Source organism: Grammomys surdaster, unplaced genomic scaffold (assembly GCF_004785775.1).
Source record: "Grammomys surdaster isolate TR1022 unplaced genomic scaffold, NIH_TR_1.0 363, whole genome shotgun sequence".
NCBI classification, from domain to species: Eukaryota; Metazoa; Chordata; class Mammalia; order Rodentia; family Muridae; genus Grammomys; species Grammomys surdaster.
Genome location: NW_021604782.1, coordinates 2,637,793 through 2,709,881, shown reverse-complemented (window position 1 = coordinate 2,709,881; position 72,089 = coordinate 2,637,793). Strand labels below are relative to the sequence as shown.

Below are 72,089 nucleotides of genomic sequence, written 5' to 3'. Positions count from 1 at the left end.
GAATAGTGCCTCAAGGCTCCAGGTTAAGTGGGAGTGGTAGGAAAGGAATATTTTAATGGTGTACTAGAAAGAATTGTCTTAAACCAAGCTACACAATTTTAAATCATCATCAGAGCTGAATGGACAATTTCCAGCACAGTGTGGCTGGCCATCAATTCACTGCTATTTTCAAGAACTTGGATTTCTAAAGAGTACTTTCTAATTGAGACAGTAGGCAAATGAAATCTTTATCCTCCAATTGCTGACTATAGGAACAACAATCCTCCCAGGAGTCCTCAAGCCAACTCTTAGCTAGGAGATACTACATTCTTGAACATATTAAAAGAAAATTCTCTACCTTCCTCCCCCTAGCTTATGTCATTTCCAGAAAGAAGATCTTAACAATGCAAGAATGTCACCAAGAGGAAGGCTGCCACACTCCTCCAAAGACGTGCTGCCACTGAAGTTATGCATACCCATTACCTTCTCTCTAGAAGTCACAGATTGTTTTAGTTGTTCCCTGCCTGAGAAGATAGGTAAATTCAATTTGGAGAGAAAACAACATGAGTTTATTCAGACCTTGAATCCAGGCAACAAACATTTTTCCCCATCCAAAGTAACATTGGTCAACGTGGTAAATGTATCTTCTTATTTTTTTCTTATTACTTGTATTATTTCTTGTTACTAGCAGTATAAACCCCTGTGTATTATGTATAAAATAAACATTAGACTGAAAAGTCAACAGAAAAATGCAGACCTGATGGAGGCCACAAGACTCAAAGAACAAAAGAATGGTGAATTTATATCTAGTAAGAGGAATTTGGAAATCTGGTAACACCAATAAAAGCAAATAGTAAATACTCCAGGTCAAGACATATAAACCATGTATTGCCAGATGCAGAAGAGTTACAGCCATCCCCCTCCCATACAGAGGCCAGTTGAAAGCGTAAGCTATAGGTATATGTTCACAAGGCTGCCATGAAGATCTTCAGCCCTCCAGTGTAGACAAGGTAGCATCAAAGAAGACTAAATGGAGATCTGAGATTGTATCCCCATACAGTAGCCATGAGCTACCCTTCCTCAATCACATCACTGGAGGCCATATGGAGATCCTGCTCTCCCATCCCTGGCCTGGTGGCAACAAATCAGCTCTTTCCTTCACTACTGGTATCAGACAAGGTGGAGTCCCTATCACCCAGGGTTTGCAAAGCCACCCTCATCCCCTCTTGCTATCACCACAGGAGGATCAGAAGCGCTGTGCCCATTTTCATCCTAGCCATGGTGGGATCAGTAAAGATCTCACAGAGAAAGCTTCAATCATTCAACAGCAGTAAGACAGCCCTGCCCTTGTCATAGGGTGTCTCATAACACAGAGTACAAAATGTTCGGGCTTCAATAAAAACTCACTCATTACACCAAGGACAAGGATAATAACAACAAAAGAGAATCAATAGGTGATAAGAGACGGGACACAGATATTGCAGTTGTCTTGTAGAATTTTAAAGTTCACACCTCTGATAACTTTTCAGAACACCTTGCAGGAGGAAATACAGCCCAGAAATGATGGATAGGTCTGTGATAGGCAGACCACACATTAATCAGGATGGCTATGTGATGCATACCTCTTGCCATCTGTTTAGACTTAAACCTCACTGTAGAACTTGGAAGATGGACTTGGAGGTCACTGAACTCTGTATTTTCCCTTTCTCCAATGTGGCCACACTGCTGAAATCTCTTCTTTCTGCTTTTCACTACTAATTGTATCTTTAATTGTTCTATAGAGGGCAGGTGGCTGAGCCTACGACATTAGGGTTTCCAGAACCAGAGAAATCAGACTACCAAGGAAGTCTTGGCAATGCTGTGGGTAGATGTCTGCTCTGGGGCACAGATCTTAGAGGGCAGCAGGAAACTAAAAAGGCAACCAATGGACATGCTTAAAAATTATCTTAACTTTCAAAACTTTCTTGTGACATAGAAATAGCTGTTTTCATTTTAAAAAGTGAGAAGTGATATTTAAACAATGCATTCAATTCTTAACACTATGGTCTGATGATTAGATGTCCTAGATATACTGTGTGTCTCTCCAAATATTTGCTTCAATAGTTAATTAATTGAATGTGGCCTATATTTGGTGCAATTAAGTATGCATTGTCTTTCCATATGTAAGTTAATTGACTACAGAAATTGTTTTCTGGTACAAAAGAAATGACTTTTCTCCCCTGAGATACCGAAGGCTAATTAGGATTAGGAACTAAGTAGGGCTATTTCGGATTGGAGCTCAAGAGGAGAGAAAAAGGACAAGCTCCCTTTTCCCAGGAAGCTGACAGCATGCATCCTAACTGCTTTGGAACAATGTTCCTCTGCCTTGATCTCTCCCGTTCAGACAGTGTTATCTCGGCGTTACGAGGATGTAGCTCCTGTCCCTAATTTCCTGTCTTTGCACAAATTGCCCTTGAACCCAGACTGCCTCTCCTCCCTCTTCACTTGATGTAAAACTCTAATACAAGGAACATGGCTTGATTGCACGTGCTCTCTATGCCTTACTGATGGCCTAGAACATACAAGTCAGGTGGCAAACGAACTAAGCAGGGGAAACGAGAACTGGGCTGTGAAGTGTACACTCTCTGAGAGAAGCAGTGGACGGGGACTTGACATTGAACTAGGCTAAGTATTAGAGACAGACCAAGAAGTTTAGAATAAAGATTACTGAATAAACTGTGTGGTGTGTACCTCACAGAGATGGACTTCTCCCTTTGGGTTGTCCTTCACTGCAAAGGGCATACAGAGCCAACCAAAACCTCCTTTGTATTTGTTTTCTTTGAATAACTTTGTCCATTTCTTAAGCCATCTTAATTTTTGTGTTATTCCCCATTTTATCAATTTACACCAAAAGTGCTTCAATCATTGACACTGATAATAAGTGAGCATATATTAGTTTTTGCCTAAAAGAATGAATGCATTTTGAATCTTTTCATGAGCTATTATTTGCTTAAAATTTTGAAGTCATAAAGTGCATGTCAAAATGTGTTGCTCTCAACATTCCACCTTCTAGACACACCGCAGATTTAATTGGAGCCCTCTGGTTATGGTGCTAGCTAAGGCATTATAACAAACATGGTAGAAGCTATAAAGATGACTAAATTATGAACTATAATTATAGTTCCCAGCATGAGGTTTTAAAAAGTATGGAAAGATGAAAGATAAAATAATACATATAAGACACCATGACAAATTAAGTTATAGAACAAAGAGTTTATTTTGGGGTTAGGATTTCAGAGAAAATCTGTTATAATCCCTGACAGCAGGCCAGAAGTAGCAGGTTGCAGCGGGCTGGAGCAGCAGCTGACAGCTCACATTCTGAGCCACAAGCAGAAAGCAGAAGTTACCCAAGGAATGGCAGAAGGCTTTTAAAGTTTCAAAGCCTACCTCCAGGTGCCAAACCTCCTCCAAAAGGCCACACTTCCTAATCCTTCTCAAACAGTTCCATCAACTGGGGATCAGAATTCATACATAATCTATAGGGGCCATTCTCATTCAAACCACCACATACTTAAATATAACAGAAATTTCTAAGTCCAAATCTAACTGCTTGCTGGTAAAGGGATAAGAGAACTCACTTCTGATTTAAAAAACAGTAAGGAACCCTTTCTGGAATTTCTTTTTCTTTTCTTTTTGTTCTATGAAACATTAATAGTAAGTGTCTGTAAATAAAAGAGAAATGTGGGTTTTTTTTGTCTCCATAGGCAAATTTCCATCTTCTTATGGGCATTATGATTGTGTGGGGAATCTATAGTGTAAAGAAGTACACAGGAACTGAGAATATAGCTTGGTCACTAGAGTGCTTGCCTAGCATGCAAAGAGGCTTGGGATGGATCCTCACCACCACATACACTGGGGATGATGTCACTTGGGAGGTGGAGACAGAAAGATCAGAAACTCACTGTCATCCTCAGTTACCAAGTGAGTTCAAGGACAGCTTCAGCTACAAGAGACCGGGTGTCAAAATGAACAAACATATGAAAATGAAGCACTCATCTATGTTACACTGGACACGCTCGGCCCTAAATAAATATATAAATAAAATGAAGTGCTCTTCTGTTATACTGGACTCCTTGATCCCTTTAGTAGAGATGACAATGTATTGTTTCTTAAGGTGTGAAGTCACCTAGTTCCCATAAGCTACTTAAAATCTGAAGAGAAACTGGAATATGATTGGGAGATCCTTAATTTAATTTACTTTTGAAAAATGTTCCTAAATTACTGATCCCCTAAATCATAACTATAGTCTATACAATTGCCAAATACTGAGAGAAGTTCTTACATTTTACAAGCTAGATAGAGCTTACTTGAAAAGCTCTAAACCTGTCCTCACACAAAGCAGTGAATCCTGGTTCAGTATCTCAAAACCCGTGCCCCTGTTGCAAATGAAACCAGAGAACTGGCAAAGAAAAATTCTATTGCATCATTTTCTGCTACTACAGCCCTCCATAGAAGTCAGCAGAGGGATTTATTTTCATACCATGTGAGTGATCTTCTGAGTACACCCAGGAGTTAGAAAATTGACGTAGTCATAGTAATTATCACAAACTCCACTGTGCTCAGCTGTATATCTTAATAGACATTTTACTTTAACACCAAAACCCAAACAAAAAACACTATTTGTCATTATATACCACACTTTTCTTCCTTCTCCACCACCTCCTTCCATTCTTTGGGTAAGTTTTGGCCTTGTTTGTGACAATTATGCAAACGGCAACAAAACATTTTCCCTTTTTCAAATGTAATGATCCTTCATGAGAATAAACAGATGCTCAAGTGCCTGCTCAAGGTCAGGATTGTTAGATCCAAAGTAGGCTCCCCAAAATGCCAGTGATGGTGACAATGTACTAAACAGAAAGACTCTGGCCAGGTAAACTGATGGACTGTCACTGGGAGAATTAAGGGTTACTATATAATAGAAGCTTAAATTTGGCATTCCTCAGTAATCTTAAGATGAAATTCTATTTAACAGGAAGGAACCTCCCTTAATCAACTCCCAAAAATCAACTACTCCAGGTAAGGGCAATCACCCCAAATGTCAATTACCCCAGGCAAGGATACCTAGTTCTTGATTTTCCTGAATAGCTTGTATCAGCTCAGAGAAACCCACACCCCCTGTGTTAGAAAGCCATTTTCTTTTTTGCCATTTTGCTTCTCTCTGTCCCCCAAGACATAGCCTTGACAGTTTGATCCCCAATAGACCTTTCTTCCTACCCTGGAGTGGTCTAGCTTGGTTGTTTCTCTGTACTCATTTACAAGTGTAAGACTACTTTATAGTTTATTATATGGTGAGGAAATAACAGAGGTAACAGAACAGTCTAGACCACAGAATCTTTGTGATCCTATCTCAGTATTCAGATTTTAAAGTAATATTTCATTTTGTATATAGCAATACCCTTAAAAGATGTCAGGGTGCACAGTTCAGAGGGGCATGGTAAGCTGTGGTAAATACTTTGTACTATAGTCATTCACCTCAGCACTAGCTGGAGAACTGTCTTATATGCTCTTCTGTAGATTTTTTGTTTTTTAATATCAGCTGATACTGTAAGATTGGAAAATTCCACCATACAAAGTGTAAACTTGCCACACTGCAAAAGGAATTCCCTTCTTTAAAATACCAAGTATCTCCTTCAGGGAGATACTTTCCCCCAGAGACAGAGCTGATCCCATCACACCAGGCCTTCCCTGGCATAGCTTCAAGTTGTCTTCTGCAGAAAGGCAAAGACACTCAGAGTCATCTCTAGGTCCATGCTTTCTATATGTTGACGATATTCTAAGCCAGTCTTTCTCTGACATATCCCACCCACCTGGGTTCTCTCAATATGACCATTTTCTTTTATTCCTGACACTTGGCAGTCATTCCCTCTGTCCTGGAGTTAGTAACTTCCTCTTCATGACGATCAACTGCAATCAACAACCCATTCTCTCTGCCTTTCACATTCTTTCCTACTGCATCTGTTATGGTTTGGCCATAAAGTATCTCACCAGAAGGCTCTTGGGTTGAAATCTTTGTTCTCTGATGATGTATCAGCTATTGAGAGGAGAATACAGCTTGTTGGGCTCTACCCTAATCTACAGGTTAATCTACTGATAGATTCATAATTTGACAGTAATATTGGGGTATTGACACCTTTGGAGGTGGGGCCTAGTCAAACGAAATCACTGGGGCTGTGTCCTGGCAGTTGCAAATACTAACACAGGTCTCTTTGAGCTTCTTGGATGTCATGCAGTGATATGCTTCCCACCACCCCACTTCATCACAGACCCAGAAACACGAGACAAAGCAAACATGGGTTGAAATCTCTGAAATACAAGTCAAAACACAGCTTCCTCTTTAAATAAACCTCTTTTACATTAACGCAGCAATGACAGCGTGATTTATATCATCCCAGAGCATAGCTCAGCTAACTGCTCCATTGAGTTGCCATTGTTGATACACAGGTTTGTTTTTCCTCATGTGTGGTCTTTGCATGCCCAGGAGCAGTGCTACAACAGCAAAGCTACTATTACATTATGCATTTAGGAGTTATGCCGAGCTGTATGAGAGTGTCGATATTTGGCCATTTTCAACTTGTAGATGTGGCTACTCTTGCTTCTATTTCATTTCACTCTAGAATCACTTCTCACAATTCTGTCCAAGAATGCACTAAGGGGGCTGGAGACATGGCCGGCCCAGTGGGTAAAATGCATGCTCTGAAAGCACAAGCACCTGAGGTCAGGTCTCCTGGCACCCATGTGGAAGCCAAGTGTAGTGGTGCAGTCTGTAATTCCAGGATTGGGTGGGTGTGGACACAGGAGGCTCTCCAAAACAGTGGGCTCCACATTCAGTGAAAGACACTGTCTCAAGCAATAAGCTAGAAAGTGAGAGAGAACTACACCAGATGTCAGCCACTAGATTCTATATTTTCATGTACTGTTAAGCATGACCACAGATACACATGCACAACTACACGCACACACACACACACACACACCACATTTCACTAAAACACAGATACTCTGGTCGCTACATATTTTTTATAACCTTTATAATTGTTAGGAACTCTATTGCCACTGGGTAAAGACTTGTCTGCAGTCTGGTCAGTAAAACAACAAAAAGGCAAACAGAAACACACTGTTTTCTAAAGTAAACATGAAAGAGACAGGGTTTTTGATAGTACAACCATAGATGGTGGAACTTCAGGCTGGTCTTCTGATTAACACTAGGGACCAGATTCTCACACCAGTACATCATGTCCCAAACAAGAACTAAGCTGCTGCTGTGCTGAGCCAGTGGAATTTCAGCCTTACTTACACACAGCAAGATAAAATAAGTTTGCTGAGGAACCAAAGCAAAGGGAAATAGAAAGGAAAATTGACACAATATCATTAAATCCAAGGCAAAGGTCATGTGTCCTTTGTGCTCTAAAATGATGCTACTTCCCTCCTGAGTTTTCATGCAGTTTGTTTCTCAAGGTGACTTTCATTTCTCACCAGTGTGTGTGTGTGTGTGTGTGTGTGTGTGTGTGTGTGTGTATTGCACATGTGTAAGTATATAATAATTTGGACTTTTTCCCCCATAGGTTTACTATATTTGTAGGTATTTTTATTAAAAAAAAATCATACGAACAGATGTATGAAAAGATCCTCACTACCAATAGCCATCAAGAAAATGGAAATCAAAGGCACAGTGGTATAAAATCTCACCCTTTAGGATAGCCATGAGCAGGTACACAAGGGATGACATACATGGTGGAGTTTTAATCTGCAGTAGGATAAAAAATGAAGGAACTGGAAAACATTATATTAAGAAGGTAACCCAAGCTCAGAAAGACAAATAGCATGTTCTCTCATGTGTAGAGCTTAGCATCTGGACTGCTTAATATGCGTATCTAGCTGGGAGAAAATTCAGGTTAAATCTAAAAAATTACAAAGGAGGCCATAAGACTGGAAAGAGCAAGCATTGAGAGAGGACTTGGAAAACGCAATAGAACAAAGTAGAAAAGGGGATGCTGAGAGCAAAATAGGGGTCACGGAAATGGGAAGGTAGGTTGTTTTAAAAATTAGAGTCCAGCACTAGTTTACCTTGGTCAGAATAGCCATCTACTCATAAAGGTCGATAGATGTTTTGTATACCTAACGAGGATATACACATATAATCCTACTCTTCACTAGGTGATTGATATTATCTAATGAATTTAATTGGAGATTCAGTTAGGTTCCACTTGAACATTTATGTACCTACAGCTGGCATTCAGACATTGGAAACTACCACTTCCAAGAAACAATCTACTTCCAATTTATACCACGGAAGACGTATAAAGACACCACACAGAAACCTGTTACTCTGTAAGCCAATTTAAAAGAAAAGACAAGAGATAGTAAGTATTGATGAGGGATTGATGGGTGATAAATGGTAATAGCTGGGAGAGAAAACAATACAGAGATTCCTTGAAAACTAAAAGGAGCATTGACATACAAACCCAGCAGTCCCACTTTGGGACACGTATTTTTTAAAAAACTGAAATTGGTATCTCAAGGAAGTAATTGCAGTTTGCTATATGATTGCAGAATGGTCCATAATTAAATAAGAGATTTGAATGAATGAAATTGTTCAAGGACAGACGAACGGATAAAAACCATGTAGGGGGCTAGTTAGAGGAGAAATACAGATGATAAATATTATTCAGCCATAAAAACATAATCCTGCCATTTGTGAGACCTTTGGTGAACCTTGGGAATATTATGCTAAGTAAATAAGTGGACAAACAATAGTCTGTGCAATTCATTGATATGGATTCTAAACTCAAAGATCTCATGCATGTGCAGGGAGAACTATGGTTGATAAGAGTGAGGAATTAAGGAAAATAGGGAGATGGTGATCAAAGGATGGAGATTTCAGTTCTATAGAAAGCTCTGGTGGAATAATGCTCATGGTGTCATATTTAATACTGATACTGATTGTTTACTTGAAATTCAACAAAAAGACTGTCTACATATTCACAGTATACACAGAATAACTATGGGCAAGTTACATCAAACTGAGTATTAATAGTTTAATTCATCAACTAATATTTTTACAAACAGCATGATTCAGATAACAAAGTGGAATAATCTCATGTTTTACATAAAATGTCTTCCTCCAGAGTGAAAAGAACAGTGTTAGCAAAGTCAACATTCATTTTAAGAAGTGTGCATCTGGGATACTGTTCTTTTTAGAAGTCCTTAGTTCAGTTCCCAGCACTGGCTCACAACTGCATAATTCCAGTTTCAGCTCCACAGGATGCCCTCTTGTGGCGTCCACAGGCTACTGCACTCATCCCCTCCTAGACACACACACACACACACACACACACACACACACGAGGCACACACAAACACGCACAGGAGGCACACAGGCACACATACACATGAGAGAGGCATGAGATAATTTGAAGTAGTTTTTTTTTTTTTCAGTGTGCACCTTAAGTACAAGGTGTACTCTCCTTGGTCAGAGAAGCTTCTATATGCAACAAATGATGATTAATGCATTCAGAGTGGCTCAGAGTGCTGAGAATAAGTTCTTAGGCATTTGATCCCAAACTAGATGACTTTATGATACCCTTTAAGAATCAAGGAACACCAAAGAAGAGGGGTGAATTGGCTGTAAGACTCAGAGGATGTGAAACACCATGTACCAGACAAGCCATGGATTCCCATTGCACTCATGAACTCACAGCACCTGTGGTGAGCTGCAAGCATCCAAGCCTGTCAATCTTCCCTAACAGATGAGGGAGTGGCACATGAGGCCTTCTATTCCTGGAAGATTTATTGGCAGTTAATTGTTGCTGGGGGATGGGACATGTTCTTCAGTGATAGAGCACTCTGAAATTTTCTGTGCTCCAGGAAAGAATACCCATCCTCTCATGAAAGCAACACTAATTGTTGTCTTTGTTTCATTTCAAGACAGGGTCTCACTATGTAGCCCATCTGTCCTGGAACTCAGTATATAGACCAGGCTGGCTTTGAGATCAGAGAGATGCTCCTGCCTCAGGCTCTCAGGTGTTGGGATTAAAAGTGTGCTTCACCACTGCCTGGCTAGGAACCCTACTTAAGTTCAATGGATAACATTAGGAATAAGGGAAATTTAAAGAAAGGATTAGATGATAGAAGGAAGGCTTACTGGGAACAAGGGGTTCTGTGGGAGTGGAAGGGGGATAAAAGAAGAAATACCAGTGGGGCAAAAAATCCCACCAAAATACATCACATAAATGTGTCAAATTGTTAAGTAATAATTTAAAACATAAATTTAGAAAAGGAAATTAGGACATTAAACATTTAGACTTCCAGGTAGCCATGTGAAGACATGGAAGCAAGAAGATAGCCATCTGCAAGCCAGAGGAGCCTCAGGAGCTGCCAGCTTCTAAAAACTAAGAAAATAAATGTTGGTTAAACAATCAAACAAACTCTGTTGCCATCTGAACAATCCGTCTTGGCTAGAGTCTGCATTTAGCTATTCACTTTGGTGATCTATACTTGCTCTTTTGTACATTTATCATCAGCCTCTTGGTTTAGGTTAATTACAGAAAAATGCCTCAGTAGCAGTACAAATATAGAATCATTGTTTTGTGGATTAATGTTCTTGGGAATAACTACTGGCCAAAGGTGGTTGTAGCTGACACTCAATGAGTACTGGCCCATGCCAAGATATAGATGCCTGAAAACTACTTCCTCAATCAATAAATATCTCTGAAGTCATATTTCAAATTCAGAGTTCTCCAGCTAATTGATTAGAAGCAGTAGGCTGAAGGCCAGGCCATACCTACTTGCAAAACTCATGTTTAAATACTCAGGGAAACCACCACAGACTTTGTAATAAAAAAGACATGAGAATTGGAAAATAGTTTGGCAATTACCTTTGTCTTTTGGATAGAATTATTTAACTTCATTAAAGTCTTGGCTCTATCATTCCCAAGTTGAATAATTACTACTTCCCAATGATATTGTGAGGTTTGAATAAGAATATTCTGGAATATTATAGATGTTTGTCAACATGAAAAAATACAATAGCAAAGCCAGTAGCCAACAATGAGTAAAATCAGCCAGCATGCTCAGTGAGCCCTTGGATATCTTCTTTTATAATATACTTCTTCTGTTTTTTATGACTTTTTTTTTTTTGAGAGGGACATACACTGGAAAATAACACTGTGGTGGAAATGAAAAGACACAGGTTTCTATTCCCGCTGTGATGTGGAATAACCCTGTCTGGTTTATAATGACTTTAACTGAAAAGCAGGACAGTTATGACCTTATATTTTCTATTTCTAACACACACACTTCATGATGAATCCAGCAAGAACCAAGTACAGCATCCCTTACCAAGATTGCCTTTGCAGTCTTTAAGTATCCCAGCCGCAGGTCAGCAGCAAAGTTGTAATGAAGGTTCCATGAGAGAACTTGGGATGCGGCAATGTAAATTTCAGCATAAACTGCTGCCACGAGGCCACTGGCAAACACATCTGCCTCTTCTTCAATTTCCGTATCATGCACTGGGTGCTGAACTAATTGTGTCTGATTTAGTAGATGTCCCCACTGACATTCAGGTCACTGTCTAAGCTTTTACGTTATCCTTGAAATCAATAAGACTTGGGTCCCTCTGGTCCTCAGTCTGGGCCTTGGGCATCATACAAGTATCATTCACCTTGATTGTCTCTGCTGGTGACCTTTCTTTTGAACTCGCTAGCGCTTCTGGGATGTTTTCTTTTCATGTTCCCAAATGAAATATCTTTCACAATTGAGATCTCTGTGCCTCAGATAAGAAACCATCTAAGGTACTTTAGGCTCCTTTTTTTTCTTCAAGAAGATATTACTCTCATGATATATTATTTTCTTTCAACAAAATTTCCCCCATGAGACTTCTGTGTATCTCTTGGTGCTTTTGAATAGAAGCATTTTAAATTTAATACAAAAGATAGACACTGACAGTCCATGCCAGAAATCTAAGTTGCTTTGTAGATTATGTTTATAAATTTACCAGGTGCCTCTAAAATTGATTAAATGTTTCTCTTTGGCTATGAGGCCACTACTTTAACTTGGTTTATTTCCTACCCGAAATTCTACAATTTATTTACAAGGCCACATGGTAAGGAGGAAATAGGCTATTATTTTTGACTTATGAGTTGAACATCGGGGTCTGTGGGTTCTAGAAAGTCTTCAGCAGAGAAAACCCAGGTGAACTCTAACAGCCAACGGCCCTGCTGCCAGCAAGTTTTCCATTATATGTGTATTGAAGGATAAAGTCCAAAGTCTAGGATTACTGTGAATGAAGCAGCACCTGCACACAACCTAAGGCGAGGCTCATGCTACACAGGTCGGTCTCTCCAGCTGCTGAGTGGAAAGCACAGCCCTGCCCTAGAAGACAGCCCAGCAAATGGGTCCCTTTGTACCCATTGTAGAAATGGGAGTTTTGTACCAATTGGACAAACTGGGGCCTCTCATTGGGGGTATGTGTGCATTATTTCATGACAGTATATGTATGTTGGTAAGTGAAGCCAAGAGGAAAGAACAAATCAAGGGTTCTGTTCAATCCTAGAGGTGATGTGCCATCTGTGGGCACACAGATAACAGCTCACACCACTCCCCATTGTGACCTCTGCAGTGCTACCCAGAGATGACTGTTTTCCAGCCCTGTCTGATCTAAACCTAAACAAAGCAACCAGGAATGGAATACACCTTTCTTCTATAGGTCTTGGTTGAACAGAAGTGAATTCAAGGTCTAGTGTGACTAGTCACCAGAATAGTAGTCTGAGGTAAATTCTGGCAATTTTCTACCTCTTGATTAGATTAGGTAAAATAATTAGGCCAAATAATAATAGATTAGACATAATAACAATGTAAGTCAGTGTGTGGATTAAATTGCATAGCATATGTAACATATATACATAAAAGTGTATTTTTTTAAATGACAGCTCAGTTATAATATGAAAAAAGACAGGAGTTGAGGATGATACTGCATTTTGAAGATACTTAGCTCAATATTCATTTTTTCCCTGTGGTTATTACCTCAAGTCAAAAAAAATTATAGTATATGCTGCTTACAAGCTTCCTCTCTAAAGCCCAAAAGAAAAATAGATTACTTATATCACTTATAGAGTTGTCAAAATCTTCTCTTCAAAATCTTCTTTTCACAAGACACTCTATTGTATTTTGAGGTAAGTTGTAGGAAGACATGAAATTGAAATTTAATATAGTTAGATTATTCATTTGGCACTATTCTCTTGGAATTCACAAACTCCTGTTAGAGTTGTTTTTCTCTGATATTCAAAGAACATTAATTGCACCATTTCTTAATTTTGACTCCACTGAAAGTACAATGAGTAGCTACCACCTGAGAATTCTTACCATGAGTGGGTATACTATCTCATTTAATCATTGCAAGTCCATTAAGTGATTACTATCACTGTTCTCAATTTACAGATAAGCGTAATTTGGCTAATAAAATAATAATAATACTAATAAGATAAATCTAGACATGTAGGCGATAGGGCAGAGTTGGGATTTAGATTTCCAAGTCTCGCATCTTTGCTTACCCCCATTATGTCATTAAATCTCAGCAAAAATGGAAACTCCACAGAAGTTTATTCTCTTAGTGCGCTATAAAATAATAAAAATTGAGTGCATCAAATGTCAACTTGTTCATTAAGACACAAAGTACAAACAATATAAAAATGATAAATCACAGTTGACTTCTTTTTACAACCTTGCTGTTCCTTGAGAAAACTAAACTCATCAATCTTCCTCCCAACTAATCTTTTCAACATTAATGATTTCCTAAAGTAAATTAGGAACTGGGAATTAATGAGATTTCCTTCTTAATGACATAAGTCTCATACCGTTCCATTTTCCAAACCAAATTGCCAGTTAAGTTATCAAAGAGTGTGTGGATCACAGTCCTCTATGGGCCTTAGTTAAATACAGGCTTTAATAATTAAAATTTCTCACTAAAGTGGACACTTTTCATTTTCAAGAAAAATTATGTGTTTTATCATAGAGGCCTCATTTCCTGAGCAGTGTAAGGATGTTTGTTTTCTGTCATATGTAACTTGATCCACAAAACACATGCTTTCAATATAAAATATGGCTTTGTATACATTTTTAAATACACAATTATAATTTTCAATGAGCCATGTGCAAGAGATGTATTGATTCATGTCATCTGCCTGAAATGCCAGTCAAACTGGCAGCTTGTTCACCCTTTTGCTGTCCTTGAAGCTGAGCACAGAATGCCAAACCCCACACTGTCATTAGTGATGCCAATCAGAATAGGAACCACTTACTTTTAACTAGAGGAATGAAAAGTGAAATTGCCCCGGATTGGTCAAATCATTTCAGAAAGTAACAATACCATTAGTAAATCACGCAAGTCCTACAAAGAGGCCAGCATTCCCAGCATCACATTTATGGGCAAGTCATTATACTGGAGAAAGATGACTAAATCAAAAGCCTGGGAAACTTTAAGTAGTCCTTCGGAGAACTAGATAACTTGAGATACTATCTTTCTAGTTACTTAATGTATTTTTTTGTTTTAAAATTATACTCTTTCAAGAAAGTGAATACTAGAATATCTAAAGAATTAAAAGGTGTCCCTATGCTAAAGTATTCTAGAACGTTCATAGAGGAGGTGCAATCAGATGTTAAAAGTGTTGAGGCTTGAGAAGAATGGTTGAGGAAACTGGATTTACTTAGTGTCATGACTCAGCAGAGGACGTGACTTACTCTTTTATTTTTTTGAAACTGTCATATGGAATGAATTAATAAGCAAAGGTAAATGTGTAGGAGATACAACAGGCAGGTTTCAGAGCAGCATCAGAAAAGACAGTAAGCATGAGGTTTGTATTTGACTGACTAACCTGGATACCTTGGAAAACTTCATACACAGGTTGAGGCATAGAATACCATAGAGAAACACCACCACAGTGCAGAAAACTGGGCAGATGACCACCGATACTTCTTTCAGTCCTAAATGTTTGTTCACACTGGAGAAGAAGATGACTACAATGTAATTATGACTCAAGGACAATTTCAAATGAAGTGAATAGACTAATATATATGAAACACAAAGAATTAAATGGAGTGTAAACTACTGTCTTAGGGATGGTTTCCTCCAGGAGTCAACTCAAGCAATGAGCTTAAATTGCTGGCTGTCTATTGAAGAGTTTCCTTAGGAAAGATCTCTGTAAAACAGTTAAAGGAGAATGGACTGAATAGAGGAGAGGAAGAAGTCAAATTTCATGAAGAACTGAGGAGAGTTCCAGCCTACTATTTAGAGCTGCTTTTGAGAGAGAAAATTCCAGCACTGGAGAGTTGTCTTAAGAAGATCAGATTTTCCCCATTCTCATTGTAGCCTGTCACTTTGAATGATGGTGTCCTTTGCCATACTTAAGTCTCTCGGTTTCATAAGGTTCTATCTATTGTTTTTCTTAGTTTCTGTGCTAATGGTGCTGTATTCAGAAAGTCCTTTCTTGTGCCAGTAAGTTACATGCTAGTCCCCACTTTCTCATCTTTGAGATTCAGTGTAGCTGACCTTATATTGAGGACTTTGATTCAATTGGCCTTGAGTTTTGTGCAGTGTCATAGGATGGATCTAATTTGGATTAAATCTATAAATTTGGATTCTTTTGTATGCAGCCATTTGACCAGCACCATTTGTTGCAGATGCTTTCTTATTTCTGACTCTTTATAGAAAAGCAGGTGTGCAGATTCCTGTCTAGGTCTAAGATCTGATGTCATAGCATATCTGCTTTTGTGCTAGTAGCACCTGTTATTACTCTAGCTTTACTTGAAATTGGGGATGGTGCTCTGCCCAGCAATTATCGTTCATGATTGCTCTATCTATCCAGGGCTTTTTTACGTTTCTATAATGAAGTTGATAATTGTCCTTTCAATATCTATAAAAAAGTGTGCTGGAATTTTTATAGCGATTACATGGAATGTGTAGATTACTTTAGGTATGGTGGCCATTTTGTATTACATCAACACTACTGATCCATGAGCATGGGAGACCTATCCATCTTCTGTTATCTTTAATTTTTTTTCAACATCTGAAAGTTTTTATTATACAAGTCTTTCACTTACTTGCTTAGTTACTCTAAAATATTTAATGGTTTTTGGAGCTACTGTCAGGCATTTTGTTTCCCTTCTTTCTCAGTTTGTTCATTTTTTGTTTATAGGAAAGCTACTTATTTTTGTATTCCTGTTACATTGCTCAAAGTATTTACCAGCTGTAGGAGTTTCCTGGTAGAATTTTTAGGATCATTTCCTTCAGTTTTCTTAGTGCTCTCGGTAAGTACTCTAATGGGTAGAGTAAAATGGACGACCTTTCTTAATCCTGATACTAGTGGAATGGCTTTGAGTCTCTCCATTTAAGTTAATGTTGGCTAAGGGATTGCTGTAAACTGCCTTTTGTTATTTTCTATGTCCCTATATCCCTAATCTCTCCAAAATTCTAATCATGAAGGGGAGTTGCTTGAACTTTGTCAATGGCCTTTTCTGCACCCAATGAAGTGATACAATTTCTTCATATGATTCATATGTTAATCAACTTACATATATTGGACCATCCCTGGGTCATTGAGATAAGGCCTATTTGATCATGGTGGATGATCTTTTTGAAGTTTTCTTTGATTCAGTTTGTAGGTATTTTATTGAGAATTTTTGCATCTGTTTATGAGGGCAATTGGTCTTTGCTGGGACTTTGTGGTTTTCGTGTCAGAGTACCTGGTTTGCAGATACCAAACCCAGGCATTATTGCTGATGCCAAGAAGTGATTGCTGACAGGAGCCTGATATAGCTATCTCCTGAGAGGCTCTGCCAGAGCCTGTCCAATATAGATGTGGATACTTGCAGCCAACCATCGGACTGAGTATGTGGATCCCAATAGAGGAGTTAGGGCAAGGACTGGAGGAGCTGAAGGGGTTTGTAACCCCAGAGGAAGAACAATATCAATCAACCAGACCCCCCAGAGCTCCCAGGGACTAAACCACCAAGCAAAGAGTATACATGGAGGGACCCATGGCTCCAGCTGCATATGTAGCAGAGGACAGCCTTTTCTGGCATCAATGGGAGGGGAGGCCCTTGGTCCTGTGAAGGCTTGATGCCCCAGGGTAGGGGAATACTGGGGTTGTGAGGTAGGAATGGGTGGGTGCGTGGGGGAGCCCCCCCATAGCCCGGGGGGGGGGGGGGATTGGATAGGGAGTTTCTGGAGGGGAAGCCAGGAAAGGGGATAACAGTTGAAATGTAAATAAATAAAATATCCAATTAAAAAAAATTAAAAAAAATTAGGCAATGCTCCTCTCTGTTTTGTGAAATAACTTGAAGCATATTGGCATTTAATCTTCTTTGAAAGTCTGTGCTAAAACCATCTGACCCTTCCCTTTTGTTGGTTGGGAGACTTTTAATTACAGCTTCTATTTTACTGGAGATTATAGGTATGATTGCTTATCTAATCTTGATTTACCTTTGGTAAGTGGTATGCATTGAGAAAATTATTGATTTCGATTAGATTTTTCAATTTTGTGGGGTACTGGTTTTTAGTTTGTCTTTATGATCCTCTGGATTTCCTCAGTATCTCACTATGTCCTTTTTTCCTCACCTCTAATTTTGTTGATCTGGTTACTTTCTCTCTGCCTTTAGTTAATTTGGCTAAGGGTTTGTAAATCCTATTATTTTAATCAAAGAACTGTGACATTATTTGTATTGTTTGGTTTCTATTTTTCCAAGTTTAGCCCTGAGTTTATTTCTTGACATCTACTCATTTTTTTGGTATTATTTGTTCATTTTTGTTCTAGAGCTTCCAGGTAGCGTGTTACTAATACGAGGTCTCTAAAGTTTTTTTACATTGACATTTAGCATTATGAACTTTCCTCTTAAAAATGCCTTGTTTCCCATACTTGGGTTTGTTGTGTTTTCGTGTTCATTCAATTCTACAGTTTCAAATTTCTTTCTTAAAAAAGAAATTTTTTGTATATTGATCCATTTTTCATTAAGTATAGAATTGCTCAGTTTCCATGAGTTTGTAAGCTTTCTGTGGCTGATAGTCAGCTTTAATCTTTGGTGGTCAGACAGGATGCAAGGTGTTGTTTCAGTTTCAATTTTCTAGTATCTGTTGAGACTTGCTTTGTGTTTGAGTATGAAGTTAATTTTGGAGAAATTTCTGTGAGGTGCTGAGATAGGTGGATTCTTTTCTGTTTGGGTGAAATGTTCTCTAATATGTTAGGTACATTTGGTTTGTGGCATGATTTAACTCCACCATGTTTTGTTTTTGTCTTGATGACCTTATCTATTAGTGAAAGTGGGGACTTCAGTACCCATGAAGGTCTCTAATTGATTTAAGCTGTAGTAGTTTCTTTTATGAACTTGGGTGTCCTTGTGTTTGGTGCATAGATATTAAGAGCTGCAATATCCTCTTGGTGGATGTTGGTTTTTTGTTTGTTTGTTTTTTGGTAAGTATAGTGTCTGTTCCTCATCTCTTATGATTAGTTTTGAAGTCTATTTTGTTAGGTATTAAAATGGCTACATGGGCTTGTTTCTTGGGTCCATTTTTATCTTTCACTTGCTAGATACAGATGCTCCCTACCATGCCAAGGTATAATTTGAGGCAAAGAAATTCTTGGGATCTACACCAAAACATGAAACAAGTCAGTTGATGACTCCAAACCAGTGACACTCCCAACAACTATGACAAGCAGTCACCCTTTAACCAGATCTACTCCTATCCCAATCAAATTTATGAACAATCTGCAAATGGTTTCCAAAAGGGCATAGCAAACTTTACTGACTAAACTGTAGAATACTGACAAACACCAGTCACAGTTAGCTGGCTTCCAAACCAAGGCTCCTTTCACAAGCTGAACCACTATCTCCGTTCTGGACAGCATCAACAGCACAGTGAACTGTAACAAACTGCACCTCTGTACCCATGCTAGAAAGGCTAGAAAAACAATCTTGCTGAGAGCTGCTCAGCTTATTAACCATTTAGCTATCTGGTACCTCTTTTCTTCCCTGGTGGAGATTCTCTAGAGGTAGTACTCTGTTCAAGCCTCGCACCATTCCTCTATCTTCCCATATAATTCCTTCTGCATACCTTTGTCTGAGGATTGATTGTACTGATTTGGCCACTACTTCCCTTAGAGTCTCTGTAATCAGATAAGCCATTCACCATTGCCTGTGAGTCTTTGGATATTATTAATCTTAGGTCTTGTTTCCACACAAAGTACAAGGCCAACTGCAACATTTAAATCTATCCATTGGATTTTTCACTTGCCACCATTTTTCATGGTTTTCACACCTATGATACTTTTACTTCAAACTTAATCCACAGGCAGTGTTTTCATCTGTGACCTGAAATCATGCTTTCTCCTCTTGTCTGTCAACTGGCTGTATGGGATTTCCCTCAAATCATGAGTTCACATAGGTGATGGTGGATTATCTGGGAACCTTGGGCTCACTGCAGGGATTTATAGTTAGCACCAACTTCATCTTAAAATGTATTGTTGCTCCCAATTGAGTCAGTGGATCTGGTGAAACAGAGATAAACATGGATTTGACAGGATATGATCATTTTATAGCCCATGGTTAGACTTCTCTACAAGCATCTGGTTACACACCAGTGTTCTTCAGAAGGTAGTGAAGTGGCTGCTGTAGGTAGCATGGTCTTTCCTTAGGGATCTGTGTTGTGAATACCACCTTGTCGTATGTGCTGCTTTACTTTTAACTGAGCCTTTTCTTATTGTGTCTTTGAAGCTACAATGTCACTTGATACAAAGGTTAAATAGTATTCCCAATTGTTCAATCTGCTGTCTTTCAGAATCAGAATCAGAGCAGACCCAGGAGGCACTGCTTCCTCCTTCGTGATATAAAGTATAAAATATAGTAACCTTATAATAATACTCATTAACATAAAGTTTGTCCATACAGTCTTTTTAAAAACTGGCAAAGTTACTTCAGATCCAAATGTGAGCTCATAGCTTCTACTTCAATGTCATGTCTGCTCACTTGCAGTGATGTTCTTAGCAATGACAGTCATGGACTCTTAAGTCCTCTGGAACCACTTACCTCAAATATTTTCTTTTCTTTTTTTTTTTTTTTTAATTTTTATTGGATGTTTTACTTACATTTCCTATGTTGTCCCCTTACCCCATCCCCCACCCACCCATCAAATATTTTCTTGTGTAAGTTGCCTTTCACGGAGTTTCCTCATAGTATTGTAGGGATAAACACCTGTTTATTGTGTGGAAGAATCACCTGTCAATAAAATCTAATAGCCAATAAGGTAAGCCAGGATTAGAAGGTGCCACTTCCAGCAGGGAGAGTCAGGGGAGATTTTGAAGGACAGGGAAGGACAGGAAATCAGCCACATAGCTGAACCCAGGTTAGAATAAATGGGATACGTTAAGAGTTAGTCAGGGAACAAGCCTAGCTCATGGTCTAGGCATTTATTAATGATATTAAGCCTTGGAGTGGATATTTGGGAACTGGGGCATGGTGGAAAAGTCCATGGATATACAGAATCAGGAAAATAAAAAAGGTATCCCCTAAATCTGATACCACAAAGTGTTGTTACTGTGTGGAATCTACGTAACCTCTGTTCACGTTCCTCAGTAACAAAATTCTGATAAAGATTACCTTATTATGTGAGGACTGAATAAGAAAATACATATAAACAACAAGTGCTTGGCTTAAGTTATTAATGTTAGTTAACCCACCTTCTTATGAATATGAAATGTCACTATTTAACACCTTCGATATATTAAAAAAGAAACAGTAGTATTACAAAAATTTAAAGTCTCACAGAAATTTAATATATGCACAAAAATTTTAAGAGTGAAACTACATATAAAATACAAAAACAAAAGAAAACAAAACAGAAATGCATACGAGGAAATAATTTATAGACAAAGGAAATCACACAAAATAGTCAAACTTATAAGCTCATTAAGACAGCAATTCAATGCTATTTTATAGCTGTCTAATACAAAATATTAACAGCTGGCACTGATTAGATTGTGATCAAATTAGAATACTGTATAAGTGACAGTGTAAATAAACACAACTGCTTTGACCAACAGTTTATAACACCTTGGAAAACAAAACATTGTGTAGGTCCATTATCTGTGATCTACACTATCAGTCAGTCAGTATTTACAGCTTACTGTCTCTTCCCTCCAGATGAAATAATTTCCAAAATGTTCCAGGGTACAAACTACTTAAGGTCTATATAACATCACAGATATATATGGCAAATGAAGTTTGAGAAAAGTCCAACTCAGGGCGTGTATGATGCAACAAAGAAAGTAGAAAAAAGTCCAACTCAGGGCGTGTATGATGCAACAAAGAAAGTAGAACATCAAGGAACTAAGTATCAGGAAGAAACATGAGGCCAAAATCTGTAACATCAAATTAGATCACGTTAGATCTCTGAGAATTATGAGCATGAGGTGCTAAAGTGGAAATGTCCATAGAGACAATAAGAGCTGCAGGATCTCAGGGTGTCTACTGGCCCCTTACTGCTTTCTAAAGGAGTTTGACCTTTGATCCAGAGAAGCAGAAGGCCCCAAGAATTTCATCAATCATCAAGCTTTGGAGGTTTTCTTGGTAGAAAAGGCAGACTTGTTTATGTTTACCAGACTCTTAAAAAATATATTTATCATCATTTAATCTGCTAGGTCCTACATTCACCAAAAGATTATTAAATTATGAGAAGCCTGATAAAAATCTTAAAAAATATTACAGGACTTTAGATAGATCAATCCAAGTATAATACTGTGTAACACATTTCTTCCCAAGCTTCTACTAAAATACTCAAAGCTAAAAAACAACCAAATTTCAAGCCTGTGAAGATCAATCATTAAACATACATAAACAAGATAGTCCAACATCATTAAAGTGAAAAACTGTCTCCAGACCCATTTGCCATCCAAAGATCCGGCATGGTATCCCCACATGACTAACCTGAAGCAGCTCAGTGTATGCATAATTGCTATATGTTCCCTTTGTTGGTCCAGTGACTTTCTTTACAAATATTCTGTATTCGAATGATTTTATAAGCGAAAGAAAACTTAATATTGTCCTTAGAAATTAAACTACTTAAAAGCTGACTGTCAGCTATATTTATCCTACAACTTCATCTATTTCCTTGTAGTTTTGGTATTTGGATATAGAATTTACCAATTAGATGTACTTCAGGTTCTTTAATACATAAAAAAGATTTTTGTAAGAAAAAAATTGATATACATGCAATCACAACTACAATAATTGGACCATAATCACGCTAGGTAAGAAAAGAGGAATCTGCTCTTTTACCAGTGCTAAAAAGAATTATGTATGAAAATAATGTTAACATTATTATATAAACAACTTAGATCCCAAATTCTTGAAAGTTCATGTGTAAAAAGGTTAAGGCGAGAAGTCTGTACTCTGAACTTCTAGCACGCACTCAGTTGGGTCCTTTTCCCTTGGACTTTGCTTCCTTTGGAATCCTCCCATTTTGAATCTGCGTAAATCTGGCTACTGTAGAAACACCATCCACAAACTTGGTTTTGAAGAGTACGTTTGCATTGTTGAACATACCTTCTTTGAGGGATACCACAATGAACTTAAGGAAAGAGAAAGAAAGAAAAACATTAATGAAAATATTCTTAAAGACGTTCACCCTCTAAAGAAGATTTAAGAATTGAATGGAACACAAAAGCAAATAACTAAAAACAGACCATGGGATGGGATACGGTGGTGGGGGCATAGAGAAAACAGCAAGGCAAATGGTAAACTGTGGTGGTGTGTACGTGTGCACGTGCATGCATGTGTGTGTGCGTGTGTGTTTAAATTTTCCCATCTGGACTGACAATGCTACTCTCTCTTATGAGCTAAGGACTAGCACAATAATATTAGGCGTATAAACATGAGAAGCTTCTGAGTTGATAGTCAGGATTTTCCAAGTAACTTGTAAAACATAAAGGCCATTACTATCGCCGCTGGTTACCTCCCAGAAGTGGAAGGTACCCTATTGCTAAAAAGGATCTGCAGGATATTTGCTGATTGATTCTGACCTGAAAGTCTTTTTTCTGAGGCTTAGCTTTCATGGTATCAGAAGGTGCCATGCAAGTTTTCAGGGAAGGTAGTCAACCAATAATCCTCCTCAGCATGGCAATGGTAACCCTCAGGCGTGTACATTTTGGCAGTCATCAAGACAGTCATCAAGGCAAGACACAACAAGAGGAAAATCATGTCTGGTAGCGGAAACTTGGCCAACTACACAGGACTAAGGAGGTCATGGATCTACATCTGCCACTTTACTAAACTATCATAATTCCTAACTTATTCTAAATATTTACCCTTTTATTCACAGATGAATGTACTTATTACCCCTTATCAAAGAAGCTTCTCTTAAAACAACCACAGCTAATCAAAATGAAGAGAACAAGTGATTTCACGGTGCCAGTACTAAGACATTTGTAACACAACTCCTGCATCTCAGATCCAAGCAATGCCAACAAAGGGGCAGAAAGGTTCTAAGAGCTAGAGGAACAGAGAAATTCTCCTGAGGCTGTGTTTCCTAGAAATGTCCAAGAAGCTACACCCATGAAATCTCATATAATTAGGAAGAGGCACCACTAAACACTGCCATAATAAACATATATTCTACAGTGAATAGGATGAGCAGAGGTCCCAGTACCACATTTGGAAGCTATGGGCTGTTGTAGCAATACCAAAAAACCCAAACCCACCCCACCCCACCCCAAACCCAAACCCAAACCCAAACCCAAACCCAACCAAACCCAAACCCACCCCACCCCAAACCCAAACCCAACCCAACCCAACCCAATCCAACCAAACCCAAACCCAAACCCAACCCAACCCAACCAAACCAAACCCAAAACCCCTCTTTTTAGCTTTAAAGGGATCTTCTCTATGTTTAGCCAAGTTCTTTATTTTGTGTCATATTTTTTTGATGCCTTAAGTACATTCTTGAAGCAGTTGTATTTGAATGGCATTCTTGTGGCAAATAGAGATAACAATTATATCATCATTAAATCAATTTTAAGTTGTACTCTTTATCATATTAGAACCAGTAGTGTTTATGTCCGGTTCTTTCCTTCAAGGGAGATTGATCTTTCTTTTTGATGATTTGCATAGATAGCATTGAGCTACAGCCCTAATCGCAAATATCTAACTTAACAATGATTAATAATACAGTCATAGTTTTGTAAAACAAACCAAAAAACTCTTTTACTTCTCCTGGGAGCGCTTTTGAAATGGTCCTTACTTGAGAATGTGTGAAGTGAGTCCGCAGCATCTGCCCAATATTCTGGGTGTGGGAAAGATCCAAGGCTGCATCCACCTCATCCAAGATATAAATCGGGGCAGGTTTGAAGAGGAGCATGGACAATATTAGCGAGAGAGCCACCAGAGACCTGAGGAGATGTTGGAGGAAGGAAAGCCAAATACAAGACATTGGACCAAAACACTAAAGCAAATTTGCAATATCTTTAACGTAATAAATAGTAGACTCATCTTAAAGTCATAAAGATCCTAGGTTCTAAACTTCTCTTCACAAGGATATTATTTTCCTGAGACAACATTAATACTCTCATTACATTTGGTATTTATACTACAGATCAAGTTCCTCTTTAAAAGTAACTTTTTTATTTACATGTACTGGTGCTTTACCTACATGTATGTTTTTACACTACACGCCTGCCTGCTGCCCTCACATGCCAGAGGAGGGTGTTATAACCCTTACAACTGAAGTTATAGATGGTTGTGAGTTATCATGTGGGTGCTGGCAATTAAATCTATGTCTTCTAGAAAATCAGCCAGTGCTCCTACCTAGGAGCTAGCTTTCCAGACAGCACCAGGTCATATTACTTTATAACAAGTGACATTTATCCCTATCTCAATTGCTCATTTAGAGCCTAGCTATCAGGTAAGAGAGTGGCTATATATTTATTAAGGAAACAATATCAACTTAGTTACCCCCTTTAAAAATTTTTATTATACATGTACCCATATACATATATGTGTGTGTGTGTGCTATATATGCATATATAGATATAGACTATATTTCTACTCAAAAGATGACAACTTCATTAAAAATACCTCTCAGGTATCAATTTTTTTTATAATTTTCTGAGTTATGTCTTTTGGCTTTTGTTGGAAAAAAACCTATTGCCTTCAATATAAATGTTTCTCTCAGACACAGAACTCTAGGTTGACCCATTCAGTACTTTCTAAATGCTCTAAAACTTCCAGCTGGCAGTTTGGGATAAGAAGTCTAAAGTCTCAAATCCTTCTTACCTCTATGCTATGTGGGGTTTTTTGTTTGTTTTTTGCTGGCTGCCTCTGAATGTTTTCTAATCTATACACGGGTTTCTCATAACCTTGTAAGTCTTACTGTGTATGTCTATGAGCTTATTTTGCCACTAGCTCAAATGACTGACTGTCTCTACAGAATTCATCATATGTGGGAGACCTGATGTCATTATTTCTTTAAGTAGTTCTGGCTCCTGTTTTCCTCTAATTCTGGAATACTAATTTCTTATGTGTCAGGTAGATTCCACAGGACACATGTTGAGGGTTTTATTCCCCTGTTCAGTTAAGCTTGAGTAGATATTACTGGTATAACAAGTTAACTCTTCTTCACTTTATTGTGTCTAGTTCATTAATCTTGTAAACTTTAGATTTCACTTATGTTTTAGCTCTACATTTTCACTTCAGTATTTTTTAAAGGGCCTTACCTATTTATTAGCACTTTTTTTTTTTCAGCGTAGTTCTTGAAAAAGTTACTCTAAATTTCACACTTATAAATCTCACCGGGTCAGCTTCTTTTAAAGAATTATTCTCTAGGTCACCACACTTCGAGTTTTCTCTTGCAAACTTATGAATATTATTATTATTGTAAAGTCAGTTTTGCTGTGTAGTCTAGACTGCGCTCACAGTTGTATACCAAGACAGACTCAAATTTGTGGCAGTCTTTTTTCCTTTGCCCTTGGAGTCCTGAGAATACAGATGTCAGCCATCCCACCTAGTATATTGTAATTCTTATTAATTGTATACTATGTTTAGTGTCTATTTTGTTATGTTCTTTAAGAGGGTAGTGTTCCTTTTTTTTTTTTTTTTTTTTTTTTTGATAAAACTGATGTCAGGGCCCATTGTTCAGTTTTCTAGGGTTTGTCTAAGACAGTGTTCACTTTAGGAACATGCAGACCTAACGTTAACTTCTCTGCTCCATTCTCAAACTACAGTCCACATGTCCTTCATGCAGTGAGGTTACTAAATTCTAGTGGTGAGGAGGGAGAGAGAAACCTGGGGAAACAGGCCTGACATCTCCATTTTCCCTTTCAGGTACTCAGGGACCTACATGGCTTGCTCGATTTTAAATGTTTAGCAATTTGTTGCTCCTAGATTTTGTTTAGTTATCTGGCTGGGTTTTCTGTTTGTTTACAAACATTTAAGTACATTCAACTCTTAGCTATGGTGGTTATTGTCTGCCAATTTAAACAAATATTTTAACCAAATCTGTAATCCCATAGTTGGGCTTCAGAAATTTTTCAAAGGCAGTTAACCAAATAAAAACTGAAACAGAATTACAAAATAGATAAAATGATGAAATATAATAAAATAACCATGAGAAATTATAAATTGTAATGAGATTACATACCTCTGACCACCACTAAGCTCAGTTAGGTTTTCTTTCCACGTATTTCCTAAGGCAACCTTGAACTCCAGGCCATCTAAAACTGTCTGCCCTTCTGGTGGTGCAAGCATAGCATTGGCACCAGGCAAAAGGGTAGAAAAAATAGAGCCAAAGTCTTTGTTCACCTAGATTAAAAAAATCATGTTACAACATCAGAATACTTTCCAACCGTTAGGACTTTTACATGCAACTCAATAGATCCACTGCGTTGTTGGAAAGAGAAGGTCTGGGGAAGCCATGTGACCTGTCTGAATTGCCACAGCAAGTGCAAAAGGGATGATTCAATGCACACACATATACTCCTGATCAGCATCTAGCCATCTTTCTTATGAATATGACCAGTAACTTTTAGAGTCCAGAAGACAAATATGAGTACAACACAGAGAAACCAGCACTGCCCCTTGTCAAATGTGTGTCTTCTGGATTTAACAGCCATGTTCTCTAGGAAAATCTTCAGATTCATGGGCGGTCACACAAAATACACGAGTAAATATATGAGAAAATCTCCTAGAATCAAGCAGTATTTCTGAATATGGACCAAACTAAGAAACACATTTTCCTTAGCCAATACCAATAGCTTCTATCACACTAAGTTAGTGTTCAAAATTGAGAAAATGAAGAAGGATGGCTGCCATGCTGAATATTCAGTAAACATCAGTGGCACTACAAAAATCTTGGAAATTAGGAAAGAGCAAAATCTTGGAACCATTGGGGGACATTTTCTACGATCCAGTATTAACTTTACATGCTTTATAGGAATACCTGTTTCTGCATATGAAAAGACTGAGCTATTGATTTCTGTTTTCTTTAGAGTGTGTGAGTCTTTCACAAGATTTGATAAGATGGTTTGGCAGCATTTTATCCCTTTTGATTTTATAGAATAATTTGAGAAGCACTGGTATTAGTTTCTCTTAAAGATTTGGTAAGATTCAGCAGTGATTCCATCTGGTCATTGAATTATTCTAGATATTATATAAGTAATTAGATATTCTATAAGTAGCTTAAAGGTGTAGCTGAAGACTAGCAGTATTACTAAATATGAACTAGAGAACTTATCTCAGCCAAAAAGCTATAGATGCTAATATTAATAGCTTCTAACACAGTAGGTTACTGTTGAATACGGAGAGAGGAATCATGACTTAAGATGCTGTATATTCGACAGACATTAGATTTCACTGGTGAATCTTGAGAATTAGGAAAGAGCAAAATACAGTTAACAATTGTCAAGCAATGCTTTATCCAGTTCTATTACTCGTTATATATTTGGCCGTTCATCTCGTCTTGGTTTAATTTTGGTAGGTATGGTGGTTAGAATGAGAATAGATCCTACAGGCTCATACATTAGGTCCTCAGTTGGGCTGTTTAGAAGGGATAAGGAGGTATGGCCTTGTTGGAGGAGAAGTATGTCACTGGAGGTTGGCTTTGAAATTTCAAAAGCCCATAGCGGGCTGAGTCTCTCTGATTCCTACTGGCATACCAGGATATAAGCTTTCAGCTACTTCTTTACTGCATGACTGCCTGGGTGCCACTGTGCTTCCTACCATGATGATCATGGACCCCCTGAAACTCTAAGTCCCCAACAGAATACTTCCTTTTATAAATTGCTGTGGTCACAGTGTTTCTCCACAACAGGATCAAGGTCCTGAGTATGAGTCTAGAAGTTCCCTTCTTTTAGCTTTCTAATTTAGTAGAATATATTTTATTAAAATAGGCTCCAATGATTTTCTGAATTACACTGCTATCTGTTATATTAACTCTCTTTTCTTCCCTGTTATATTTTCTTTTTCATTTTCTATTAATTCATTAATTTCCGCCCTAACACTGGCATTCTATACACTGATTTGGCCTTTGGCTGATCGTTTTTCGAAGGCCCTGAGCTGCACTGTTAGGTCAAAGCTTCCATCACTCCACTGTTTTATTATGTCCCTTACATTTGGATATGCTGTATCTCATTCAGTTCTAGGTTTAAAAAGTTTCTTTAAGTTTTGTAATGACCCACTTTTGATTCAGTAGCTGGATACTTAGTGTCCTCAAATCTGTGTATATTCTATAGGCTTCTTTGCTATTTAATACTTTTATTGTGTACTCAGAAAAATACATGAAATTATTTCAATTTTGCTAATATGGAATGATATTCAAATTTATGAAAACAAAAACAAAAAACCCTATTAATCAAGACAAAGCTAATCAGCAAATCTTCCACGAGAAAAAAAGAAAAACTTTCTGAGGTAAAACAGACTACAGGATTTGTCAGCACCCAAATAGTCCTGCTTTAGGTTCTCCACTAGGAGTAAAGGAACACTGGATACAATACAGAAAACAAACCCAAGTTACAACACAGTAGAACAGATGCAAATAATATTTAAATAAGAGAGGAAAATTCTATCAACACAGAAAATTACCAAACCACAAAGGTGACCAAGAAAGGAAGGAAGAAATGAAGAAGCTATGAAAATGGAAGTGTTTAACAGAATGAGGTAAAACATCTTCATCACTAACACCTTTGAAGGTAAAAGGGTTAGATTTCTTTAAGCTACAGACTGGGTGATGGATAAAGACAACAGCTAGATACAATGATACAATGCCTAGAGGAAACTCAAGTTTGCCTATAAAATAGATAAACAAATTCTGAAAATGAAAACAGAACATGCAAGCAGAAACTGAAAGGGAGCAGTAGTAGCCATACTTAACCAGCTATAATAGACTTTAAATCAAACACTCTGACGAAAGATTTAGAATATGACATTAAAAACTGTAACTAAGAACAATCAAGAATTAAGAAAAAAATCTGAACAATGGGGAGATCTCTAAATTTACAAAGCATTACTACATTGAATGTACATGTAACTTAAACTTAAGAACAAAACCTGATTTAAAAATGGGTAAATGACCTGAACAGAAATTTCTCCAAAACAGTAACACAAAGGCAAAAAGAGGAAAGGAAAAAGTATCAGCATCACTAATATAAATGAAAACCATAATGACTTACCATCTCACTCAAGGTAAAATAGTCGACATGAAAAAAATTGTAATGCCATCAAAAATGCACAAAGGGTCAAATATGAAACCAACATAGAGGCCTATTGATAAATATGTATATAATAAAAATGTTATATATCTGATATACACACAGAGCAGAATATTAACTAGCCACAAAAGATGTAACATTCTGCCAAAGATTATGCTAAATGAAATACTCAGCACAGAAATACAAACATTGCATATTTTTTGATGTAGCAGTCTTGCCTGGCAAGCTGACAAGATTTACAGTCACTTAGAAGACAACTCCCTGGTCATATTTCTAAGGTTACTTGTAGGGAGCTTTAACAGAAACAAGAAGGCCTATCCTGAATGTGGGTGGTACTGCCCAGACTGAACTAAAGACTGAACCAACTACCTGACATCTCTCTCTCTGCTTCCTGACTGTGGAACAATGTGATCAATGGCCTGCTACTGCTGCTTCAGGGCTTCCCTGCTGTGATGGAGCATACCCCCAAAATGTGAACCCAAATAACCCTTCTTTTTGTCACAGCGATGAGAAAAGTTAACTAATGCCTATATGAAGAGTAAAGCATTAGAAAGAAAGAGCCATTAGGAGCCTGGGAAGGGTTCCCCAGGAAAGGGGACTAGAGAGAAGATGGCCAATAGGTTCAAGTGTGCCTTTAGATAAGAGACTAAATTTTCCTGTTTTATATCACAGGATGAACTATTGCTAGCTGTAATTAATGGATAAATTAAAACAGTTAGAAAACAGGATTTTGATGGTTCTTAGCATACGTATTTAATGTTTGAAGTGAGCATGTTGAATGCCTGTGTCTCATTATTACTCACTATACATAGCCTTTAAATATGTAGCTACTATACGGCAATTAAAAGGAGAATTTTTTAAAAGTGTTGCTATTTATTTTTCAGTGTCAATTTACAGAACTTGCAAATCATCATCATCATTACACTAAAACTAAATATTCCCAAACCTGTGTTTTACCAAGGTAGTTCATTGAGATACCTAAGTTTGGGATATAGAGATGTTTTGGAAATGGCAAGAAAAACAATGGATGGTAAAACTGAGTCCTTAGAAGTTTCTTACTTCTAACTCTACTGTCAAAGCGCAATGTGCTGCTTTTAGTCTTAAGTAGTTGTGAAGGGTGTCGTTCAAAGAGGAAAGAGAACAAATGTTGTTCCCTTTGAAAGTAACAGTCATAATAGATGATGATGATGACACGAACTTATCTATGTCTTGTAGTCAAGTCAAAAGACAAAGCACGTTTAAAAATGTTTCCAAGGCTTTTCCTCAGGTTGTGAACACCTGCCCTCATTCCAGCCCCACTGAGTTGCTTTTATAGTGCAGACCTATCCCTTCCTTTGGATTACATTTTGGGATTCAAGTACCTTTTGCCAAGCGATATTTAGGGCTTGATTTTTCTTCTGGTCAAGGTCTTCTATAGTTGCAAGGATTTTGGATTTGTCATTTTCTACAATTCTTTTCTTCTTCATCAAATCATTATACTGAAAAGAAAATGGGTCAATTTATTTATAAAATATAAAATTTCTTCCTCATTCACAAGTTTAGTCAGCCATAAACAAGTTTCATCCTATTTACTAGAAAGATACAATGTACTAGAACTATAATACAAACAAAAATATGAGAAAAGTAGACATACTTCTCCTGTATCAACATACAGCAAATTCAACTACCGAAACCAATAATTTGTTAAGTCCTAAAAATATTTAGGCTATATTAATAGTCCCTTTTCTTCCTAGCACTTGAGGCAAACTGAAAAATGCCACATAAAAACTCAAGTACAAGTTGGCCAGTTTTACCACTGCCAGAAATAAACTTAACTCTTTGCAGTGATGTATATGACCCATGTTTTGAATTAGTATCAATTCCATACATATCATATTAATTCTCTAATTATAAAATACAAAATGAATTTTGCTGAACTAAGAGAAAAACACAAAGCATAAATACAGTTCCTGAGAATGCTCTTTCTTTGTGAGATTCTCAGAAGTAGGGAGTTTTCCTTATACTACTTCTCAGGTTCATCACTAAGTGATACTAAATTCTCATCCTAGACTATAAAAATTTTGTCACTACAGAAGAGATGAATACACTATCAAGTAACTGAGAGTATTAAAAGCATGAAAACGCCTGGATTTATAGAGTAGTAAAATGGTGCATAATAACCACTTAGCAGTTTTAGTCATTACAATGGTTTTAGTACATACTAGAGGCAGAAGAACTCAGACCTTACCCAGAATATAAGAAGTGAGGGTGCAGATCAACAGCAAACCATATTCACAAGGCAAGTCTAAGAGTAAGTGGCTTGCATAAAAATGGCCTTATATGTTCATATATTTGAACACTTAGTCATCATGCTATAGAACTCCTTGAAAGTATTAAAAGGATTAGGTGTGACCTTGTTGAAGAAAGTGGATCATTGGGGTGGGCTCTGAGGTTTCAAGAGCTCAGGCCACAACTAGAGTTTCCCTCTTACTGCCTACACAGAGCAGGATATAATTCTCAGCTACTGCTTCAGGACCTGTATGCATGATGCCATGCTGCCATCATGATGATAATGAACTTCTGAAACTGTAAGCAACTCCAATGAAATGCTTTCTTTTATAAAAGCTGCCTTTGTGATGTCTCATCACAGCAAGGCAAACATGTTTCTAGCAGACAACAAAAGCCACCAAGACAAGACAGCATAAAGGGAACTGATCTACAAAAACAGCAAAATACCAAGGAAAAAATGAAGAAAATGGAGGAACAGGTGAACATAATAGACAGAAAGATCCTACTACATTAGGCAAAAGAGGGCGTATACCATCAGACACTACACTGTTCTAATATGGCCGACAGTGCTAGGAAGGAGACTCACCCGCTCTTCAGCTTCTGTCAGCACATTCATAGCCTTCATGTTGACATTTCTCCCTAGTTTCTCTTTAACTTCCTGTAACTTCTGAAGTCTCTGGCCAGCTTCTTTAGGGTTGTTTGTTTTGAAATCATAGGCACTATTAGGTTGGCCAAAGAGGTGTCTCTCAGCATTAATCCAATCATAATCATTCAACATTTTGGATACCTGGCCACGCATACGAAAGAAAAAAAATTATATTCAAACCAAACATTTTCAAGCCAGTTTCCTAAAGGCTTACTATTTTTAAAACAAATATTTCGGAGGAAAATAAAATCACAATGGCACAGAAAAAGGAAGGGTGGATGGCTCCTCTGTAGGAATGAGGAAGAAGTCCTTTCTGGGGATTGTGGACTGAAGAAGCAGAATACACAGAATAGTCCTCCCACCAGGCATTAGGAAGAAGGAGTGAAAAAGCTTTTTACAAAGTCAAATTGAGTGTCTTTTGTTCCAAAATACTCTGGCCCAGAAACGTTTTGGTTTTGTTATTCTAATTTTGGAATATTTACATATATCTCAGAGATAGGATCTAAGTCAAAACAGAAAATTCACAGGAAATCTGAAGATGATTTTACATGACACTTTTACTATGTCTTTTTGTTCTGACCCAGTACAGTAGATCAGGTGTTGAATTTCTCCATATGGCATATTGACACACAAAATGTTTTAAATTTTGAAGCATTTAAGATTTCCAGATTGAAGATGCTTCATTTGTATATTCAAGACATCTCTATTAAAGTTAAGTCAGATGAGGCTCATTCGGATTTTACCTAATTCAATCTATTACTTCAAAAAGTAATTTGTTTGGAGCTAAAATTCCTTAGAAACAGACACAATTAGTAATGAAAGTCTAATTGTGACTACATAATAATTTTCTCAGAATTATAACTTAAGAAACAAAAAAAAAAAACCTTGAATGTTGACTATCCCTACTTCCACCTCTTCTGGAAAGGTAAAATCTAACTTTTTCATATAACACAAGCACTTCAAATTTGGAATTGTAATCCTTAACTGATTTCCTGTAAAACTGTGTGAGATTCATTGTTAGCAATGAATACAGTAGACTGTATCCTTGTTTATTTATCCTTGTAGTAAGTTTATTTACTTCAACTGTGTGGTAGCTCTAAAACAGAAAGTAAAACTTTCAACTACAGTGTAACTTCTGAGATGACTGGTCCGATCTTTGAAGGTGCTGGATGGATGTGTTACTTATCCCTGTATCTTCAGTATAGTGTCAGATATAATAATTTTTTACAAAGGCAACCATATGCTCTTTAAAACACTTAAACTGTAACACAGCAAAGGAAGACATTTCAAGTGCGATTAAATACTGGGATAACTGTTGAAATAACTGCACTGCACAATATCATATTGGATATCTGAAAAACCAGTATCTTTTAAAATGAGACACACACACACACACACAAACAAACATTTGTGAGTTCTTCAAATTCAACTTGTAATAAGATAATATATACTATTACTACTAATAAGTTTTATCAGTAAGTATAAGAATACCAATCCTACTGGATATCATTAAATACTACAGAAATACATCTTATAGAGAGGAATAAATGTCTACAACTAAATTTAAAAAAAAAATGACTGTTAGTGATAGGCTGTTATCACAGCTGTAAACTCAAGCATACCTTAGGCTATACTTCTGCCATTTGTAGCAAGTTTCCTATTTCCAGTTACTAGAACTGTTCAAGAGCTCAGAAACAAATACTTGACTATCCAGGTTATAAAACTCAACACAAACACACCTTCGCAGCAGCATCATCCGCTTCCCGCTTATGTTTGCTTATGTTGTGCTCTAATTCCTTAATTTTAAGCTGAGAATCATTGCTTTGCGAATTGTGTTTTGCCACTTCTGCACATTTATCTTTAATTATGTTGTCCTGGGCTGTTATTATTTCTTTCTGCTTTGTCAGCTCATCTTGAGCTTTATTTACCGATTCCTAAAATAACGACAAAAAGAAAAATTAACGAATATAAGCAAAGTAATAAGTAAGTATTTTAATTCTGCTCTAAGTATGTTTGATAGACTTTTGGAAAGCATGTCAATATGACTAGACGTAATGGTTTTATAACCCTTCACATTTTAAACCCAGAATAAATAAAATGAGTCAGATTACTACTAAAAGAGATGGGCTGATACAGAATCCACACTATAAACAAGACATTTTACTACATACGGTATAGGGGGAAGGACTACAAAAGCTGACCAGTTTAAAAAGTGCAGTTCTGAGCGAGCAGTTAACTAACAAGAAGATAAACTGAGAGATCTCCAAAGAACTAGAGGAAGGGAAAAGATAAGGGGCTCAAGATAAGCTGTCCTAATTTAAGAAGTTTCCCTTCTGTAGATGTAAGGTGGTAAGAGTATGAGGATACAGAATGTTACAGCATTTGATTTGAAAATGAAAGCGTCAAAAGAAAAATGAAGAGAGAACCCTTTTTGTTGAAACCAACAAACTAGGTACAAAGAAAAATGTCTTAACTTTCAGGGCCTCCTGCTCCCCCTAAGTGGAGGCTACCTAAGTTTCAAAAGACTAATTACAGGTGTGCTTTCCTACCAACTCCCTCAAGCCCTTTTGCTTTATCCTGGATCTTGAATGTCCTTCTAGTAAAGATAAGATCAAAAACTCACAGGACAATGTTTACATGAGACAAAAGGAGAAAAACCCTAGCTTATCATATATTTACATGGGGGGGGGAAGAAAACTAAGACAAAGCCAAGTTAAGTACAATAATCTGCCAAAAGACTCTAAGAAATGACTTCCTTACGCATCAATAATAATTTAAATGGGGGAGGGGTGCATTAGGGAAACAACATAATCCCAAGCAGCAATGTTCTACAGCTCAGACTGTCACATGTGCCCAGAGTGGTTTAGTTTCTTTACAATGCCTAGCTGTGTTCATTAATGGTCTTCTGCACAAGGAAAAAAATCAAAGACTCATCTCAAAATCTGAAGATATTTAGCTCTTAAAACACTTTGAAGAAAAAAGTGAAAGAGTAAAATTGATACATGAAAGGGGAACTAATGTACACAGTCTTATCAACTCTAAGTACTTGTGACAGACGCACGCTTATAAAGATCATGCTGAGACTGAAAAGGAGCACTGTAGATGTAGCTGCCACTGCTTTCTGCATTGGGAAAAAATACACATGAGCCCTATCACTTCAGACTGAGCAGAAATGGAGTTTTAATCTTGTTTGTCTCAAGCCAATTAGTTAGTAGGAAGTTAATTTCTTTCCTTAGCTCCCAGGGAGTGCGCTTATCTGCTCTATCAGCAAAAGGAAATAATTTGTAAGGTAAAGCTTGACTGAACAACCTTTAAAAACCAACTTATCTGTCTTACAGTCTCCTATTAAAAGAAAAATAATTATGATGTTGATAGAGCATAGTATAAGAGGAAGAAATTGAGATGAAAAAAAAAATCAAAAGAATAGAAACCAGAACAACAACAATAAAAATTTACCTTGGAGTCAAGAAAGCAAAATTGAACAGAAACTGTGCAAAACATCTAATCAACATGAACTATAATGTTGAGACAAATTATAAATTCTTAGTCAGAAAAGGAGTAGTTAAAATTGCTATTCTGGTACTAATGTAGAATGTAGTAATGTGTTAGCAAAATGAAATGTAATCAGAAATAATGTCAAGAGCGAAGTACATACTTTCTAAAATACCATAGGCTACATAAAGAAGCAATCATTCTCATGGAAATCATTGATGGGCATCTCCAGTGACTAGCTCTCCTGGGACAGGGAGAAGATACAGGGAGCCTATGCGGGTGACTCAAGCTGAGATTCCTCCAAGAAGGGGTATAAAAACTGAAGTGGCCACCTCTTGTAGGCAGGTAAGACTTCCAGGATGGAGGGGACATCAATCCACTCACAAAACCTTGAAACCAAAATTTGTTTTGCCCCCAAGATGCACAGGGATAAAGATGGAGCAGAGACTATAGGAACAGCCAACCACTGACTGCTCCAACTCAAGACACATCATCCTATGTGTGAGAGTCAACCTGACACTATTAATGATACTCTGCTATGTTTGCAGTCAGGAACTGTCTCCTGAGAAGCTTCATACAGCAGCAGATGGAGGCAGATACAGAGACCCAGCACCAAACATCAGGAGGAGCTTGGGGAGTCTTGTGGAAGAATCAGAGATACAAATGAATGAGACCTAGAGTCAACTAAACTAGGACCATGGGCGCTCACACAGCCTAGACCACTAACCAGGGACCATGTAGGAGCTGGACCTAGATCCCTTACACATTTGTGGCAAATGGACTAATTGGGTCTTCATGTGGGTCTCCTAATGAGTGGAGTGGGGGCTGTCTCAGTCTCTGTTCCCTGCCATCAGATCCTCTTCCTGGACTGCCTGGTTGGGCCTCAGTGGGAGAGGATGTGTCTAGTCCTGCTGGGACTAGATGTTTCAGGGTGGGGTGGTACAAGAGGGATTCCCTTCTCTTCAGAGAAGGGGAGGGAGCATTGGAGGGAGTGATTTGTAAGGGTGGGACTGGGAAGAGAGGAGGGAGGGGGCTGTAATTGGGATGTAAAATAAAAAAATAAAAAGCAATCATTCTCAAGAGAAAAGATAACAGGAAACAACAGAAGTACATGGCAAAGGTAAAAGGCTCTTTACTATAAAGTTTTTAATATATGCTTTTACTATAAAGTTCCTATATGGATGGAAGACCTCTGTAAATAGTATATGTAGTTTAGTTAACACAAAACTCAAGAACAGCATCTCAGCTAAAAACCCAAATACTTGAAAAATGAAGGTTAGACTACAGATGCAGAAGCAGAAATACTACAAACAACAATTTAAAATGATTAAAACAGGTCTGAGAACTGAAGACTGTGAATCTTAGCCTTCACAGTCCCGCTTCTGAGAACTGTCCATTTCTCCCTTATCAATTGCAACACTATTGCTGATTTAACAGTGTTACATCACTACAGAGACGCTGGAGGAAGGCAGAGCTGTACTTGCTGGTTTCAGTGTTGCTTGTCTAAATCGTAGGCTTTCTAAGGGGACAGTACCATGCAATCCTAGCATAGGGCTTTACATGGTTCCAGGCTGGATATCACCCAAAGACCAGTGCTTATAGAAATTTCTTTCTCAGTAGCCACATATACAACCTTTCTGTGGACAGCTTTTTTTTTTTTTTTTTTTTTTTAGTAAACCCAAATCATTGCCAAATTAGTCAGGGCTCTGCAGTTAGAGCTCTGGTCCTCAGCCTTGTGAGTAAAGTGGGACTCCAAGGCTGTATCTGTGGATCAGTCACTTCAGTCCTGGGGGTAATACCTACTTCTTTCTGTTGTTCTTATGTACCTTAGAATTAATTCTCTTTACCTCTGGTGATCAACCCTTTCGCTCAGTTAATTTTTTTTTCTCTTTAAACTCTGTTCATTTTACCTCATGGATTTATTTGAAGAGACTCAGAATGAAACTTCCTGTGATTTTATAACTTTCTGGACTCCCCATTTCGCCTCATGCTCTGATCATAAATGAAAAGACTTAAAGCACTAAATCAATCATATTCATTCAACATTTCATGTAGATGAGCATTAAATTTTGGGCTAGGGGCCAGGCCCACCCATAGCATCCGAGCTGCTATGCAGAATATGGCAACACCACACCAGAAGCTTCTCAATCTGAAACTGTAACAGACTTCCTAGGTGACCAATTCCAGGACAATAGCAGGGATATAATTCTCATTTTCTTAAGAGACTTACAGGCTCAGGTTATAAAACTGTAAGAGAAAGAGTGCAACCCTGATACATCCCTCACTGATAATGAGTACACTATAACTCCTCCTCTCTACTTCCTGTAAGTCAGTAACAAGATGTCTGACTTTCTTCCTTATACTACGAGCTCCCTACCTAACCCCAGCCCCCAATTTTGGCCAGCCTAAAGACATTTCTGTAAAATACTCAGCAACCACTTGACAAGGGACCTCCTCCCTTCAACCTCTCCCAGGAGCTACCTACCAGATCATGCTGTGGGTCTACAGCCCTGGGGCTTGGACTCTCAGAGCCCCACCCCATGCACACACACAACATGCTGTCATCTGTGAAGTTAATAACCTCAAAGGACAATCTGCTTCAGTGTGTTTCTTAAACTCAAACAGAAACCTTTCTATGAATGTTTTTAAATTTCTCCAATTTGGTAACAAATCTTACCTTATTTTTAGCGACCTCAGCTGCCATTATTTCAATCTGCCCTTCATAGGCTTTGATGGCTTCATTCACAGCATCAAGCTGCTGTTCATTAGATGCATGCTCTCTTTTGAGCTCCTCCAGCTCCAGAGTGATAGCTTCAACCTCCTACCGAAACACACATTTAAGGTTAACTGCTGGCAAGTAATTTAGCTTCATACAGAGATAAAAATTAACATTATTCTCATTTAAGTATGACTGCTTAGTATTAAACTACCAACAAACCAAGCTGTCATCTCAGAAGAAAAGGAAAACAGAAGCTAATTCCTTTTAAAATCGTCTAAATTTTGAGTTTAGAAAATTATATAATTATATCATTTATCTGTAATTATACTATTAGAAAAGTTATATAATTCTATGTAACATGTGAAGTAGTGAGTTTTAGTGACAAAATTTTTCTGTGTGCAAAAGCCTTTGTACCTTGATTTTGTTTCCCAATATAGATTTTTAGTTCACTGGAAAATTTTTGTGAAGCTATGTAACGAAAGAATTTTGAGCTGGGTAGAGAGTTTGTAAGATTCAGAGTGAAGTCTTTGGAGACATAAATACATTCAAATACCAGCTCTGCCACTATGTAAAAAGTATTAAAAATCAGTCTACAATTTTATGACACCTTGTTCATCCGGCATGCGTAACTTCAGCATATAACAGTTCATATCCACAAGGTAATGATAAATAGGAACATCAATCTGTTAATCCTCTGATCAAAGACACACACATCATCAGGATTTGCTCCTGATTTGCTTGACTCAAATGGAGCACTTACAGAACAGTGTCTGGGTTGTAAGATACATAATTTACAACTTGTTTAAGTTGTGGAATCAACACTGATGAGTGGTCAGCTCCTGACATATCATCACCTTCTGTTCTATACTGTTTTAAGAGATTGCTAAGTAAGGTCTTACTTGTTGTTTTTCTTTCATTTTCTTGCTAGATGCATCTGCCTTTGTTTTAGCACAATCCAGTTTTTTCTGAGCATCCTTCAGTTCTTTCTCTCTTTCAGCTTCTGCATTTTTCATTTTATTCTCCAATGCTTCATACTTTTCTTCAGCTTTCTTTTGGATTTCTTTTGTGTTTTTTAACGTCTCCTCACTTTCCTCTGAATCACAAGGTAGTTAAACATGGCTAACTTAATAACATAGACAAAACTTTATAAATCAAATCAATTTAAGAAATGTTTTGAAAAATTAAAAGCTTAGTTTGAGTATTTTAAATCATTTAGCTATGTGTTGGAGCTGGCACAATGAAACATAAATTCTATTAAAAGCGATATTTGAATTATCTGACGCTCTCGGAAGTTATTTCCTCTAAGAGATTAGATTGTATTTGGGGAGGCAGAAGGGGGTTTTTGCTTTTAAACTGGTAAGGATAAAACTCAGCCTTGTATTAACAAAGCCTATGCTGGACTACTGAATTACACTTCCTACTTTACAGAGTACCCATCATCTTATCATTACTATTCAGAATGTTTCCAAGTAAGAACTGTCCTCCTGATAGTATACAGCTTAAACTAAAGTGACCTTGCCCTCCCAACTATATGCAGCCCAAACTCAAGTGACTTTTGTTCACATGACCTTGCTTAACCTTCAAGAATATCCTCAGGGTATAAATTGTCTGATGCTCTGAATAAAGTTGGTTATTGCATGAGACTTTAGTTCACCTCAATTTTAGGATCCGCTCTTCGAGGTTCACATTGCCAAATACAGTAACAACAAAAAAGTAGCTATAAAATGCATTTAGTGAACATTTTGTATATAAACAATGGGAGAAAACAAATTACCTACAGGAAAAATGTGCAAATAGGAAGCTTACAAGACTAGAAACCCAAAGATCCCACAAACATACAAAAAGTATCCCAAACTTAAGTGATGAACAAAGTGCAAATTAAATACTCGCTTAAAGACTCATGTCACCTGCTCACAACTGTAAGATTAGAGAATCCTAAACGTCTAGAAATGAGATCTTTTCCATACTGATGTTAGTGAATACTAGTTTTTTTGTTTTTTTTTTTTAAAAGACAATTTTGGCAATGCATAATAAAAATGAGGATGATCACAACCTAAGACCCAAGTATCCTATGCTTGAATCTATCCTACAGAAAAACACCCATGTGTGTTCTGAGCATCAAATCTTCTGAGTTTAAAACAAATGAGAGCAGCACAGAGATTAGGCACAGTGGGTATCATCTTACCAATGGTTTTTTTAAGGGCATCTAATTCTTCTTGTTGCTTATGATAAGAGCTTTGCTGAAGTTTAGTTTGCAACAAGTCTCCCTCCTCTGTCTTCATCTCCCACTGCTGTTTCAGTTGGCGATACCTCGAAAAGACAAGTTTATAAATATCCTTGGTGTCTGAGACATGCATTCAAATGTGAGGCTCTTACCTGAAGCAATATAAATAAAATACCCTCAAATAATACAAACAGAATGTGATCACAGTGGTTGCCGTGGAAAGCTATCACTTAAGGTAAACTGTAAATGATCAGGACAACAAACAATTGTTTTCAAACAACCCTTAATTTTACAAAGCACTAGAAATGATCTTTGAGTAAATAAATGAAGTTTATGTTAATGCATTAATATACCTGTATCTATACAACCACTAATGACTATAAAAATAAAGTCAATGCTAATTTATAATATACAAATAATACATAAAAATACATAAATGTTATATATCAAGATTGGCTACCTAACTTACTAATTCCCATTTTCAAATGTCAGTGATAATAATGTTACCCACTTTTAAAAGTGAAACCAATAGTTTAAGAAGTCGTGGGATTCACCGTAAGCATGTGTAATAAGCTTTTTAGCAATGCTATACTTCTACTCATGTTCTGGCTCCTCATCTCATTGCAAAGTATTTAGCAAATTCAGTTGCAGTGAAATTTCAAGTTCACATAAATTCACAACACTAGAAATTCATAAGCACTAAGGAGAAAGGATTGACCTAAATATAAACACTATCTTTAGTATTTTTACTTGAAACTGCTTAAGAATAAATAAAACAGCACTTTCTTTTCCAAGTCACTAAACATTTGTCAAACACAGAAAGTTTAAAGAAAACTACACCCATGTCCCGATACAATATATCAGGCTTTTGCTGATCCTTATATTTTAAAATTTTCAAAATCAGTTTCTTTTACCTCAGTGCTATAGTCAATAAGCAAGTCTAAAGAATAATCTCCTGCAAAAACAAACAAACAAGCAAACCTACACATACACATACTCAGATTCTACCATTGATATATGCACATTCACATTTTAATCACAACAGCAAAATAGTAAAAACAACTTAGATGTTCACCTGTGTGATGCATATACACAACAGGATTATATTGAGTCATTAAAAATGAAATTATAGAATTTACAATCAAATTGATGAGGGAGATGAAGACAAGGACTTTGTGGGCAGAAAGCTGGGCAGAACCACCAAGAAGCCCTGCTACACGGTATGTTAAAAAATAAAATAAAATAACTTTACTGCTTAGTTTGTGACATGAACGCATGTGCCTGTTCCTCAGGCAACACAATGATCTCAGTATTTGAAGGCTAGCCATAATACTGCTCACTTAGGGCTGACAACTGTTGAAGGCTACACTGCACTGAGTGTGTCCTCTGGAATATGTCAGTATATCAAAGCATGCCCCACCAAACCCAGCTGCTCACCAAGACCACATACTTTTTCAAGAAGATTTCTTTTGTATTTACTTAATTAGACCCTGGTAACTTCTTTATAACAAAAATAGCCTTTTAAATCGGGAAAAAAAGGTGGGTAAAAAAAATTAGACTCAAAATTTATTCTAAACTTAAAAATAAAATCAAATAGTCAATTTCCAATAATTTTCTATCATGTAGAATGTGTATAGCTTAATCCAATATAGACTCTTACTTTTCAGCAACATTTTTGAGGCCTGCTAATCCCTCTTCTAGAGCGTGCAGTTCATTCTCCTTGGTCCTCAGCTCATCTTGAACATCTTTGAGTTCTTGAAACTTGGTTAAAATAGAAGCTGCCTGGGACCTAGCACCTGGATTGAAGCAAATTAACAGAGGCTTTGGATCTGACGTTACCACATCCTTATTAAATATTGTTTTCTCAAAGAATTACACTAGAAATGATGAAACAGTGAATCCTACAGTGAACTTACGACGTTAAGAAATCTATTCCAATATCCAAGCCTTAATACATAGCTGATAAAAGACAATTCTTGGTAGATGTGGTAGTATATTGACTCAAAATAACCAACGTTCTATCTACTGGATCTATCTTGCTAAAGTTTTCACTCCAGACATTGAATTTGGCCATATGATTTATTCTGTCCAATGAAAGAAACCTAACCCTTGAACATTCGTATATAATTTACCATTTGACTTAAGGAAAACATGCTGAAAAGAGGAATTCTTCAGAATGAGTTACAGTATGAGAATAGGGAGCAGAGCCAAATGACCTGCAGTGTATGTAACATAAACAAATGAAATAAACTAGTTCAAGCAAGCAGAGCTGTTATGTTACTACCTCATAACTTGGCCTCACTCTCGAGAAGATGCAGTAAAACCATTAGAATCAACTGTTTTCACATACTGTACAAGTGAAGACACTCATCAGGCAGTAACAGCTTGAAATACTATGTGAACAAGGAAGCTCTGTAGCTTGGATGGAACGATGCGAACGTTAATGATGCCATTAGAACTAATAAAATACAGTATCATATATATGCCACTGCTTACACAGAAATTCCAAGCACATCTGAAACAATAAACTCTTAAGAATTTCTTCTGCTTTACATTATTGTCTTCCATGCAGACAGTACTCATTTGATAATGTTTTAGGAGTGTGACACTTGATCACTTAATTAATACAACTGACCTACAAAGACACTAAGTCTTGGGCTGGAGAAATGGCTCAGTAGCTAAGAGTGTTTCCGCTTATTCACATGACCCAGCCGAGTTGGCGAGCTCACAAGTAACTACATGCTCCAGATCTGATGCCAGACTCTGGCTTCTGAGGACAACCACACACATAAACACACACATATCATCATATACATAAATAACAGCAATTCTTACAAATGAACATGTTAAAAGATATTAAATTAGATTAAGAATGCAAGCTACAACCAGACTGCTGGGATTCCAACTCCAAACTTGTGCAAATTACTAAGTTACTTAAGTAGTGGTTTTTAATTTCTGCAACTGAATATCAGAGATATCCTGATTATATTCTGATAAATATTCTATTATATTCCCATCTTAAAGTTACTATAAGGATTATTTATGTATTCACAAATTCATAATATATAAATTCATATTTATGTATTCATAAGACTCATAGAATGGGGCTTTACAAAATTCCCTATACAATTACTATCCGATTACCAGTTTACTATTTGTTTTAGGACACTGAAAAGTAGCTAGCACATGTAAAAAAATTACTCTCATTTTATCAACTGTGAAGAGTCACATGTGGCTAATGGATACCGTACTCAAGATAACACTGTCTTCAATATTTCCTGGTACAGAATAAATATTATTTATTGTTATTATATTATTATGCCAGAGTATTAGAGGATAATCATTGTTTTCAATTCATTAAGGCACCACTTTAAGATTCAACATGGGTCAACAGTACACTGGAAAGTGAGTTATTCAATTTCTTGAGAAAATGGGTAGTTAGGCTCAGAACTTACAAAGTAAAAATTAACCTTTGTGACTTTAACTGAGCAGAAAGTATGTATAAGCAAGCTCCAATTCCCATCAGTACCTGTGATGGTTTGAATGCTTGGCCCAGGGAGTGGTACTATTAGGAGCTATGGACTTGCTGGAGTAGGTGTGTCACTGAGGGTGTGGGCTTTAAGACCCTAGTCCTAGTTGCCTAGAAGCCAGTATTCTCCTAGAAGCCCTCAGATAAAGATGTAGAACTCTCAGCTCCTCCTGTACTATGTCTGCCTGGATACTGCCATGTTCCTGCCTTGATGATAATCGACTGAACCTCTTAACCTGTAAGCCAGCCCCAATTAAATGTTGTCCTTTTAAGAGTTGCCTTGGTCATAGTGTCTCTTCACAGCAGTGAAACCCTAAGACACTATCCCAGTGACTGGACTAGTCTAAGAACAAACAGGACTAGACTTTAGAGGAATGAGCTACTGAGCTGAACCATGATAGTGGATCATAAGCCATTTGAGGGCTTTGGCACTATTCTATACTATAAAAGGCAACTGGAAAATAGAGAGAAAAACCATTTCAGAGGTTTTTCTATTGTAGTTCTACAAACTATTTACCACAAAATTGTTTGTTTGTTTATTTATTTATTATATGTAAGTACACTGTAGCTATCTTCAGACACCCATATGAGGGCATCAGATCTCATTGCAGATGGTATTGCAGATGGTTGTGAGCCACCATGTGGTCGCTGGGATTTGAACTCATGACCTCTAGGAGAGCAGTCAGTGCTCTTAACCACTGAGCCATCTCACCAGCCTCCCACAAAATTGTTAACACAAGTGGATACACAACATACCTCCACTCAATGTTCCATGAGGATCAAACACATCACCCCCAAGGGTTACAGTTCTGGTCATTATCCTTTTATCAAAGGCCACTTTTTTGGCATTATCCATATTGTTACAAACAAATGTTGTTCCAAAGACAAATTCCATTGCTTTCTGAAGTTCCGGTTTGTAGTTAACCAAGGAAAGAGCTACATGAACATTGTTAGGACCAACCTACAGGGAAACAAAAGATGTATCACAGGACACACTACTTTCTTTGAAATATAAACTAGTAAGAACTGCAACAATATATATTTAAATTATATAAATACCTAGTAATATTTTTTTATTTAAAATATAGTTTTAACACTGAAGGACCTATTACCAACTAAAACAGTTTAAATACCGAGCATTAGGGTGGTGGTAGTTCACCCCTTTAATTCCAGCACTTGGAAGCCAAAGGCAGGTGAATCTTTGAGTTAGAAGCCAGTCTGGTCTACAGAATGAGTTCCAAAACAGCCAGGGCTACACAGAAAAACCTTGTATTGAGAAAAAAAAAAACAAAACAAAACCACAAAACACAAACTACTAAGCACTGTAAGTTTCTTTCAAGAAGGCGATACTAAGTTTGCACATGTAAATGGGCTATACAAATACAACTGTTAATTAAAGTATACTAATCTCTATATCAGCATGTTACAGAATGTTTGGTTTCAATTATTAGTAATTTGTTTCAGTGAATGGTTTTTTATTCAAATGAACTACAGCAGCCACTTAAAAACATGAAATAAACGCAATGACTAACTGAAAGGATAAAAGAAACAGGCAAAGCCCTAGTCTCCACTGTAATAACAGCCTTTGTGAACTTTGCTTACAATGGCCAACTTTCCCCATGTTCTTAGAAAAACTAAGCATCATTATGACAACAGCAAAACAACAATGGCAGCACCATGCTCAAACCTTCTGAGCCAGCAGACACCATTAACAGATCTGGCTACAAACTCTAGGACAAAGTGTCCTTGCTGGTGTTTAAAATTCCAACTCATTAAACCACACAAACTAAAACGAGCAAACAAAAACCACTTTCAACTACAAGGGCATTTTGAAATTATTTTGATTGATATTTTCTCAATAATACTAAAGACACTGACTATCTGCTTAGTGTCTTAACTACTAATGCTATTTTTGGGTTTCACATAACTTTTGAACCCAAAACCCTTACAAAGCTGCTCAATAAGAAGATCATTTTGTTGAAACATCATTGGTTTCTTCTTTAAAATGATTTTTTTATGTGAATTGGTGTTTTCCTGTATGTCTGTATGTATGAGGGTGTTAACCTCCCTGAAGTTAGAGTTACAGACAGTTGTGAGCTGCCATGTGGGTACTGGGGATGGAACTTGGATCCTCTGGAAGAACAGTCAGTTCTCTTAACTGCTGAGCCATCCCTCCAGCCCAGCTTCATGTTTTTAATCAGCATTCGACACCCAAGTGGGGTGCTGGAGAGAAGGCTGTTAAGAACACTGGTTGTTCTTCTACGACAGTTTGGTTCTTCGGACGCAGTCAGACAGCTTGTAACTCCAGCTCTAGGGCATCCAAGGACAAGAGCATATAGCATATATTCATAAACATCCTTAAATAACACAAACAATAAATCTTTTTAAAAATAAAAATGTATGGTAAAATAAAAATGTATTTCTTGTACACATCTATTTTCTTACTAGCAGATACACTACAATAGAGGCCATCTTACCAGTTGACCACAATTCCATATGAGTATATCCCTTAAAATTACTATTTGCCAAAGCTAAAGGAAAGAGATAACATTTAATTAAGACAAAATAAGACTTACAAGGTCCTGAGCGACCCTCAGAGTTTCAGGAGCAATACATCTGGCTGAAATCTTATTGAGAGGAATTATTGTGTATCGACGTTTCAATTCCCCCTTTTCTAGTAGTTTCTTACCAGTAACCTAAAACACGCATATTAAATTGTAAGAGAAAACACTAATGATGATTAAAAACATTAAAATGGAATGCATATAAGTTTAGGAATACATCATCAAATGTATCTGTGGTGTGTTTTTCCCAATGTAGATTTTAAAAGTACACAAAATAAATGTTTTGTGGGCATATAAATGAACTTGGAAGACATTTTGCTAAGTGAAGTAAGTCAAAAAAAAATACTGCACAATGCAGTCTACATACAGAATCTTACAAGGAGAAGCTGATGGAGAGAAGACAGAAGGAAAGACACGGCAAGGAGGAACAAGCACACAGAAGCAGGGAAAGGGGTACAAGTTTGCAGTCAGAGAAGGGAAATATAAAGTGGCTTCTGTGTGTACACACACATGTGGTGAGGTTAATTTACATGAACAAGAACAGTGAAAACTGAAAAATGTAAATAAGTCCAATGTTATGGTAATAAAAAACTGGCAGATTATTTTACAAATTTAAATGAATATAAATTTGCACAGCAAAACAAAATAAATTAGAATTTAATTTGTAAAATAATTTAACTAAAAAGATTAAGTGGATTGGAGAGTGACAAAAGCACAGATTTTTTTTAGCATTACATGATTTTTGAGGCAGAGTATTAATTTTAATTTTTCTTTAATTAAAATCCACTTACTTACCTCTGTGTCTACTACAACATTGTAGAGTCGTTCACCAGCCACCAATTCCAGAGCTGTGGCTGCAGAATTATCTTTCACACTTATCAGAGAAGCTACAAGTCCTTTCACACAATTTCGATTCCAGTTTTTCTCCGGGTCCCTAAAAATAGAGAAGTTACCAAAATTAATATTAGATAAATATTGTACTACCCTAGTTAAGAGCTCCAAACAAATGAATTAGAATAGTTAGAAAATGTCAGTTATTTTCTGAATTGCAACTAAAATATTTCAGTCGATACACAATAATTCCTCTCAATAAGATTTCAGCCAGATGTATTGCTCCTGAAACTCTGAGGGTCGCTCAGGACCTTGTAAGTCTTATTTTGTTTACCTTTAATTATGTGCATGCAGGTGTCCTGTGTGGGGTAAATGCATGTGAGTGTAGTTCCTTGTGGAGCCCACAAGAGGGTGTTGGGTCCCCAAGAGTTGGACTAAGGGTAAGCCACCCGATGTAGATGATGAAAACTGACCTTGCGTCCTCTGAAAGAGCAAGCACTGTGTGCCCTTAACAACTGTGCCATCTCTCCAGTCCCTTTCTGCAAATTTTCAATGTAATGGAACAACTTTGGTGTTCTAATCTAACACATAACTTTGGCTAAGTCAGTCCTAACAAAGCAGTAGTGGTAGTTCAGTAGTTGGGTACTTCCCTCACATTCCTGATACCCAGGATTCAATGTTTAATATTGCTACTGAAAACAGATGAAAAATGACTGTCTTAAGAGTCCCATGTAGTAAAACAAATCAGGAAATGCAAGAGTAATGGCAGAATAACTTTGAAGGTAGTTTGAACTGAGACTAAATCAATCACTCCATTTGATTTAAAATTAAAGATACTAGTATCTGTTACTTTCAGAAGAACTCGCCACACAACATTTCATATATTTCAATTAATCAATTAATATTTAAGCAAAAATGCAACTTAAAAATCTTTTTGTGAAAAGTTTTCATATTGCCTTTCAGCTTACATAAAAATAAATAGTGCTAGTACTGTTTAACATGTGAGGTTTACATCTCTTACTTGTATGCAAATCGAAGATTGGGAAATTTGGCTAAGAGAGCTTCATATGTTCCTTTTAGATTATTGATGTCACGAGACAGCTGCCTGTGCTTTTCCAAAAGCCTTTCCTCTTTGTTTTCTGAAAAGTAAATCATAAGTAGTTTGAAACCAGGTCTGAAAAACATTACCACTTAAGAAAAGTAGATCCTCCACCTCTATCAAGTACTCCAAGCAGACTGTAAATAAAAACTTCTAGCTAGTATTAAATAAAAGGCTGTTTACCATAAAACTCCTATGAAGTATTAAATGGACATGTTTCCAACATCAAAATCATATCATTTTCAATCCAAGAAACAACATATGAAATTATAAGTGAAAAGAGACAAATGCCAGTTTTAAGCATTCAAGTGATTAAATAAGATATCAAAAATTTACAGGATTATTTTAGATAATTTTATGACTGCATTTATGAGTACTTCTCTAATGAATAGGTAAAATCATGCTTATTCATTTCCTTTTTTAGTTTCTATACATAAAAACCTCCTAAAGATCTGATCTTAAGGACATTTAAGACAAACCTTCGTAGTTTAGCTTCTTCATATCAGTTTCAAGTTTTTCTTTAGCTTTTTTCACAGCTTCAAAAGCTTCTTGATCCTTCTTGTAGCCACTGTCCATCTTCCTAACTTCTGCTTGTTTAGTCTTTAGTTCTTGTTGGGCATGCTTCAACTTCATCTGGGCCTGTGACGGACAAATGTAACAATAGTGGTAGTAAGTAAACCAAGATTCAAATTGATTTAATGCAGAGACATCAGAATTAAAAATGTAATTGCATAGTATCCTAGACTGATATTAAAAAAAAGTATTTGTCTGTATTTTTGTCTTAAAAATATTAATATAAATGAATTAGTACTTTATTCTGTATTAAATAGTCAGCCTTTAGCATCAAGTATGACATATTAACAAAGTTAAGAAATTTCCTGAAAGAACGATTCCAGTAGCTAGTTAACCATACACCAGACAGTGGCACATCACTATTTTTATTTTCTTCCTTTTCATCTCATGCCTTTTTTAACTTTATTCACCTGTCTTTGTGAATCCCATCTCTCCACAGCAAAGAAGTTGCATTGAGTGATGAGAAAACAAGACAATACAGAAAAGGGAAGCTAAGCTGACAGAAATTCAATGCCACAAATCTCATGTCCAAAGGTGACAATTTTTACTCTTATGAATTTATACAAGTGAACACTGCTTCTTAAAGCCATACTTTTATCCTCAAGGTATCGCTGCCCTATATTGAATGGTGAATGATTAGTTTTTCCCATTTCCTTCAAAGTAAGTTAATTAAAAACAGTAATTTAAAACTTTTGCAGTACTGAGCTTTTACAAACTTTATGCCTATCAATTCTGAATGAAGTTGAAAATACATTTTTAAGTGATTAGGATTAATTAATAAACATATAAATGCTTCCATGTAAATATTTTAAAGTTGGCACTTTACTGCATAAAAAGCATATATACACGTGTAGTCACAAGCACTGCTACAGGCTGAGCAAACGACGTACTGCATTACAGCTCTTGACAGTCAACATTATCAATATACAACAACGAACTAATAGTAGAGACTAGGGTTTACATACAGCAGCACCTACCACACCATGCTTAGTATCTGTAATTACCTGCTTGGCCTCAGTCTGAGCTTTGCTGATATCGTTTTTACAGACTATCATCTGACCAGCCAGCGTTGCCTCCGCTCCATCTTCATTACTGGACAAGCCAGCAGAAACAGCATTGAAGTGCTGCTGTGCAGCAGCCAAAGTCTCGGCATCTTTATTACTTGCTTCTTGAAGGCCATGCAGTCCATCTGTTATCTTTTTAACTTCTTTTTCCTTTGCTGCTAATGCTTTAGAGTCCTTTAGGAAGAATGTCAAAGTGAAAGGGTATTTTAGAAAACAATTTTCAACTTACTCTGTTATTAATTTTCATAATTTTGAGGGGGCATAGTAAAAAAAATTTAACCATCCTAACTTTGAATATTGAATTCTCACTTTGAAACAGGGTGTTTTGGGGATGTTACACCTGTATAATTCAGTATTTTCATTCCAAATGGGATAGTAAAATCAAAGAGAAAACGGGATAAAGTTACTATAGATTTAAACAAATTTCTTAAGGAAACTTAAAAAATCAGTTCTGAAATCTATAAAAGTAAAATGATAGTCTCCTTATGTCACACTTAAAATGTTTTAGGATGAAGAAAACATAAAATTTTTTTTTATAAAGTAGCATTAAGATTCAAGCATTACAAAGTATTACTAATACTTAACACCTTTTAAGTAATATTTATCAGGTATCTGATGTGAGACTAGATACCAAATATTAAAGGGAAAAAAAATTCTTATTTACATGAAGGTGGCCAGGTACTTTGAACCACTTGATTGAGATTCATCTAATATTTACTAACGTTTACTATACACTAGATACTGTCCCAAGATATTAAATAGATTAAAAACGTATGTGTAGGGAGTCTGTATTCTACAGTGGAAAACATGATAAAATAAATCAGGGTCAGGAGACACCAAGTAGTGGAAGGCACCATTTTAGGAATAAAGGGAAACCTGGATGACGAGGTTTTTGAGAAGTATGGCTGAAGACTGAGCATATAAACCATCAGCATGTTCTTGGTGACAGGGCTTTGAGGAACTCTGGTTGGAACACTTAGAGCAAGACTATAAAAGGAGCCAGAAGTCAGTACAAAGCACACAGGAGGCTATGATCAACACTGATTTAATCAACACTGACTGTGAAATAAACTGTGACATAAGCAAATTTACATTTTATTCTCTATAGAGAACAAATTATAGAATGGCTAGAGTAAGTCGGGCAACTACTAAGCCAGTACTGCAATAGCCCTAATGGGAGGTAATAGCTCCAATGAGCTTGCAGTGATGGATGTGAGCTCACAAACAACTCTAGGCTTTCGGGCCTAAATAACAAGGAGAATAGTGGTTCCACTGACTGATGTGGACAATTCAGCATTGGTGGGAAAAATTTATGGCTTCCATGGTGGATGTGTTAAGTTTATATACTTTGTTAGTCCCTCAGGTAAAAATATTAAGTAGTTGGAAAATAAAAATATAACTAAAAGACTATTCCTCAGATGGCTTTGATTGACCTAGTTCATTTCCCCCTGTTTAGATGAAGTTCTTAAAAGTAACTGCAGAATGTGTTGGCAATGCTAACTTCCTAAGCCTGTGTTCTAGTCCCCTCTCCTCCCCAGAAACATGATATCCTGTAATGCTTTAACACAGTCTTTAGCATCACTATAGGTACATCCCATTTCATTCCAGTGATCACTGATCAGAATGTTTCCTGGTATCCCTCAGCAGGTCAAATGGACAGACTCCATCCACTCATGACAACTTTCCAAGGTCAGGTAAATAGCCCACAATATAACCCAGGCTTCTACATAATTACCACCTACATGTAAGCTATAGATCTGATTCCCATAACTTGCTGAGTGATGTTGATTCAGCCAGTCTGGTAACCAGTGCAGTGAATAAGAATGTTTCACAATACCAGGGATCCAGTTTGGTTTACTGAAAAAGCCAAAATGGCCTTAGCCCCTGATACACAGTACAGAACAGACGTGTCTCAGTTTGTGGACACAGATACATGGCCTGACAATTTAGGGAGAAAGACAGAGTAAATTTGAACTCGGTTACTCTCTCCAGATGCTATACACATCTGATGCAGGGTGGGAGTTCAGCCTAAGATCAAATTTTGGGGAAACATGTAATTTCTTATCTCAAGTGTTAGAACTCTTAAGAAGTAGGTTGTTAGGCCCCGAGCCATCTGGGAGGGAAGCAATACACAGTATAGGACTTAAGAAAAACAGACTATCTAGAGGAAAGATAGGGAAAGGCTAAGAAAGATTTTTGCAACCCAGCTAAGATATCTCTTTGATAAAGGGATACTACTTGATTTTTTATCTCAATTATCAATCTGATGAGAATTAGCCACCTGACAGATAGTCTCTGCATGTGCCTGTATCTTGACAAGGTTAACTGAGGTAGGAATGCCCACCCACCGAGGGTGGCACCATTCCCTGAGCTGGTATTCTGAACCAGAAAGTGAGGTGAGCACAAGCATTCGAGGTGAGCACAAGCATTCATCAGGATTTGCTTCATGACTGAGTGCAATGTGAGCAGCCAATAAATCCTTCGACAATTTTCTCCTCTAGGTTGCTTTCTCAAGATATTCTATAAAGAGCAATAGGAAAAGAGACTAAGACAGTAGACACTAACATTACTACTCCTGTCAAGACAAGGGACAAAAAAGAAATGAATTCACTTTGCAGGGCTTTCTTAGGGAGAAAATTAAGATGACATCAGATTGTAAGATGACTGCAGTGAGCTACAGTGCTTCTGTTCTGAGGAGGGTCTTTTGGGACATTTGGGTATCGGTGACCTTAGGTCCCACTGCAGAACATATTATTTACATTGTCATTTTGGCTGCTATGGAACAGGACACCATTTCTGTCTGAGCAGGTATGTTACCTCACAGGTAAGGATTGATGCTACAGCAGTAGGACAGACTAACATCATGCCACATAAATGTCTCATGGACCAATAGGTTATTCAACAAATCACGATCACACAGACTTAACTGTATTGATTGAAAACCTGATACACTGATCCCCCAGAACTACATAAACTAGGAATGGTGAAACACACCCATGACTAAGGCCGTTCTTAGCTACATGGCTACAAACCACTTTTACAATATCTGAACACAAGGCCTTTAGGGAATGGAGACTACACTATCACAACAGGCTGACTGCCAACACCATTTGGACAAAATGTCCAGGAAGTATTCTAGATCCAGTCTAAATAAGTGTTTGCATTTGTGGAACCTATTTATGAAACCCATGTCCAATACCTTTTGGTCCTCTTAGTTAAGATGCCAGTTTTGAACAGGACCATTAGAAGCACTGAACAAGTTAGGGTATATTCACTGCTTTTAAAACCTTGTGAGTCTGATATGCGTAATGGAAGTAGAAGTGTCTTCAACCTACATGCATTCTGACTAGAGCCAGCATAAACCTTGGGATAGCCAAAATGCCATGCCCAGAGAGCTGGCAGATGATGGAATCTTGTATGCTAGTTATGTCAGGGGTGTCTCGGGGTCTGAATGTGATGCACCACTAGGTCAGGAGCCTGCAGCTCTATGCTAAGCATACTAGGAACCTACCCAGGGGTAAAAATCACTGTTTATGTCTGTTATCATACAAAGGAGTCAGTGTTCTTAAAAGAATGGTATAATACTACAGCAGATCATGGCATCTCATTTCTCTTTTTACCACTGTCATGGTCCTGGCAACCCTTTAGAATCCTTCATTTCCTCAAAAGCTGCATTTAAGACAACAGAGTTGCTATAAACTTCCTGTTAGCCAAAATGATTATGTGAATGAAAATTCATGAAAAGAAGCTGTGGCTGGCTGTGAAAACTCCTGGAAGGACTAGTTTCTGCAGAGACTGATGGACCAAGTGGGATTTCAATACTATGGAGATTGGAGTTTTGTAGGTTTGGAAACTAATTGCTTTATCTTAGACTAGTTTTAGCCCTCTGGAACAGCCATGCCTTGGTTAGTTCTGTATCTGAACTAACATCACATGACAATAATTTAAAACCTCTTAGAAGCTATTAACTTAGCAGAACACTTAGTTTATGCCAATCTAAGAGTTAAGAATGTCTTCAGATAGCATCTCGGGTTTATAGAACAACTCCCCCATCTCAGTGCCTGCCTCTCTGCTGTACTCACCAATGTATTTTATTAAACTTGTCCTGATTCATGACTTTTTTGTTCTATAAAACTTTCCACATAGGAACATGGAATTTGGGGTAACCTAAATCTGTGTTTCCAGGCCATGATCACTCAAAATACCATCAGAATGAATTATTTTTTGTTCCTTTAAGATGAGAGATATGACTAGGTGTGATAGCAGATATCTGTATAATCCTGGATAGGATAGAGACAGACAGAGTTCGAGGCCATTCTGGTATGAGTTTGAGGACAGCCAGGTTGAACAGAGAAACCCTGTCCACCATCTCAAATACACACACACACACACACACACACACACACACACACACACACACACGAGAGCTATGTTTTTACATTAATAATTGGAATACCTCTTGTTGAAACACAAGTAGAGGAAGCTCTGAAGCCAGCCCTCCAACTTGTGTTTTGATTCTTTGAAACAGAACTTGGACCACCAAGATTTGGGGCAAGTTAGTGCTCTAGGCAGATATGATCATTCCTATCATCTTGAAAGTGGCAGTGGTTCTCCTGGGCCTAGTTACTTACATGTGTTCTGGCTGAGGCTCAACAATGTTGCAGTGAATCTGGTATGGTATAATAACCTATTGGAAGACAAATCTCCTCCTCTAGACTTGGGGTTAGCCTTAGGCAAAGGAAATGTACTGGCTTTGCTAAAGGGATTTTTCTGGGCCACAAGAGAGAACACAATACAATTTTCCAGCTGGCCCTGGACTAAGTGAAATTTCCTTTCTGGTTTGGTCCCAGGGAATGGCTGTAGCATTTGTAGAAGTGTAACATTCTGAGTTATGAGGAGCTTGGTATTCCAGTCCTCCTCAGCAATTGATGCTCAAATAACCCTGGGATTTAAAATCCAGAGCAGGCAGCTTTCTGAAGTCCTGTGACTACAGTTATGATGCAGATGAGTCTAAATTCCCCTGGGGAAATTTTTCTGAGCCTGAGGAAATCAGCTCACAAATTCTAGACTGTTGCAGACCTTCTCTAACTAACAAACTTGACCCTGATTCACAATATATCTTGTGTATATACATTTTCTGTCTGTCTTACCAGACTTCTTTTCAAACAAGTTGCTAACCAGACAACCAGTACACAGTCAAAAAGTTATACAGAGTTCATGGAAAAATTTGAGCCTAGCTTCGATTTGAAAGCCTAAAATTGACTGTATTTAGAGATACAGGAGTAAGATAGTTCTCCTAAGAAACAAGTGTAAATAGAAGATGGAGATTCTATACACTATCCTGGGGCATGCAAACATTTACAGATCAAGAATAAAGGATACAGAAAAGGAAACAAAACAGAAAGAAAGCAAATGGAACAATCTTGTAAACCTGTGTTGAAGCTAAAGGACCAAGCAAAAATAAGGGAAAAATGAGCCAAAAGCAAGGCAGAGAACTACACATTTAAGCCTTAATTTAAACAACAAACAAACAAACATAAAATCAATAGATTTCTGCTAGTGAGTACCACAGACAGAACTGTTAAAACATACTCAACATGCTTTGACATTTTATTTAAAATCTTTCCATTGCTTATATTTATAATTATTTTACCTATAACAATAGTATCTGATAGGACAGTGTGAAAAAATATTTTGTTTTCCTGACTTTAAAGCAATGTCTACTTTCAATCACCCAATGGGAGCATCCTTGAAACACTCATGTGCTCTATCACACACCACCTTTGAGATTAGACACTTAACTTCTAGGTACCTTTACCAGCCCTTGGATAGGCTGCCTACTCAAAGTTTATCCTCATGTCTATCCTATTCTCACCTTCTTCCATCTGTTTCTGAATCATGAATGTTTCTTTTCCCCTTCCTTTTTGTTTTTAAAGACAGGGTCTCATATTGAAACCACAGCTGACCTCAAACTGGTACCTCAGCCTCCTGAGTGTTGGGATTCGAAGTCTGAGTTACTCTATCCATCACCACTGAATTTTTAATACTGGTGTCTATTTTATTATTTAGTATATTTTACTATTTATTCCAAGTAAAACCAAGCCCCTCCAAATTCTCCTACATTACCAGTCAGTTATTATGTCTATCCTTTTCTTTTCAAGGAAATATACCTTAAGAATTATTTTTATTCACTGGGTAAGTCTAATGTAGGAGAATCACATCGGTGTACAGTACACAGGGAATTCCAGAACAGACTGGAGTACAAAGTAAGGGTCTTTAAAAAATATAAACAAAATGAGGAGGGAAAGTAGGGGTTACCAGATGCAGCTTTGCTGGTGGAGTTCTGCCTAGCATGAACTAGGCATGACAGCATAGGCCTGTAATCCTAGCAGTTGGGAGGTATAGTCAGGAGATCAGAAGTTCAAGATCATCTTGAACTACAAAGGATGTTTGAGTAGTGTGTGCTAGGAAGTTAGAATCTAGCCTCAATAAGGAAGAAATCATTCAGACTTACTCATCTATTTTTCTGTACTGTAATCAGGATCTCGCTTGGCCTTCAGAACACTTATGGGCACAACTTCCTTATATCTCTTCTTTATTCCCACTTAATTTTTTATCCACATCAGTATCACTGTACACTAACTATCTGTTTACTTACTTCAGCATTTCCCCAACTGGACCCAAAAGGCAGAGATTTTTTTTTTTAATTATTTTTCCTCAATTTTGTATTTCTGACTCAAACAACTAAATTTACCACGTAGCTGACATTAAATATGAACAATATAGACAAATGATCGTTACTGGAATTAAATGTTATTTGCTTACCTCAGCCATGTTTTTTTCTAGCATTTTGCGCTTGGCTTCTTCACTAGCTAGGTTTTTCTTCTTGAGGTCAAATGCACTTTGAGATTTAGTATTAACTCGCTGAGCTTCTGCAAAAGCATCTTCTAAAGATCGGAGTATGCCTCCAGTTTCCTACAATAAACACACATAATTTGTATCACTTTAACATATGTTACAGTTCTCTTCTGTGGATTTTACAATGTGCTTTACAACATATATCATTATTTTTTTGACTAACAAAACAATGGGTAAAACATTGCCCAATGAATCCTAAAGTTACAGTAGCTTTTCCAGAGTGTTTATCTAATTTGTTTGTTCTGACCTTATCTTTTCTTTTCTCCAATTCTTCTATTTCACAGTTGAGAGCCTTTATTTTTTTTTCATTCTCTGACAGTACTTCTTGAAGCTTTAATATCTTATCCTGCATTTCCTTTAGCTCCCCAGCTGAGCGTTCCTTGGTATCTTCGGCCAGCAAAAACTGATAGGCAATATATAAACGACTCAGATGCTCTATCTCTCGCATTACTTTTTGGTACTCCAAGTAAGAAGATCTTTCCTGAAAGAAAAGTCACAATAAAGAGTGATTACAATTCATACTTTTAAAACAAATTTAGGGAGAACCTCACTCTAGCAAACTTAGATCAATATCTCTTTATATGATCTGATATTTTTTTGTCATTAAGGATGTTATTTAAAACTTTTTAGAAATTGTAACTTCAGAACTCTAGCTTTTAAGACAACATTATACCATCTGTATAGAATTCTATAATGCCTTTGTGTGTGTGTGTGTGTGTGTGTGTGTGTGTGTGTGTGCGTGCGTGCATGTAAAATACGACCAAGCAGTCTATTTAACAAGGAAATGTGTTCCACGGTTCATATACTGGCAGTAGCAGTCTACAAAGTGCACGTACCCACCAGGACACATTATTGAACATACTGGCAATAGCATTACTATGATACCTACAGAACTTCCAAGTACAACAACCACCTGGCCCACATTAGTAAAGCTGATTCACATAAGGACCACAGAAGCAACAGAGCAACTGAACTCTGTAAGCTGCAGATAAGAAAACTTCACAGTAGCTTCACTGCCTCTCCCTGCCACAGATTTACAAAGAATATGACAAAAAAGGGATCTGAAGGCAAGGCTTAAAATCATTTACAATTTGCCAGTTTTTCAGCCTTTCCAAATTACCTAGACTATTAAGAGTAAAGGAATACCAAATTTTAACGAGCAGTTAGTAAGTCTTAAGTGGGAAAAAAATGTTTTACAAACATTCCAATATTGCCAAGTTTTAAGATGCCTGGGGTTGCAAATAATATATAGAAAACCCAATCCTACCATAAAATGTTGTACATGAACTGTGATAATTACTGTGATAGCTACTATTATACTAGGAATTCACTCTGACAAGAATCAATGTTGAGTTCTATCTTTTAAAATGTCCTAGTCAATACTAACTATACAGCAAAACTGGATTTGCGACTCTTCAATAAAGTATTACAATCTGTCATTAACATTTCTAAGGTTATGAAGACGATACTCTAATATCATTATGATTTAACAGAAGAAATACATATCCACTGCAAGGAGAAGGCTGGATTAGAGAGTACTAATTTGAATGCATTTCATATCACAGAAAAATTGCCAAGAAATGGTAGATACTTCATCAGTACTTGTATAACGAAGGATCTGTCACTAATTCTGAGAACAATTCCAACTATATATCAAAGATATAGTGTATACCTCTTTTAATTTTTGAATCGTTGGAGTAATCTCTTCTTCCAGTATCTAAAATACAAAAGAAAGCCAATATTTTCAGTAAATCAGGTACCAAGACAAAACACATCTAAGCGTCCATTTTTTTAAGACATGGAAAACAACTGAGAAGAGAAACATTTTCTTGATTTACAGCATAAAACTCCAAATGCAAGTCTCTTCTTCCAAACTGCTTCATGTTTTTTAATTACCGTTTTTATTTCTTTCAGCTTAGCTTCCTTTTTTTCTATAGTTTTCTGGGCAGCTATTTTTTTGTACTCGTACATCCTGGTTCCAGCAGCTTCTTCAATCATGGATAATATCTGGAATAGTAATTGTATTAAGAATTCAAAACAATTGTCTCACTGGAATTTAACATAAAGTATATCAATACATTGACCTCAACAAAACTTCACTATGTAACATATACCATATGATAAAAGTTAACCAGATTAAAATATATATGAGCATGACATTTAATATTTATAGCTTCACTATTGTTCCTGAATCAAGCCTGCTACACTAATTTACCAATGTTTATATCTAAAATTAAAGCTGCTAATTCTTATTTTCCTTCAAATAGAAGTCTAAAAAAAGGCAATAAAAAAAAAGAAAGTAGCCCCATTCAACTTCTATTTTTAAAGTTTGCTCTTAAAACTGTTTTACATTAGACTTCAGTATTTTATTCCAAGGCTGAAGCAAGGCATATTTGCTTACTGACTATGGTACATGCATTAAGAGTTATAACAAGTAACTTTCTTTATACTTCCATTTCCCTACACAGAATGTCTTACACCATCTCTAATGACTAAACAAAGCAATGCAAATGCATGCCAACACCTGTTAAAACAACTTCTATTCTTCAACCCCAATCTCTAGAACAGTCTTCTCAACCTTCCTAATGCTATGACCCCTTAATACAGTTCCTTATTTGTGGTGACCCACAACCATAAAATTATTTTCACTGCTGTTTCATAGCTATAATTTTGCTACTATTATGAATAGTAATATAAATATCTGATATGCAGGGTATCTGATATGTGACCCCTGTGAAAGGGTCATTTGACCATCAAAAGGGGGTTGTTACCCACAGGTTGAGAACTACTGCTATAGAAAAAAAAATTTTCCCCTCTGAATCCATTATAATTTGTACATGTTAGCCAAGTTTTAAATTAACAATTTTTCACTAAGGTAGTACCTGAGTGTAAGTAAACTTGACCTTATTAAAATACAGTAATAAGGTCAATTACACTCTCTTTAGCTCTTTTCAATAACGAGAGTAAAAATAAAAAATTCACTTGATCATATCAACTACTTTCAAGGTACTCGAAAGTTCTTTGTTTCATGTAATGTCTTCTAGAAAAGAAAGTAACTTCATATGCATTGGTTTTCTACCTTCCTTGGCAATCCATTCCAACATAGAAAGAATACTAGCTAGCTAGGCTGCTATCTACAGTATAGATCTGTTAACTACAGACACAGTGTTAAATGTGAAGCTATTTTCTAATCACTGTCAGTACACTTACCTCTGGTGGTTTCATATTTAGTACTTTTGTAATTCTGCCCTAAAAAGAAAACAACAAATTTAATATAACTACAATGAGCTATAGAAAATGTCACCTAAGTTGGACATTCAATGTTTAAGTGGAAGCAGCTGTTATTCATTGGTGTGACACAAATTAAGTTATTAAATGATACAAAGGATAATGATACAAATTCCACAAGTTTACCTCAGGACATTTTTGAGAGGATCAGTAATAAAAACAGAAGGGATTTTAAAATAGACATGTGAGCTTACTAAGTATTTCTTGGTTTTTGTTTGTTTGTTTGTTTTAACACTGCAAATATAGCTTCAGAAAGCAGATCACCTGATTCCAGGTCAGTGAAACTATTTTGCTCAGTGGCAGGAAATCATCAACTACATCCACTTCCAAAACCAATCTACTCAGGCCTCAGATTACAAGTCACAATTCAGAATCACTTGAAAGTAAGCTGTTAGCTTTGAAGCCAGACTATAGTGAATTCATTTTTATTTTAGTTAGTTTGGCTATGTCCCTCATAATTCATGTTAGGGACTTAATCAACAATGGGACAATGTTGAGAGGGACTTAGTGACAGTTGCTTAGTGAGGAGATTAATGATATACAGAGTAGTTTGTTGTTGACTAAACTAAACACCTAATAAAGTGAGTTCAGCCATACTTCATCCTTTATTCTTCTCCCCTTGACACACCTGTGTCATGTTCATTGTCTGCAATGATAGCCATGAACTGACAAAATCAAATTGACAAAAAATTCTGTTGCTTAGAAAGCATCCAGTCCGTGCTGTTCCTTATAGCAACATAAAGTAGACAAATTCATGGTCCCAACAAGATCCTGGCTTTGACTCCTGCTTTAATTCTCTTCAGGGTTAGATGAACCAGATAAAATAATACTGTGCTTTATTTATTTATTAACAGTATATTACTTTATATCTACTTAAGTCTTGGAAGGACAGTTTTCAGTTTATTCTTGAAATATTAAAATGTTTTAAAACGGATCATTTAAAATAAGGTAACAATTCTATGGTTTTGATATCAAGTATTCCCCTTCAGGGTTCATGAGTGAAAGACATCATCCTCAATGAAACATACAGAGATGAGGCTGTAGGGACATGACTGGATCACGAGAACTCTGACCTAATCAATAGTCTAATGACTGATGCATTTATTGATTGCATTAATCATTGGGATGTTAAAAGGCTAGAAATTAGGGAATGTGGCAGTCTCACCGGAGAACTGGGTTTTAAAGGCACATCTGTCTTACTCTTGCTGTGTCTTGGACCCCGAGCAGTGAGTGGGCAGCTTTACTCTGCCATGCTGTTCAGCTGTGGGGCTTCAGCCTCACCTCAGGCACACAGCAGCAGAGCTGCTCAACAATGAGCAAGAATTGGAAACTATAAGGAAAAATCTTTCCTCCTGCCTTTTTTTCGGGGTTAGAGGTGGTGTGTGATTTTGTCAACTATAAAAGTCTGGCACATGACTTTTCCCCCCTAACTTAGTACATATTGGCTTCACTTAAAAAAAAAATCTGCAACCAAAACACATAATAGCAGAAATTCAGAAAATGCAAATAAAAATGGAAATAGATATAAAGAAAAATTTCACAGTCCTCTTATGTAATAAACTAAAGATAACAGGTCATAAAACTAAGACACAAAATGATGCCAACAAGATACCTGCATGATGAGAAAGTGAGGGTTGTTCACATTCAGGCCCACAGAACAAAAGAGATCCTGGACTCTGGTGTTGTTGGCATTCACTCCATTGATTAAGTATTTATTTCTGCCACCAATAACCACCTAAAAAGGAAGCATTTCAAAAACTTTAAAGATACAGAAACACTTTGTACCAAAATAATAAATTAGTCTATTAATTTGCACTACTCTGTATAACTAACAGTACACCCGAAATGGAATAATAGTAGATATGACATAGTCAAAAAAGGATACTGATTTGTGTTAGGACAACTCAGGTACCGTCACTAACTAGTTAACGTAATTATGCATAAGCCTCCTGACCTGCATTGGACTAAGTATCTCAGTTCTCATCTAACTTCATTTTTCCAGTATGTATACAATGCATTTTTCTTTCCTGATCATGTTCTGAAACTGACCACCTTAGAAGTTATTATTTGTCTTTCCAATGAGAACAGGAGATACTAAAAGGTAAAGTCATGTGCATTTTGATATGAATTCTTGACAAAACTCTAAATGAAGTTCATTAAATGACATTTGACAAGTTCAAAGAGAGAGAGTGACAGTAATTCAGCTTGGGATCACTGTCACATTCTAGAACTTGTCTTGTTTAGAGTTTACAGTAATTCCACAACTACCATTTAGGGTATGACTGCCCCATCTATCAGAGTCTGAAAGACTTAGCTCACTGCATCCAATAATCAGTAATTAGTAAATGCTTAATAAAGTTAATTTATTTTCTTGTCAGGATTAGTAGCTTGGGAGGCATATCCTTAAATAAAACAAGGAATTTGTTCAAAAAATTTTGGTAAGAATTACAGACTCCTAACAGAGAAAAAAATATGTACATTAAATATGGATACAGACAACCTCGAAAAAGTAGCTGTTTATGGCTATCTAAAAACAAAGAGGTGAATTCTGTCCTGATCTATCCAAGTAAATAAAATCAGAAGCTTGATAAAATATAGGAGAAAGCCTATATTAACAAGCTAAGATAAAAAGTAAGACTTAACAGAATTTATAAAATTAGTATAAATTTTAGAATTAGTTTTACACTTACAGTTAATTTAATTATACAATGAATTAATTATATAGTTAACATATAATGATATAAATTCTACTTTTAAAAACAAAATTAATAAAATTAATAAAAATAAAACTGAGAGGCAGAAAACATTGATATAAGAAAAACAATTAAGGACTAACAAAGTAAGTTTAAAAGAAATAGCAGTAATGAAGCTAAGTAATGGCGCATAACAGAGTTCAGAGCAGTAGCAAGTCCTATGATGCATACTGAGATGACAGCCTGAGAGCTAGGAGAGTGCCTAAATGAAGCAACGCTAGGTTTGTTCATACCTGTTTTCACTAGCCCTTTTTGTCACTCTAAACCTGAGGCCACATAGCTCAAAGAAAATGTTATGTGTTTGAGGGGAAGGGAATAGAGAGGCTGCATACTTGGTGTGATTAGGCAAATGAAGAAGTGGAAATAAGCTCAGTGAAAGCCCTGGTAAGGTTAAAATATTTAGACCTGCAGACAACTCAAATAGTGAAATACACAGAAAAATCAGATTTCATCTTGGAAGTTTCAAGAGACCCAAGATTAATGCATAAAACTTTAAGTTTGCAGAGTTCTGCTGAATTTAATATTAGTTTTTACTAACCTCTTTACAAAACCGGACTAGAATGCAAGATCTGAGGTAACAGGAGGTACTCCCAGCAAAGACAGTTAAACGTGGCACAGCTTAAGTTCTAATCACAGCTTAGTGCTTACATGAAAAGGAAGACTATCACCACTTCTTTCACTTCTCTTAAAGATGACATAGCTTATGAGCCAAGTACACACTTCATTATTGACTAAAGCAACATTATACAGTAGTCCAAGACTCTATATGATAAATATTCTAACAGATTCTAGTCAGTATTCTTTTTACTGAGCCATACTGCCATACACAGTAGATCTGAAAAGTTTGCAAGGTATTATATACCAATTTCCTCCAAGAGACAACATTATTTCTTGGTGAGAAGTAATTTCAGACTCAGGGTATTATTTCTAAAAGGAGGTGAAATGTTTCATCCTACAGAAAAGCTCCTTAAAATTCAGGAGGTAAACCATTTAAAACCTTCAGGAAATCCCTGGAACTGACCAGACTTACTGTCCACTCCCACACCCCATTACGCTTATGGAAGAAGTACTGTTAAGAGATATTCTCAAGTAAGTTAGCTGCAAACCAGCAACTGCTTGAAAGATGCTGGGGTCGGCTGAGCTGCCTTGAAGAGAAACTCTAACTCAGTGGTCCTCAGCCTTACTAATGCTGCTACCCTCTAATACTGCTACTTGGGTTGTGATGACTCACCCCCCCCACCATAACATTATTTTTGTTGTTACTTCATAACTGTTATTCTGCTATTGTTGTGAATTATAATGTGAATATTTTTGTTTTCCCATGGTCTTAGGTGACCCCACGAAAGGGTCATTTGACCTCCAGGTTGAGATCCACTGCTGTATCTTCCAAGATTGAAATGCTCCATTTACCTGGGAAGTTTGAACAGAACAAAAGTAAACAAACAAACAACTCAAGATAGCTTTAGGATGTCCTTGAAACTAACCAGATTCACTAGGTGCCTTCCTATGAGGGCAAGCAATAAAAGCTGACTTCCCCTAGGAAGTGGAGGAGTAAAGAAGATACTTTGGTCTGTTGTTGGTTTCCTATCTGGTGAGCAGATCTCCCAAGAAACAATGTCACATAACAGATATTTTTGACAGCTGCTTACCTGCCTTGTCACTGTGATTTCATCATGAGCTTCAAATCCTAACGGACTCTGCTTTTTATCAGAATTATCAAAAGTGATTGAGACAGAGGCTTTGGTAATTCCAGCCTGTCCATTTTTATAAACTAGATCTTGTAAATTTGAAGCCCGCACCTATAATTAAAGAGGGAAAGGAAAGTTCACTGACAAAGCATCATATTGTACAAGAGCAGGATTAATACTGTATGTCTTGCTCTGGAAAACCAACCTGTGTAAAGTAAAAACCGGTAGTCATATCCATAAGCAAGCAAAGCAAGGACTACAGACAATAATTTATAATATGTGCTTTTTTTTCAATAGCTTTGTTTCTGTTCTGAATTCTACTGACTTAGCAAAAGTTAATTTGCAATAATCAAGGAAGTACTGTCTCTGGACTTCTCTAGCCATCCCATCCATTAGTTCACTCTAAAAGGGCACTACAAGCAGAAGGGAAAGGACCAGTATTGGCTCAAGACATCCCAAGACAATGTTCTGAGCAAGGAAGGGAATAAGAGACAAAGATGCGAGATAAAGGAAGAGTAAGGGAGAAGGGGGAATGGGATGAGGGAGAGGGGAAAGGGGTATTTATCCTGGGGTTGGGGGTAGAGACAACAAAGGACTGCCTCTGGATAGACAGGAGACAGCTGTGGTCCACAGACAAATAGCACTTTATATACATAAAGGGGAAACAACCATGTTAGGATGAATTCGTTAATTTTGATTGAGCACTTTAATTAGGTGAGCCAAAACGGGGCTTTTGATTGCTGGACTTCAGTACTTTCATAGCTGGACCTTGGTAGTCAGCCTCAGCAGGAGGAAGTGGCCAAAATAAGGGAATGGACCACGGTGGCTAGCTTTAGGAATGTAATCTAATGGTTTTTAGCAAGGCAGAGTGAATGTGTAGAGAGGCAAGGGCTGCCAGAGGCATGTTTCCATGACAGGCCAGCTAGAGTCCCTTCAAGAAGAGCAGGTATAGACTCAGGACAGGTACTACCTGAAGTAACAGTGCTGGTATGGGTGTTACTCCCAACAGCTTAAGAGGACCAACCTGAGGCAAGGCCTCTGTTTCTATTTTTCTGTCTACAGGATGGAATAGCAATATAGTATCTGCTTAAATGGCTGCACTGCAACACAACATAATTCATGTGAAGAACAAACAAATTCACATGAAGTACAAACATGCAAAGGAAGAAAACCCAAAGTCTCCACAGAGTAGCAGATTCTCTTGACAATTTCACATGTTAAAAAGTGTACACTTTACCTGAGACAGGTTGGAGATGCCTAGGAGAAAGCATATGGAATCCAATATGTTGGATTTTCCACTACCATTTAAACCAGTGATCGCATTGAAGAGGGGGTCAAAACCATTGACTTCAGTCCTTTGTGCATAGGACTTGAATCCTTCGAGAATGATTGATTTAACATACATTTTCTATACTGTCTTGGGTTAGTAAGCCTGTTAAGTAACAAGCTACAAACCAGGTCTGTATAAAACAAAAATAAGATCATATAAATGGAATATTAAAAAAACCCTAAATCACAGTAAATATGACAGGATACACAATCATGTAAAGGAAAACCACACCTGCCAAACTACTTTTTCTTCAAAAAACAGGTGGCTCAGATTTTAAAACATTCAGCTGTTAGCCACTGCCAGGAAGTTAAACCATTCAACTTGAAAATCACCTTTATCACTCCTGTCCACTTTTCCTAGGCTCGTGTTGCACTATAATAATACTGTAGTTAACAGAGACGACTGATGATTTCTCATTTCATTCTCCTTGCCACAGATGACATTGGACTGGACACTGTTTACTGCATACCACTTTGCATAAACGTCATCTTACATGAGTCCTTCTGGGTCTCCCTAATAGCACGCACACCCATCCTCTCTTTCCTTCTTCCTCTATAGCAGCATTCATCCTTCTTTCCAACTCATCCTCAGTTCCACTGTACTTTTTGCCTACATATGACGTTTAACTCTGTGAACACTCGATTCTCAGAACTCGGGTAGTTAGTGAACCTTAAGGACTAAGTGAACCCATTCTACAGCCTCGTTTTAAAATTCCGTGTTCTCTCGCTTCCCTAAGCCTTTCTCGACTTACCTTAAGGATGAACAACAGTTAACATCCCTAATTATCGCTTGAAGTCCCTCCTTGGGAATCTTACCCTCCCCGGTGCCCGATCTCCCGCCTGAACACCAGGCCAGGCCAAGGGCCGCACTACGCACCCGCCACAAAGCGGCCGGCCAGGGGAACCAGCACAGTTCCGACTCGACGCGAAGGCGGACAGCGAGGCCAGCCGACCTGTATTCGGGAGCTACCGGGTGAACGTCACCATACCGGCCACAGCATCCCCCGCAGACAACAACCGTGCCGGAACTGTTCCTTTGAATTTCGGCGCGAGCAAAGGACCCCACCTGCGAGGCGTCTGCCCTCTGTTGGTGCCTAGTATATGCCTGACTGAAGCGCTTCATCTTTTGCCCCAAGGAAAAACACAAAAACGACATAGTGACAGAAAATAATAGTTTAACATTGGAATGTAGGGTTCTATACCGTTGCGGGCGTGGAAAGTGAAAATGCAGATAGAACGAGCTGGCATCGTTTCAGGCATGCTCCGGGCAGCACCACTTCCTGGTCTGGGCCTCGCGCGTTACTGGCCCCGCCCACTTTCTGGTTCTTTCAGTCCACGGGTCCGCGCCCGCGGCGACTGTCCGCAGGCTCCGCCTCCTCCATGTCTAGGTTGTTTTGGGGCGTGAGGGTGGGGTTGCCCCTCCGGAGGATATTACAGCAGAGAAACCAACACCAGCCAGAAAAAAGTCTTCTGAGGCTTCTTTTTCTACGGACTACTGATCTTTCTGAAAAACGGAGGCTGTAATTAATTGAATGAGAAAGGCGCTGGCTTTGAAAAATTAACCAAAAACATTTCCAGTTTCCAGAGGGGACCGTATGCCTGCAATACGTGGATCTGGGTAGCAGATGCTAGGCAAATGTCTGTAAGATTCCTTATGCCGAAAACTTGTTTAATGATAAGCGATGGCTGACTTACCGGTTCATGAAATTTTGCTGAAGTTTCTTAATGACAGTTCGTATTTACAGAGTTCTATGGATTGGGTAGCCGTATTTCAAAGGCTGTCAAAAAAATTCCCCAACAAACATGGATGGAATCCTAGTGTTTCCCTATGGTTTTTGTTTCCTTTTGTACAGATGAGTTCATTAAGTCACTAGGTTAAACAACTTGTAAGTGACGAGAGATTTTTGTTCCAGGCAGCCTAACTACAGAGCTTGTGCTCTTAAACTATTATCTGCAACTGCTAATTTTACAGTGCTAGTTAGAGCTGGTCCCCTTCAACAATGACTATTTTTTAAAAAACAACAACAGTGTTAGGGTTATTTATATTTGAGGATCAATACTAAATAGTGAAGGGCTTAGTTTTGTTATTTTTTATTGAAAATATAAATTTTACATACTGTATATTCTGATTAGTTTTCTCCTCCCCAACATCTCTGAGAACCAACTCCACTTCCACACTCACCCAAATCCACACCCTTTTTCACCTTTCTCATAAGAACGTAAATAGACATATAAAATGATGATGATAATAATCAATAAAAGATTTTAAAAAACAAGCCCAAGTAAACAGAAAAAAAGAGCCAAAGAAAGAGTATTAGAAATACGAGACACATTCACACACAGATACACACACACAACATAAAAACAAAAGCAGAAACCATAATATGTAAACAAAAGATTTTTTAAGGTTAAAAGAAAATGTCCAGACAAAGCAGTGTGAGACAAAAACCCTCTAAAAATACCATTAAATTTGTTTTGTGTTGTCTATGTATTGCTAGTCATTGGGATTACCCTTAAGTGTGCTTTGTACACTCAGAAATCACTGGAAAAAATATTTGGTCTGCGAGCAGTTATCAATTGGATATAGCTTCTGGGAGGATTGTTTCTATTTCCCCTCTCAATACTGGCTTAGAACTGCAGGTCCTGTGCATGCTGCCATGGGGAGTGAGTTCTCTGTGAGTTCAGACGTCCATTAGTCCTGTTGTGTCTAGGGGACCTTGTTTGCTTGCTGTCTTCCATCCTCACTAGCTCTTATGATCTTTTGCCTCCTCTTCTGCAGCATGCCTTGAGGGGAGGGATTTTAATGGAGACATCCCATTTAGTGCTGAGTGTCCAAGGTCTTACTCTATACATTATGCAGTTGTGGGTCTCTATGTGCTCCCATCTACTGTATGAGGAAGCTTCTCTTATGATGGCTGAGCAATATGAGTGTAGCAGAATATTGTTAGGAGTCTCACTATTGTTATATTGCTTTAGCAGAACAGTAATATTTGGTTTTACCCTAGATCCATTTCCTACATAGCCTCAGGTTCTTGGCTACCCAGGCAGTGTTGGGCATGAATTCCTTCTCATGGAGTGGGCATTAAATTCAGTCAGATAGTGGTTGGTTACTCCCACAACTTTTGTGCCACTGTTGTACCAGGTTATTTTAGAGGTAGATCACTATTGTAGAAATGAGGTTTTGTAGCTGGGTTGGTGTTTACCTTTCTGATCTGATAATGTGCAGAGTGCCTTCCTGTACTACAGACATTATTCAGTAGGGGTGAAAGTTCTAGGTAGGCACCAGCTTGACTTCTCTGTGTTGGCTGAGTTATGTAGGTCATGTCTTCTGCATTTGGGCTTCAGCATCAATTGTGGAGAGAAACCAATTGTGGAGAGTCCATGTTGTTTGGAAGTTTCTATATGATTCCTTGGGTTGAAAACTCCATTCGATGTAATCCATTGCCAGCACTAGAGATTTCATTTGAGAGGTGTCTGATTGCTGCTTGGTCTCTCCCATTAATAGGTGATTCCAAGTTAGATATCTTAAACGTGTGTGTTTATGAAACCTCTATTATATTGAATTTCTGTAAGACCCTTCACTGATGGCCCTTTGTTTTAGCAGGCCATCCTGTGTCCCCTCCTTTACCTCCCTCTTCTCACTTCCTGCCATTTGATGCTCCTGCTGCAGTGCCCCTCCACCCCATCCATCCATCCATAAAAGTTGAACTACCTGTTCTTTCCAAGAGAACTGTCCCATCTAGTCCCTTATGCTATACCTAACCTCTGTGGTTATATGGATTGTTGCTTCTTTATTGAGGACTTAACAGGTAAGTCCACATATAAATGAATACATACCATATTTTCTATCTGGGTCTAGGTTACTTCACTCAGGATGATTTTGTCTAGCTCCATTTACCTGACAAATTCATTATTGTTTTATCAGCTAATTAATATTCTATTGTGTAAATGTACCAGTTTATCCACTAATTTGTTGATGGACATTTCCAGTTTCTGGCTACTATGGTTAGAGTAGTAATGAACATGGCTGAGCTAGATTAATGAATAGATTGTGCTTAAATTTGGCTTTATCATGGAATGCCTTGTTTTTTCCATCTATGTTGATTGAAAGTTTTGTTGGGTCTAGTAGTCTGGGCTGACATTTGTGGTCTCTTTTAGAATCTGCAGCATATCTGCCCAGGCTCTTCCAGCTTTTAGAGTCTCCATTGAGAAGTCAGATGTAATTCTAATAGGTCTGCCTTTATATGTTACTTGGTCTTTTTCCTGTGCAGCTTTTAATAGTCTTTCTTTGTTCTGTACCCTTAGTGTTTTGATTATTGTGTGCTTAGGGGACTTTCATTTTAGTCTAGTCTATTTGGTGTTTTAATGTTTCTTGTACCTTGACAGACATCTCCTATTTAGGTTAGGGAAGTTTTCTTCTCTGATTCTGTTGATGATGTTTTCTCTGTCTTTGTTCTGTGTTTCATTTCTGTCCTCTATTTCTGTTATTCTTAGATTTGATCTTTTATAGTGTCCCAGATTACTTGGATTTTTTTGTTTTTAGATTTAACATTTTCTTTGACCAAGGGATCTATATTTTTCTGTCATGTTTTCAATACCTGAGATTCTCTCATCCATTTCTTGTATTCTGCTGGTAAAGCTTGCCTCTAAGGTTCCTGTTTCAGTTCCTAGATTTTTCATTTTCAGATTTCCCTCAATTTGAGTCTCCTTGAGAATACTAACACTCTTTTGTCTTGAGCTGTTTTCTTCCCTTCATTTCACTTGGCTTTTGTTTTCATAGACTTCATTAATGGATTTAATAATTTTCTCTTTCAGATCTTTGACCATATTTATAATAGTTGTAAGTCCTTGTCTAATGTTTTGCCTAAACATTCCTCATGGCCTACTGTAGTACAGTTGCTGGGTTCTGGTGATGACATCTTGTTCCTAGTTATTCACTGTGTTTTTATGCTGGTGTCTAGGCATCTGAGTTTGGGATGATTGTAATTCTAGGTGTTGTCTTTGTTGCTTGGGTTTTCTGTTCCTTGGTTTCTGTTGCCCTTTCTGGATCTTAGAGTATAGTAGGTGTGGGTTGTCTGGTAGGGGGTGCTTTGACTCCCTGCCAAGTGTGGCCACTAGGGGTCCTGGGGAGAAACTGTCTCTAGGTGTTAGGAAGGAGTAGGGAGGAATGGCTAAAATGGGGACTGGGGGGATGGTGAGAGCATCTACAAGAAGGAGGAAGGGATGGGAGTTGTCAGGAAGATCTGTTTGATTTCCCAGTGAGTGAAGTCTGAGAGGGACGCAGGGCCCTGTAGATATTCTGCTATAGGGCTGAGGATGAGACTGGGAAATTTACAGTGGTGGACAGAGAA

General features: G+C 37.4%; 1 protein-coding gene across 1 annotated transcript; it reads right to left on the bottom strand.

Moving 5' to 3' along the window:
- Positions 1–20,903: 20,903 nt before the first annotated feature.
- Positions 20,904–67,756, bottom strand: Smc2 (structural maintenance of chromosomes 2). The gene is made up of 25 exons (XM_028779987.1): positions 67,616–67,756; positions 66,647–66,869; positions 65,371–65,520; positions 62,581–62,703; positions 60,891–60,929; positions 59,577–59,687; positions 59,353–59,397; positions 57,928–58,161; positions 57,588–57,737; positions 50,703–50,936; positions 49,605–49,764; positions 49,048–49,165; positions 47,991–48,129; positions 47,208–47,327; positions 45,388–45,592; positions 42,763–42,898; positions 41,064–41,188; positions 39,778–39,971; positions 38,837–38,980; positions 34,407–34,601; positions 32,608–32,808; positions 31,115–31,231; positions 26,690–26,850; positions 24,296–24,443; positions 20,904–22,627 (listed from the first exon to the last, which is right to left on the bottom strand). Exons 2-25 carry the CDS (start codon positions 66,812–66,814, stop codon positions 22,469–22,471), a joined length of 3,576 nt encoding a protein of 1,191 aa, XP_028635820.1. The 5' UTR covers positions 66,815–66,869; positions 67,616–67,756; the 3' UTR covers positions 20,904–22,468.
- Between the last annotated feature and the right edge of the window lie 4,333 nt (positions 67,757–72,089).

Coding starts and splice junctions, on each gene's coding strand:
- Smc2 (XM_028779987.1), bottom strand. CDS start 66,814: ATGTATGTTAAATCAATCATTCTCGAAGGATTCAAGTCCTATGCACAA. Junction 62,704..65,370: donor AAATCACAGTGACAAGGCAG/GTAAGCAGCTGT, acceptor CTTCCTTTTTAG/GTGGTTATTGGTGGCAGAAA. Junction 49,166..49,604: donor GAAGAAGCTAAACTACGAAG/GTTTGTCTTAAA, acceptor TTTACTTTTCAG/AAAACAAAGAGGAAAGGCTT.